Source organism: Rhinolophus sinicus, linkage group LG06 (assembly GCF_036562045.2).
Source record: "Rhinolophus sinicus isolate RSC01 linkage group LG06, ASM3656204v1, whole genome shotgun sequence".
In the NCBI taxonomy this organism is placed as follows: domain Eukaryota; kingdom Metazoa; phylum Chordata; class Mammalia; order Chiroptera; family Rhinolophidae; genus Rhinolophus; species Rhinolophus sinicus.
Genome location: NC_133756.1, coordinates 2768748 through 2840083, shown reverse-complemented (window position 1 = coordinate 2840083; position 71336 = coordinate 2768748). Strand labels below are relative to the sequence as shown.

General features: G+C 44.9%; 2 protein-coding genes across 8 annotated transcripts in view; one reads left to right on the top strand and one right to left on the bottom strand.

Annotated features, from left to right (window-relative positions):
• Window positions 1-10978, bottom strand: part of ENO1 (enolase 1) — a 14387-nt gene extending 3409 nt beyond the window's left edge. Inside the window, exons 1-8 of one of the 2 annotated variants that reach the window (XM_074334099.1) lie at window positions 10796-10978; window positions 8372-8465; window positions 5753-5848; window positions 4261-4319; window positions 2513-2582; window positions 1940-2073; window positions 1294-1516; window positions 10-207 (exon numbers count right to left, since the gene is read on the bottom strand). In XM_074334099.1, the coding sequence (XP_074190200.1) occupies window positions 10-207; window positions 1294-1516; window positions 1940-2073; window positions 2513-2582; window positions 4261-4319; window positions 5753-5848; window positions 8372-8456 (865 nt within the window). In that variant the 5' untranslated portion in view covers window positions 8457-8465; window positions 10796-10978. Of the gene's footprint in view, window positions 1-9; window positions 208-1293; window positions 1517-1939; window positions 2074-2512; window positions 2583-4260; window positions 4320-4639; window positions 4699-5752; window positions 5849-8371; window positions 8466-10795 lie in introns of both variants that reach the window. The other variant, XM_074334100.1, reaches the window with a different exon arrangement.
• A 28853-nt stretch (window positions 10979-39831) lies between these two features.
• On the top strand, window positions 39832-68246 carry CA6 (carbonic anhydrase 6). Of its 6 annotated transcripts, none has more exons than XM_019746674.2 (9): window positions 39832-39930; window positions 48654-48793; window positions 51247-51426; window positions 56791-56939; window positions 57619-57711; window positions 61145-61214; window positions 63724-63881; window positions 65849-65972; window positions 67797-68246. In XM_019746674.2, exons 2-9 carry the CDS (start codon window positions 48712-48714, stop codon window positions 67904-67906), a joined length of 966 nt encoding a protein of 321 aa, XP_019602233.1. In that variant the 5' UTR covers window positions 39832-39930; window positions 48654-48711; the 3' UTR covers window positions 67907-68246. The 6 variants fall into 6 exon arrangements, with proteins under 6 accessions (XP_019602233.1, XP_074190199.1, XP_019602234.1 ...); XM_074334098.1 differs by lacking the exon at window positions 39832-39930 and adding an exon at window positions 48040-48240; XM_019746675.2 differs by lacking the exon at window positions 39832-39930 and adding an exon at window positions 48040-48258.
• The last annotated feature ends 3090 nt before the right edge of the window (window positions 68247-71336 follow it).

The following is a 71336-nucleotide window of genomic DNA, read 5'->3' as shown; positions in this document are numbered from 1 at the left end:
AGCACTCACCTGGGTAATCCTTGACGAAGGACTTGTACAGGTTGGCCAGCTCGTCAGGGGTGATGTACCTGCTGGGATCATCGGGTGACTTGAAGTCCAAGTCATACTTCCCAGACCTGAAGAACTCGGAGGCAGCTACGTCCATGCCAATGACAACCTTATCGGTGTAGCCGGCTTTCCCGATGGCGTTCTTGAGCAGCTCCAGGGCTGGAAAGATAGTGGCGACAAGTATGGACACCGGGCAGGCAGAGACAGTTTCCTAGCAGCTGCCAAGTAGGAACCACAACAAAGACCAAGAGATGCTTGGCCCCAACCACCAGTTACCAGATTTCCCATTACATTTTCTGCTCGGGGGCAAGAAACCACCGGTCAGCCTGCCTGGCACATCGCCAAGTGGGAAACCCCATTTTGACTCTAAGTGATTCTCAGGGATAGATGCTCCCAAATTTAGTGCCCAGAACGCCATGCTGGCCAAGATACAGTTACAGTGACCAGCTGGGACCAGCTGTCCCGAGGAACAGGCTTTAAATAGAGCGACACTGGGAGCCAAGTCAGAGCCGAGTGGAGGGTAGCCCAGGACGGCGGGGCCCTCCCCCTAGGCTGTGCCTCACTGGGCAGCGCTGCCTGGAGGGAAACACAAAAACACGTTCCACAGCAAGGAGCCCCAAGCTGTTAGGTTAAACCATGTGAAGGGCCATTTTTTGTAAGTCAAAATGGCCGAACACCAGCAATTTCCTATGGTTGATCCAAAGACCAGGATGGCTATTTTCTGTCATTAGGTGCCCCTGAAGGTGACAAAAGATGCTTGAACCCCGCTTTCCCTTCTGTGAAGTCTTGTTCTAAGACTTTCTGTACCCTCTACTCAATTCTCACATTGAATTCTGTACCTAAAGACTCAAAGCAAAACATAGCTTGTGTGAGCAGCCCAGTGGTTGAATGAACTAAGGGGGCCGATCCCAGTGCTGACCACACGGCATCTCCTCGGACAGAGCAAATTTCAAACCTTTGCCATCACCAGGTGGGGCAAGAAAAACAAACTGCCTCTCTGGGCCCCTCAGCCCAATTTGAACAAACCATCAGGCCATTCACAAGTCACCCCAATAAGGAAATTCCTTGCTATTTTTCCTTTTTAATGAAGTGCTAGCTCCCATATCCCTCCCCAAAACTGTTTGCATTTTAATACTTGATGAATGAAGGGTGGAAAGACCAACGCTCTGTGGGCGGCAGATGTGGAGGACTCGCCGACAGAGGGGGGCAGTGCCGCAGGATTCGGGGGTCCCTCTAGAGCTTTACCTTCTTTATTCTCCAGGATGTTGGGAGCAAAGCCACCTTCATCTCCCACATTGGTGGCGTCTTTCCCGTACTTCTCCTTGATGACGTTCTTCAGGTTGTGATACACCTCGGCTCCAATGCGCATGGCCTCCTTGAAGTTTGCCGCCCCGACCGGCAGGATCATGAACTCCTGCATGGCCAGTTTGTTGCCAGCGTGAGAACCACCGTTGATGACATTGAAGGCCTGGGGAGACACAGAGAGAAGTACAGCCCCTGGCCCGGAGAAGCCCACGGAGCGGCGGCAAGCCCGACATTCAAGGGCACAGCCACATGTGGCTATGAAACGCTCTCTTGACAACTGCAGTCACCACCACCAGAGGTGCTCCGTTCTAAGCACTGGCCACTGGTTCAGCGGATGCACACTACCAACCAAGTACAATTTCCACCACCCCCATCAACCATAATAAAGGACTTGGGGGCAGGGAAATTGAGTCACTTGCTCAAGGTCACTCCTGACAAGTGGCAGAGGAATTGTCTGCCGCTGAGACCTCCAGAGCCTGCTTTGTCAGAGAGCCACGGGTGGACAAGATCAAGACGTGGACGGTCTTGGGGCCCCGGGAGAAAGCTAATGCTCTGTTCCTCATCTGGGAAGTTCAAAGCCACTCACCGGAACCGGCAGGATGACCTCGGAGTTGCCAGCCAGGTCAGCAATGTGGCGGTACAGGGGCACCCCCTTTTCAACAGCTCCAGCCTTGCAGACTGCCAGGGACACCCCCAGAATGGCATTCGCTCCGAATTTAGCTACAACAGAACAGTCAGTGAGTATTTCTCACCACCTTGTCCCCTCCTGCCTGCCGCCTGTGACCACACCGTGGCTGGGATCCTGAACCACGTCCTTTCCACGTTCAAGCCTGAGATGCAAACAGCACCCTCTGGAGATCATCTGCTTTTTTCCCCTAAGAAAGCCCTTTCTTTGGTGTATGGAACTCTGCAAGTTCCATAAGTTGCTTTAGTCCAAAGGACAACCCTCATTTGAGTAACCCTACAGCCATGCTGCAGTCACCTGGTTATGCTCGTGATATGTAACACGTGATTAAGGTGAGTGACGCAAGACAACTACAGGAGACCACAGACGGTCATGGAGTTCACCGTCAGAGACCACATGGCCTCTTCCCAAAGGATGTAAAAGGTCTCCAGGAGATCCACCACCTCCCAGGCCAAGATCCACCTCGCCACTCACATTTATTTTCTGTCCCATCCATCTCGATCATCAGTTTATCAATCTTCTCCTGCTCCACGACACTCAGTTTCTATGGGAAGAAGGAAAGATAAGCTGCTTGGGGGAAGAGTGATGTCACTCTGTCTGCATGACCTTTGCACTTCTGTCATGGATTCGGTAAAACATTGAAACTGTACAAAGTCCGAATCAGTTCTGTTACACATTTGCTTGGTAGGCAAAAAAGTGGGGGGAATCAAGAGTAAACAGGGAGACACAAAGCTGCCCTTCACTTGCTGTAATAGTCATCAGCCATGTCTCCAAGCACCAGCGGGCCAACAATGAAATGTAGGAGGCATGATCCTTGAGTCAAAGGTCACAGATACATTACATATGAGACAGAACCGTCTGGCGTGTGCTGAGCAGGCATTACTACAAAGCAGGGTGATTGGGGGCAATAAAAACCACAACTCATTGTTCACGCATGTGAGCCCTGCTCTTCAAAGGCAGGCTACACCCTGTGCCCCTCTTGGTGACCTTCACGGAAGGCGAACTTCACCAGCTGATGGGAGAGGATTTCTGTAGGGGTTCAAAATCACTTAGCAAGCAGCTGATGGATGATCTAAATGAGTATTTTGGGTCAGATTATAAAGTAGTGAAACTGGTGTCTTGAAAACTGGCTCAAAGTTTTAATGAAAATTGGTATAACTTTAAAAACATAATTGAATCATAACCATGTATTATTTTATTCATAGTCTTCCTTATATAAAAACTAAAAAAAATGTATGTACATATAAAAACCATCTATAACTCCATCATACCATGTGAACAATTTGGCATCTTCTGCATTTTTAACAAGGCATCTTTGGAAAAAGTCAGGAGTCCCAAGCAGATGGCTTCAGAGACCCACCCTCACTAAATAGAGTTTGACTGAAGTGTGTTCCCCCAAGGGGAAAAAAATGCCCAGGAAAGCCCTGCGTGTGGTTAGTCCCACCAGTAAGGACACAGGCACAAAGTGTGGAGATGCCCAGGAGACTGGGACAGAGGGCATGCTGGCAGAGCAGAAACAAGTAACTGTGTCTGGGGACCAATTAGAGTGCCACCGAGATCAGGCCAAAATAAGCAAGCTGGGGAGACAGGAGCCCGCCTGCCACCGGCGCAGATGACTCAAGGAGGGAGACTACGCCCAGAAACGGAACAGGCTGTGGTGGGTTTTGGCCTCGACAAAGCTTCTCCAGCAGGGGCTTTCAAATCGCTCCCTGCGCAAGTGGTACAGCAGTTTGGGGGACAATAAATGAGGCAGAACTGCCGAGCAGGTCAGGGTCTGGGCCCCCAGCCCTACTTTACCCATAGCAGATCTATTTTTAGTCTGAGATACTGAGGTTCCCAGGGAGACATTATTTAACAAGCGTTCCACTACGAAAGCCAGTAGAAATATAGTAAATAATTCCACAGTTCATGAAAAATGAGTCAGTCACTGTGGACACTACGTCCAGCACCCCTGGATCTTAACTTCCCAAAGGTCAAGGTAGGTGGGGGGGAAAAAAACCAAGGCTCTCAGGCAGTGTCCCAGACCTCGGATTCAATTCCATGCATGGTTAGTGTGGACACACAGACGGTGGGTTAGAAAAGGCAAAACGACTCTCATGCTGACAGGGATCCAATCGGCTTCTTCAGCGCTCAGAATAAGCTCTTCCAGACAGGAAAGGCCACTGGCCTGGGAGACGCTCTGATGCATTAATATACATTAGTTATCAGGAGGCGGGTCCTACCTTGCTAATCAGGGCAGGCGCAATAGTTTTATTGATGTGCTCAACAGCCTTTGAAACACCTAGAAGGAACAATCAAATCAAATTACTGACATTAATGGGAAAACAGGCTTGAGCAACGCTGCTGGAGAGAACCGCTATGATGCCAACCCAGGCAGCCAGACGCCCACCAAAGACCTTCAACGGCACCTCCTTCAAGGCCCCATGTCCCTCTCCCCCGAAATCGGGAGGACTTTCTGGCCCAGTCTGAGTGCTCTTACCTAGGACCCACAGGGTTAGACCGCACACAGAGCAACCTCAGAATGTCTGAGGAGACATTAGTTGGCAAGACCATGCACTGGATACATCAGCTGCAGGGACTAAAGGATGCCCAATGCATTACCTGTGTGCACAAGGCTGGTGCCAGGAACTCATTAATATACTTAACGGGTCTGGAGACACCTGACCAGTAGAGATCGACAGAGAAGGAAACAAGAAACAGAAAAGAAAAGCTGTGAAGGACACCGAGTGACAGAGAGGAAACAGGAACCTGGGAGAATATGGATGGACCACGAATCCATCCTCATTACAATCAAGGCACAGCACTGTCCTGCTTTAAACAAGTACCCGCCTGGGCTATGTGCCATGGCAACCCGTGGGAGGGCCTCTAGAACTTCAAGGAGGACTGCAAATCCTGCCTGCCTACAGCACATTGCCTGGGACTCTGGCACAGCGTTTCCCAACCTCTTTGCATGACCACACCCCAGCCCCGCCCCTTTAAGACTTTTCTCCTAATTGTCCTCCCCCAAGGGCATAATATGGTCCTTTGTGGGCCACAAACCACAGTAATATTGTAAGGTGTTTTTTTTTGCCTCACCCCAGAACCAATTTCCACCCTGGGGGGGATCATGCTCCAATGAGATGGCACAGCCCAGCCCTCTCTGCTTTTCTGTAACTGGGCTACTGGGCTCTACTTAGTGAAAGGTGAACTTGCAGGAGCTCTAAGAGGTCAATGCACAGAGCGCCCTCCAGAGGCGTGGCCTCACGGGGTGGCGCTTGTGACGCAGTCAACAGAAAAATCAATCTAGAATGACTGATCCATTAATGGGGAGAGGTTAGCCACACCTTCCAAAACCGAGGCAGGATGGTCTGGAAGGCCCAGAGCCCTCCAGGGAGGCTGACAGGGCTTTTCGGTAGTTAGCCCACATGTCTTATCCTGAGGGTCCCTGGCCTACCCAGGAGGTTTTCACAGAAGGAAGACAAAGCACAGTAAAATCAGTATTAAAACTCTTGCCTGCATTTACAGGCTTAGGGATCCTGGAGCTAATAAGCCAATTTGCCAGCTCTTCTGTGGGCGGGGTACGTACTTGCCATAACATGGGCCAAACCAGAGGCTTCCCACCCTCAAATACAAGCCACACCGAGTGAGGGAGGCTGTGACAGGCCAGGAGCAGCGGTGGAGGCGTGAAGACACACGGCAGCCACGCCAGAGGCAGCCTGGGGGTGCGACTCTTACCTTTCCCCAGGTAGCGCGTCTTGTCATTGTCCCGGAGCTCGAGCGCCTCGTAGATGCCAGTTGAGGCACCGCTGGGCACAGCAGCTCTGAAGAGGCCTAGACATTGAGGGAGAAGAAAAACAGTAACAGTTAAACAGTTCCAGCCCTCACTCACTCCTCCCCACTCACAGATGGCGTCGTCGTGAGCAAATACTGTTTCTTCCTTCCACCAACTGGGAGACTCAGATGGTCTGTTCTTGACTTTCACGTTTTTATGACTCTGCGATGCAGACCCCAAAGCAAAGCTGATGAATTTCTCATTTAGAGCAGAACTTCTCAAATTTTAATCTGCGCATGTATCACTGAGGGTTTTGTTAAAATGCACATTCTGATACGGGAGGGCCGCCAAGTCTGTATCTCTAACAAGCTCACCTCGCCGGTGCCCTGCGGCTGGTCTGGGGACCACCCCATCCCAGCAACAGAAACATTGAGCCACTTAGGGAATTGAAGGCCTAGCAGCTATACTGAAGTTAAAACAATTCAATGGATCTTATTTTACCCAATATATCCCGAAAGTTATCATTCAATATGTAATCAATAGAACATTATGAGGTATTTTAGACAGTCCAGCTCGAGAGAACTGCTCCTAAGTCACCCCTGGACAACTCCCCTGGACAACTCTGAGACCGAGTTCTAGCCTTCGAGCCTTGCAAGTGTTGGCTCAAGAGGAAATCTCTACAGCTCCTTTGTTTTAGTTTAAGCAGTGAGAAATCCTATTTGGGGGGTTCTCTGCATAATAGGAAACCAGGATAGATTGGGGGGAAAGGAATCAAGGCAATATAGGTGCAGAGTTTACTAACACAAGAACACAATTCAGCCCTGAACCAGTCTTACAGACACAGAACCAGCCATCTGGCTACACCTAGACTGTGGAGAAGATGGCAAATCTTGGAGGACAGTGCCACGAAAGGTACTGCACAGATCTGGTCCCATGGGCAGACAGGTTTAGGGGAGCAGAAAGTGTAGGCAGCCACCTCAAACTGTAAAGCATTTTACTCTCTAAGGTACATGAAAAACGGGTGGGTGTGAAGGTAAACAAACAGAGAAAAAATCTCAACCAGGCAGTTTAATTGAACGATGTGTTAGTATACCCGTGTCCTTGCCATGACGGCATGTTGAGTAGGACACAGCTTTGTGACACAGGCCCTGGTTTTCTATGTATACATAGGTACGGGACTAGGTGAAGAAGTGACGAAAGCAATAGTGACCCTAATGTCACCTATGGACGTTGGGTGGTAATGTGTCCGTGCTGATCTAACTGTAACAAGTGGAACACTCTGGTGGGGGAAGCTGCAAGTGGGGTGTATGGGAACTCTGTACCCTCTGCTCAATTTTGCTGTGAACCTAAAACTAAAAAAATAAATTCTAAGAAGTAATGTAAGGCTGACAAATCCACTACCTGTGTTTTGAAAAGAATTAAGACACACAAGAAACTTCCAGTTATTTACATTTCAAAAAATGTTAATTTGTCATTTTAAAGTGCTTCAAAGAAATGTCCCACTCCCAACAATCTTCCAATGTTGTGGGTCTTTTTTCATTGTTGTTTTAAGTCTGATAACTTCCAAGCAGAAAGTTCCATTACTAAGCAAGTCAATCTCATAAGATGCAAGGAAATTCTCAGCATCGTCTGAAAACTCATGGTATTCGACACAGAACACGTGCTCAGAAGAACCCCCACCCTGAGGAAGTAACCACAGGCAGACTCCTGCCCTATGACACCTAGACTTGAGGGGCCTTTTTTCCCTGGGCAAGGGTGAGGGGAAGGGAGAGGAGGGCTGGGCAGGGAGGGGTGGAGGTTCCACAGCCAGGACTGTGATTCACAGATGACTCAGCTCTGACTGGCTGGTCCATGTGCTCAGCTCCACGGGTGATTGTGCCGAGAGCTGCTCTTCCAACCTCACCCATCACCTCCATTTTGAAAACAGCTGAGACATGGGTGGAGATACCACAGGGCTACAGAGGCACTGGATTTTCTTTACAACTGAAACTCCAGGAATTCAAAATTAACGTCCTTGCCTATATGCTGCTGCTGCTTCTTTTTTATTGTGCATGTTTTATTTGGTTATTTTTGTTTACAACTGGATTTTCTTAAAGTCAGAAAAAGGGAGAACTTTTACGAGTCTCCATTCTATTCTTTTTTCATGTGGGCAAACTCCTCCTAGGGGGACCTGTAGCAGGTAAAACTAAAGGCCTCTGAAATGTCCCAACACCGAAAAGTAAAAACTGTCCCTGATCCCTGGTTTAAGAGTAATTTCTGGAAACAGAGATGGCAGTTCTATATTTGCACTTGCTGATTTGGTCACATCAAGCTTTGAAGCAAACTAGTGATGGGCCCTTTTAGGGACAAGGTATCCTCTTACTTCCCTACCTCCCTGTCCTAGGAAGCAGCAAGAGAAGGACTCCATGCCTCCAAACCCACAACCCCCGTGGGGAATCACAACCTGCCAACATGTGCAGACAAGAAGGAAAGGCTTTTACAGTAACAGACTCTCTCTTGCCTAAGGCTCTGTCATTTTAAGGAATTTGTTTTAAAAAATGGAGCCTGGTGGCAGGAACTATGGAAGCAAAGGTGGCACATACCTTTTGCGGTGCAGAGATCCACCTCCACAGTGGGATTCCCACGAGAGTCGAAAATCTCTCTGGCATGGATCTTGAGAATAGACATGGTGAATTTCTGTAGAGGAAACAGTTCACATTTTCCATAAACCATAACACAGCCTCGGCTCATTCATTCAAAGGGTCACTTCTCAGGATTCCTAGACTAAAAGAATCTACACTGGACTAAATATTGGATGTAGGAAGGCTGGTTAGAGTGGGGAAAATGCTGGAAAGCAGTAGGAATTGCTCCTAAAAAGTAAGTTAGGCCCAGCTCAGCAAGGCCTCAAACCCCAGCAGCCAGGCCTTGTCCTATAAACAAAGGCTGGCATGGAAATGGACCAAGTCAGGACCAAGGGGACATGAAGGTCACAAGCAAAACCATCTAAGATGAAAAAATGGGGGTAGGGAGAGAGAACAGGAGGAAACTGAATTCGTAGTGAATTACAGGTTTGGGATCTATTTCATCAAGTTCAACTTGAGGCCGCAGGAGAAGGTTCAACTGGTGGGTATTAGATAATCAGAAACTGCTGAGTTTGGAGACCAGGGTGAGCTCCTTGGTCTGTGCACTGTGATGGTTGCTACCACCAATTTCTGGGTTTTTCAAAACTCACAGAACTCGGTCTTTACTAAGATAGGACACATCGATAATGACATCTAATTAGTATTTCTTTCAAAGGGCATTTACCTCACTTAAAAAACGTAATTATGAAATGTCATGATTTCTAAATAAAGATTCAAACTTTGAACACCAGGATACTCCAAGGGAAGAGTCTTCCTTTCTTTTTAAACATTTTTTTCTTTTTCAATTACAGTCGACACACAATGTATTCGTGTCAGGTGTAGCACATAATGAGTAGACATTTACACAACTGGAAGAGTCTTCCTTTCAAAACACTGTCCAACAGCAAACAGCAAGTCCTCAAAGAAAGCCCCTCTCACTTTTTTTCTCTAAGGGAGAAAGTGAACAACTGTAGAACTAAAGCGTGGATGAGAGGAACTGAATTAGTGTTCAGAAGCCATTATTTAGCTGGGCTCCCCTCCAATGTGTTCTCTGGAATGTTCTGAAGCAGCAAATGGCATCTTTCTTTAAGTTTCAAAATTAGATACTGAAGTCACTTCTGTGGCTTTGTTGTCTGTGTAACAATGGAGTTTTATTCATTAGGGAATAAAGAGGTATCTAGTTTTTATCTACAATCTTACAAAAAGGCAAATTTGTTTAAACATATTTTTTAGTTTTAAAATTTTAGTCAACTTCTGAGTTTTGGCAAACTATATACCTGTGTAACTTTCCATCACCCAAAAGTGTCCTCAGGCTGTTTTCAGTCAACCTCCCCCCATGCCCAGGCCACCACTGACTTACTTACTTTATAGATTTTACATGCACTTTTAAACGTCTTTTCATTACACTACCTCAGCATACAGTTGTGAAGAGCTCATTTTTTGTTTCATTGTAGTGATATAAGAAACATGATCAACACATGTCATCACGTGAAAACAAAATTCAACTAGTCTTTAAATTGGATAGAAACACAAAGTCAATAACGTTCAGGTAGCTCAGGCAGGGCGGAAGGCTGATGCGACTAGTTGTCTTCACAGCTTTTTCTCTGCCCACAGTGAACCCCGGACCAGGGGCAGCACGAGTGGACCGCGCGGTCAGGGCCTCCGTGTGCCCTGGAGGCAAGTCAAGTAACGGCCCACACCGCCCGGGGCTTAGACCACAGTGCGGAGGAAGCAACGAACAGGAAGCTTCCTTAACATACATCCTCTTTATGTCGGCTCAGGGCAGAGCGGCGGTGGGCAGACCCGGGAGCCGGCACAGCCCAGGTCCGATCTAGGCAAGGCCGGTCGCCTGGAGGGCTTCCCAACTATCCAATGGCTCTGCGGCAGTCTCCCGAAGAACAAGCACCTTCTAAAGTTGTGTTAGTCACTGCTCATCCCAGAGTAGCCGCGAACTGCGGGCCGAGAGCCACCTGCGGGGAGCAGGGGCCGCTGGTGGGGGAGGGGAACTGCAGCTTCCTGCGCATCTCTCCTTTCTCTGCCCCTTCCTCCATTTTAGGAAGGGCCTGGTATTAATGGGCACCCAGGGCTAGGCCTGCATCGCCCTCAAAACCTTCCTCTCTTAACGCCTTGTCGTAAGGCGTTCGATTTCTGACCGCCTAGTACAGTTATGTGGCCCCGTCACTCCTTAATCACAGGGTGATCCCTCCGGAGAAACCCGGCGCCGCGCCCCCGCCTCGGACCGCGACTCTGGCCCGGGGGGGGGGGGGAAGGCAGGCTTGCACGTGCCGGGTCGCCCTCCCCACGTCCCCACTGAACCCATAGGCACGCTAAGGGGCAGGAGCCCCCGGAGGACCCCGCGCCGCCTGCCTGAAGCGCGTGCTAGGCAGCCCTATCCCTAGTCCTTACCTGACCGCCGGATGACGCAACCCGGGGAAAAGCAGAGCGCTGCAGACACGGAGGTCGAGCTTATTAAGGACCAAGGTGTGAGCGCCCCGAGTCCCCTGGACGTGTCTCTGCCCCGACTGCCCAGACTTCCTGTTCAGCTCTGGGAGACCCTGCCCACTTCTCGCTCCCCGGCCCGCCCCCTCCGCTCCGCCTCGCCATTGGCCCCGTGCGCCGTCACTCAGGGTCTCGCGGGAAAGGGGTGGGACTGCAGCCCTCGCCACCGCCGGGAGGAGGGGTTGACGACCCACGGAGGTGGGGCGGGGGGGCGGACAGGGAGGGGGTTCCTGGCTCCGCAGGAACTATATTGGGGTGCGGGCAAGCCCGGGCCCACCTTCCCTCTCGGCCCCCTTTGGGGTCTGGCTGAGCCGAGTCTGTGGCACCAGGACCCCATGAGAGGGGCGGGGTGGCGAGGCCGGCATGAGGGCTCGGGGCTCCATCACGTACTCCGAGTACCGCACGCACGCAGCGTCGCTCCGGCTCCGCACGTCCGAGCCACGACCTTGACGACGACCTTCGCGTCCCGCCCTTGCCGCTCCGCCCCGTGGCGTGGTGTCGGAGACCCCGTCGGCCCAGAGACGTTGGCGGCGACGGGTCCCCCCCAACCAGGTCGGGGCCGCAGGGCCGTATCCCTGGGTCGCGTGTGTCCTGCGGCGCTTGCTCGCTATGCTCCCGAGCGCCTGCCTAAGTGATCCGAGCCTTTGTCCTTGCGCGTGAACAAGATATCAGTGATGCTTGCATATCAGGCCGTGAAGGCCGAAAGGAAGTTCACTTTCCTTTAACTACAGCTAATACACTTTTGGAGAGCTTCATACGTATAGGGCACATCTCCGTGAGCGTCCCCGGGGTTAGTTCATTCCTTAGCTCTTGTTAATGTACCTGGAGAGGGGAGTTCACCTCCATCCTTTTCCCACTTAGATCAAATCTACCTGGCTTCCTGTGAACCATACATGTAATGATTTGGAGTGGAATTTAACACGGGTGCGGGGGTTTTCTGAAAGTTCAAAACAGGTAATATTCCAGGTAGTCTGGCAAATGAAAAACAGGAAGGCAGTGATTTTACCTTTCTGATCCGGAAAGAACTGATACCCATTTAAAATCAGGTCTGCAACACATCCCTCCACTCCGAGGGAGGGCCGAGGCCATCAATTCAGTTTTCTAGTATAGTTATTTTTGAATTTCTCAGCATTCCTCTTGGTTTGTAAGTCTAAAGGCTAAAACAGTGCTATACATGTCCACACTCTCCACATGGCCTCGCACAGAGACATTCAAGTATGTATTTGAGTTTAATGATTATTTCTTCTCAGCTGCAAAAACTGCCTTTCTTCCTCAACTCTTAGCATTTTTATCCCCCAACTACTGGCTTAGGTTTCCAAGGCATCGGATAAAGGTGAAGACCTATTGAATCCACAGTATTTGTTTCTCATTGACTAAGAAACAAGAACATTAGTATTAAATTAAGCAAAACAGCAACAAGGAAATGGTAAAATGTTTCCTAAAGAATTAGATGAATTTTGCAAGCAGAGTCTGCGATTTCACCAGCAATACACTGATGTTTCAGGCTGCTTTAAACCAAGATCCCAGCCCTGTGACTCAGCAGCTAAATCAACTGCCAACATTTCCTACATCTTCTCTACAAAAATCAGCCACTTAGAGCTCTTATTTTCACAGTAATTTTAAAGGTGTGGCCCTGAAATGGCTCCAAAACAATCTCTTTTATTTTACATTAAAGTTGTTAGAGAGATAAAGGAAACTACATGGCTCGTATAATTGCTCTCTGGCTAGAACCAGCAATTCCTAGCAGGAAATCAAATGTAGAACATGATAACAGACAGCTGCTGTTGCAAGATTCCTGGGGCCACAGCACAGCGTTCTAAGCCAGCACTTCGACCTCAAATTGTAGCTCCTATATTAATGATTAGTAAAGATGCACTCAAATCTTTTCCAAAATCCACAGACTGCCAGATGCCCTCCTCTCCACAGCTCCTGAGGCTTTCTTTGTTAGCAGGCAGGGAGGGGGGGAGCACACGTGTGCCTGCAGTCCAGTGCACGAGTACTGACCTTGTTACAGGCATTTGGTTATTATCACTGATAAATACGCTGTAGAACGGTTTCATTGCACAGGCATAACAATGGCACTCACCCTACTGGTGGGCAGGAAGGGGAAATGAGTGTCCAAGGCTATTATCAAGGCTACACTGTGAAGCAACGCAGGTAGTGCCTGCAAGACAATTGCAGGTGGACTCCAGGGTCAGGGGAAGATGAATCAGCAGCCTGTGACCCACCGGGATTACGGATTCTATCTGTGATTTGTGTGTCCTTGGTTGAAAACTGCCAATTGGCTGAAAAAGTAGCCCGTCTCTATCCAGAGAGGAAACTTCAGGGTTGCATAAGCTGCCCAAGGGAGGAAAGACAGGAGATGAGTGAGGAAGGCCCACGGGGGATCTAGGTGGGTGGTCCCTTCTCATAACAGGCCATGAGGTTTTTGTGTGTGTTTATCACTATTTTGCATATACCAAAGTACGTAAGTGTATCTGGGGCGGCCAGATGGCTCAGTTGGTGAGAACGCAAGCTCTGAACAACAGGGTTGCTGGTTCAATTCCCACATGGGCCAGTGGGCTGTGCCCTCCACAACTAGACTGAAGACACCAAGCTGCTGCTGAGCTTCCAGAGGGGCAGCCAGATGGCTCAGTTGGGCAGAGTGGGAGCTCTCAACAAGGTTGCTGGTTCAATCCCCACATGAGATGGTGGGCTGTGCCCCCTGCAACTAAAGATTGAAAAATGGCAACTGGACTTGAGCTGAGCTGCACCCTCCACAACTAGATTGAAGGACAATAACTTGGAGCTAACAGGCCCTGGAGAAACACATTGTTCCCCAATATCTCCCCCCGCCTCCCCATAGAAGTGTATCTGGTGTAAATAATAATGAATGTCTGTGTACCCATCCACCACCTTAAAAAAGACATTAGCAATGCTGTTAAGTTCCCTTGTGTTTTCTTCTCTGGCCCTATAGGGCGACTGCTATCCTAAATTTTGTGTTTATTATTGCCTTGCTTTACATTATGGTTTTTAAGTAAATTTTATATAAATGGCGTTGTACTGTTTGTAGCCTTTTGCTACAATTCTTTGCTTAACTTGACGTTTGTGAGCTCCATCACTATAGCTGTGGATGGTTCATTTTCAGTGCTGTATAGTATTCCATTGTGTGAATGTCACACATTTTTCTAGAAGTATACCTTTGGGTTGTTTCTTGGTTCTTTTTTCTTGTTAATACCAACAGTGCTACTATGGACTTTGTTGCACATGTCTCCTGAGCACAGGTGTGAGAGTTTCTCTAGGTTATATGCCTGTGACATACATCTAGATATGGAGTTCCTAGGTCAAGGGTATAAGCATCCTCAACTTTATTTTGCAAAGTATTTGTACCTCTATGTACTTCCAGTTTTATTTCTGACCCAATTTGGAAAAAAAAAATCAAATTCAGCTCTTCCTTTGCAATTTTTTTCTTGAAATTTGATTGATTCTCAATTTACCACCTTTTCCAAGTCCTTCACTTAAAGAAATCCACATGTCAGCATTGTACATATATGATGGCTTTGAGGGTAGCTCCCGGGGCTCCTGTGGTCAACAGCCCCCTCCCCTGCCTTCTTTAGAGCTGACTTCACAGTCAGCTGTAGGAAGTAGGGATTGAGCAAGGAGCACATTTAAGGAGACAGAAGGGAGAACACAGTATGGTTTTTAAACAGTCATTGCTAGGAGGACATTTATCAGAGTGCCAAAATGAGGGGAGTAAGGCGGAGGGGGGGTTAAAGAAAAAAAGAAAAAACCCATAGGAGTCAGGGACTCAAGAAGCACCAATGAAAAGAGCTCCCCTGGGAGGAGCTAATGCAGGTGGGGTCAGGTGGGGCTCTGGACCAGCAAGGGAAAATCGGAGGCCTTATTATCTGCCAGTTATAACTCATTTAATCCTGTCGACAAGGTCATGCATGGGTTCCAGTTGATCATCTCCACTTCTCAAAGCACAGAGAGGCTAGCTGATTTACCTAAGTGCACAGCTATCGTGTTTCCCCGAAAATAAGACCTAGCCGGACAATCAGCTCTAATGCGTCTTTTGGAGCAAAAATGAATATAAGACCTGGTATTACATTATACCTGGTATTATATTATTGTTATATAATTTATATAATATGTTAAATTATATATATTATATTATATAATATAAGACCGGGTCTTATATTAATTTTTGCTCCAAAAGATGCGTTAGAGTTGTTTGTACGGCTAGGTCTTATTTTTTGGGAAACACGGTAGTGAATGGAGGCCCCAGGGACCAGCCCAGGTAGCCTGGCTGCCAGCCTTTGCCCCCAACCACTGAGCATCCTGCATCTTCACAGTGAATTTTGTTTCAGCCTTGGATTTGGGTGAGAGGCCACAACACTAAACTTAGTCCTAGGAGCCTTCCCTTCATTTGCGTATTTAGGTCATGACTATAACCACGCACGGAATTTAACTGTAGCAGTTTTGGATTTGAGAAATCTGACTCAGGAAGCCTTCATATCTGCCAGATAATGTATTCTCTGTAGAACAAGTTTGTAGCTGGGAGGAGAAAGCAGCTTGCAGTCAGAGCAGCAATTACATTATATCGCAATTCAAGTTCCAATTACAAAATGTCCCCAACTCCACATTTGTGATGGCATTTTCTGGCATTTCCTAAAGAAAAGGGTAGAAACTCTGTCTGATTTTTCCACAAAAACCCTTATAGTTCCCTTGAAGTGAGGTCCTTGGACCTCCTGCATTGAAGTCCTTGACTAATCTTGTTTTTTCTTTGTTTCCTGATGGAGAAGTCTGAAGAGAGAATGGATTTCAGCCCAGCATTTGTCAGAGCCTGTCAGAATACTCCTGTGGCTAGAAGAGCAATGCAGACTGGGTAGATTTATAACTGGCTGAGTGGGTCTCCTAAGGGGTTGGTCTCAAACTGGTAGATGAGGACATGCTGCTAAAAATTCCCAGATCTCAGAGCTGGGCGGACAGCAGCGCTAGTGCATGGCTGACCCAGCACTTGCACCAGATAGGTCACGCAAGGTGCCAAGCTGATAAAGTGCCCCCCTTTGAGGGGCTTCTGAGTGCCTGCCACACCCACAGCCCTGTGGAAGGATTTCTCAGAAGGACAGGCCTTTTACCACCCGAACACAGCTGATGGGATCCAGGGTCAGCACCAACGGTGGCCAATGAGATGGCCTGGCCAGAACGTTCTGCCCAGTAGGAGCATGTCACTATGGATTGCGGGTGACTGGCCTACCAATCAGACCCTCTCCCGTGGGAAGTTTGGATTTGTGATCTACAAAGAGAATGATCTAAGGGTAGAAAACTTCAGATGGCGAAAGGCATGGAGCAGGCTGTAAGCAGAAGCCACGAGGCTGGAAAGCTCTTGAGGAAACAAGACTCCCAGAGGTGGGGGAAGAAGTATAGCGTCCGTTGGTTGACTGTGTAGGAAGAGGTAGGTGAGGGCTCAGCAGAGGTACTGTTGGAGACTGATCTGCCGTGTCCTGAGCTGTAGTGACATTTTCGTTCTCAGGAGGCCTGGATGTCTAGCTGCTCCGGTTCCTGCTCTCCTGACTTCTCCAGTGATCTCTCCAGGAAGACCCAGGTGCTGAGGAGCCCACGTGAATCTTATTCTCTGCAATGTGAGAGAACCCAATGAACTCAGCTCAACCAATTGGAATGAAGACCCAAATCTGACTCAGTGAAAAGAGACAGACAGAGTCCACAAATGAGAAAGAAGTGATTTAAATTTGTCACTACAATGCCTGTTTATTGAACCCTTGCTACGTGCCAGGCAGTCAATATAGCAAGGGAAAAACACAAAAAACATAAAAAGCCTTAATCTCAAGAAAACTACCTTATAACGAAGTGGAAGGAAGAAGGCTGACAGTATTTAAAAATGAATAAATACACATGGCCCGTATCAAAGGGGACACTTCAACAGAGACCTGAGGAAACGAGTCACTGGGAAGAGCCTTCCAATCAAAGGGGATCTTATGTCTGAGGAACTGAAAGAGACCAGTGTGCCTGAGTTGGGGGACTGGGGACAGTGCAGGACCTGATACCATGGCAGATGGGGCGGTCATCTTTTGAGCAATGCAAGGGGCTGTGGGTTTTACCTGAGTGAGAGGAGGTTATAGTGAGTTTTGAGCAAAGGAATGATGTGCTGATGTCTGTTATTGAAGGGTCACCCCAGCTGTTGCTGAAGAAATATTAGCGCGTTTCGGTTACCTGGTGCCACCTAACAAGCCATCCCCAAGCACAATGGCTTAAAACAACAGCCGTTTCCTTTGCTCTTGGTTCTGTGGGTGGACTGGGACTCAGCTGGCCGTTCTTCCTTTGATTTCACTTGGAGTCTCTTGTGTGGTGTTTTCCGATGGGGGCTGGCACATCCAAGATAGCCTCTGCATTAGTTCTCTACGGCTGTTGTGATAAATTCCCACAAGCTGGGTGGCTTAAAATAACAGAAATGTATTCTCTCACGGTTCTAGAGGCCGGAAGTCTAACATCAAGGTGTGAGCAGAGTCGGTTCCTTGCAGAGGCTCTGAGGGTGAATCTCTTCCTTACCCCTCTCCATCTCTGGTGGTTACTGGCAGTGCTTGTAACACTCCCATCTGACTGTCATCTCCTGGCGTTCTGTGTGTCTTCTGTGTCTCTGTGTCCACATGTCTCTGTCCCTTTCTTTATAAGATTTCCTTTCACTTAGATTTTGTTTTTAAAATTTGTATAAAGTTTTTAAAACTGGAAAACAAAAGAGCTCTCCCTGCTGAGGGTGATGTGGCAACTAGTGCTTAAGTGGCATTGATAGAAGATTCCTGGCCTGCAAGAAGGTCACACTCTGAGAACAGTGCTCAGTTCTGAGTAACAATCCCACTTAGGACCCCTCTAGGAAGGCCAGATGGTGGGGATGCAGGGCCACATGTCCCTCCCTCATCATAAGGAAGATAGCAGACTTCGGGGGACTTGAGAGATGAACTCAAGTTATCAAAGGATTATTATGCGGCAGAGGGCATAGATTTAATCTCTGTGGCTCCAGAAATGAGGACAAGGACCACAGAGAGAAGGTTCCAGGGAAGCCTTGAGCAGCTCAATTTAAGAGAAAAGTAGAATGAACCATTTACAAAATGACATGAGGTTCCCGCCCCTGGGAGCTGTTGAGGGAGAGTCTGGGGCCTATAGTTGCTCCCTCTGTGTTAAAAGGGTTTCACAGTGTGTAGATATGTTTAAGGCGAATGAAAAGTAATTGCCTTTCAATCCTCTTGAGATTTTTAGAACATCTTTAAGATCATTTGTGAAACCTTGGGATTCAAAAAAGAAAACAAAAAACCCCACGGTTGAGAATTAACATCCTGGGCTCCTGCCTCTTATTCCATTCATCACAGATAGATTTTTGGATCCAGGAAAGACAAAGATGCTTCTGTTACTTTCCAATTAAAGTCTGCCCTATTTGGACACTGTCCCGGGCCTTGATAATGCGGTGGTTATGCACAGACTCCTGGCAGGAGAGAGACCATCCATGGCTGGTGCCCAGGTCCCTCTCTTGGTCCCATCCTAATGGTGTCCTCGGGCTCACTCTAGACAGAAGTTTTTGTGCTTATTGCCTGACCAACACCTACCAGCTTCCCAGGCAGGAGCTTACATCTTGTCAATGTTTGCACTATGAGTTTAATTTATTCTCATTTGTCAAAAGAATCGATACACCTTGTCCCATTTACTGTGAAGCAGTTTCTTAGTCTGGGCAGGAGTCCCACGAATGAGCTATGAAAGATCTGAGGAATGCCCTAAACTATGAAAATGTGGTGCGTTTGTGCACATTTTCTGTTGCAAGGCTTCTACTTTTAATTCCTGAATGGGTCTGTGGCCCCAATTGATTAAGAACTTTTGCTCCAGAGAGCGTCCTGAATAATTTTGTCTTTGTTCATCTGTAGCACTGGATGAAATGAATTAACTTTTCTATAAATTCTGTAACATGTCGCTGTATTTTCTGACCTCGGATCCTCATAGCTTTCCATGTGAAGCTCAGAGACTGTGTAACATGAACTGCAAAACTCTCAGCAGAAGGAATCCATTTATTTTCTCTCCTCTCTTCCCAGCTTCTCTGGAGATGTCCTTGCAAACAGGAGTTCGGAAGCCCCTCACGTGGTCGTCCAGACTCCCAGAGCTTTCCTGTGACAATCCCTCAGGGGCAGTGCCAGGCAAGTGCTCATCTCACGTGTGCTGAGTAAAGGGCACATGTAGGGTACTTGGGTATATCAAAGTCTTCACTTCCAGCATTTTATTCCCCAGAAAAACTAAGTCAGGAGCCTAGCTCAGCATCTTATGAAGCGAAGCAGGGAAGGGGACCCCTCCTTTTTTTCTCTTTTTAAGAATTGTACTTATTGTTTAGCTACAAAGTATTTCTTAATTAAGCTATGTACATGTTGTTTAAGACATAATGCTATTATTGCACACTCGCTAGACTACAGTCGTGTGTAAACGTAAGTCTCAACGTGGCCTCTTTTCTATACACTTAGTTATAGAGGTTCTGTTCAGCTAGCCTTCAGATGATTCTCGAGCTTTGGTTACCCTATAATTTAATTGTAATTTTAAAGTGATCCTGGGAGGCAGCAGACATAGTGTTTACCTGTTCCGCCATCTTGGACCTTCCTCAAGGGGGGTCCCCCTCTTCAGCAGGCAGCAATTCCTCCTGCCAGCTTAATGTGGAGCAATGCCTTGGGCCAGAATCTATCACTATGCCAGAGAAGATAATCAAAACGGAAAAGAAAAAACCATTCATTTCTACCAGCCATATTGGTAGTTTTTATAATACGTTTCAGAAAAAGGTATATTTTTTGAGTTTGGGGTTCTTGCCTAATAAAAAAAAGTGTATATTCATGTGTAGATTCACACAGAGTTTGGGGTGTTCTTAGACATACATAGGGAAGAAATCACCCCCTGCTTGTTTCCTTTACACATGAGCTTGTCAGAAAAGCTCTGTGTATAGCAACATTTATTAAATACCTCCCACCCACCCGCTCAGGGCTGGGGCTCCCGAGATGAGTCAGATACAGTTCCTACCTTCAAGTCGCCTGAGCTGGCTGAGTACAGAAGCATACACAGCTACGATGCAAAATGAAACGTTGGAGGGGTCCACACACCTTTACTGTACGTCTGGTTGCTACGAGGTCTGTGCTGGCCATTCTCTTGCTGGGAGCACAGAATCCTTTGAATCATCTTTGGCTCAGTGACTCTGTTTTCCTTCTTGGAACTATTACGGTTTCTGCAATTGTTTTTTTTTTTTTTTTTTTTTTTTTTTAAAGATTTTATTGGGGAAGGGGAACAGGACTTTATTGGGAAACAGTGTGTACTTCCAGGCCTTTTTTCCAACTCAAGTTGTTGTCCTTTCAATCTCAGTTGTGGAGGGTACTGTTCAGCTTCAAGTTGTTGTTCTTTCAGTCTTAGTTGTGGAGGGCGCAGCTCAGCTCCAGGTCCAGTTGCCGTTGCTAGTTGCAGGGGGCACAGCCCACCATCCCTTGCGGGAGTTGAACCAGCAACCTTGTGGTTGAGAGCCCACTGGCCCATGTGAGAATCGAACCGGCAGCCTTCGGAGTTAGGAGCATGGAGCTCTAACCGCCTGAGCCACCGGGCCGGCCCCCTGCAATTGTTTTTAACCTTTTAAACTGCAATTACGTTTGCACCAACCTAATAGCTGATGCTTGTTGCTAGGCGATGAACCCCTGAGACTGGGGCTCTGGTGCTGGCCCCACCTGGGACACACCTTATGACTTTCCATACCTCAGGCTCTCTGTTAGATGGGGGAGGAATATCTGTCCTGCCTAACTCAGAAGGTAGTCACAAGAAAGAAACCGTTGAAAACTGGCTCCCCAAATATCACCAGCACAATCTGTTGATAAAACAAAGCTGAGTTTATTGCACAGTAAGGGGGGCACCACTTTGCAGTTTTAGCAGGGCGTCTGAGGGGGCAAAGTAAGGTCAGAGTTTACTGAGAACTGAAAGTATGATATTAGGCAGCTCTTTCACTGTGAAGATTTGATTAGGATCGGGTAAGAATCGCGATACACAGTCCAGGATTGGTAGGAAGGGCAAGACAAGGATTTTAAAATTAGCCAGGAATTCAAGGGATGACAGAATTTTAGGGCACAAGCTGTCTATTGGTGCTTTCCACTGAAGAGTTGATAGGTGTTTAAGGAAGTTATTGTAAGGATGAAGCCCTGCTCCTGGGCAGGAGATGCTGGGAAGCATAAAGACATGCCAAGGAAGACAAGGGAGGAGCAGAGCCCCTTAATGTAGCATCCAGCAGGTGGTTTCCACTCTCAAAACCAAAGCAGAGCCTGGAAAGTATACGGCTCCGCACAAGTCAGGGAACTAGTGATGTAATGAATATGTCTTTAGCTTTCTGAAAGGAGTGAGCCGGGTGTGCAGTGAGATGACCTCAGTTTGGTACAACCCAGAAATACGGTACCTGGACATGTGAACCCCCCGGAGCCTGAGACTTGAGGATGAGGAAGCGCGTTGTCCCCAACCCCTGTGCTCCAGTCACCCCTCATGCCCTCTGGTAGGGTCAGGGGACAAGTGTGTGTAGGGGTCTGCAACAACCCGCATTTCTGTTTGAGGGGTTCCTTCCTCCTGGGGTACTTCCTCTGACAGACTGAGGAAAACAATAGAACAAAGCCACTTACGATGTTTTATGCCCGTACGGAGGATGTTAGAAAACAACGGCCTCTTCCTTGTTTCGTCTCCACGCAGCATCTGATTCCCCAGACTGTGGACCGGCACTGCCTCTTCTGGGCTGTCACACTGTACAACTACATGTACCCCCATCAGACTGGGAAGCCCAGGCTGAGTCTCCTCACATCCACTGCTGTGTCCACAGGCCCAGCCCAAGGCTTAATGCTCAATGCATTGTTGTTGGATGGATGAACTGCTTCTCCACAGGGGATGTAGGCTTACATTTTCTGCATCCTCAAACCCACTGTCTGAGTCCTGATTCCTCTCATTGTCCTAATTTGTCACTGCTGAGATTTGGTGGTGATATTCTTCAGGAATTCACCTGTACCCGTGAGATTCTGAAGGAGAAATGGACCAAGTTTTTGCAGGCAACCAAATCTGCCTTCCCCATGGGGACCGGCTGTAGGGCTCACAGAAGACACGCACATCTTCCTGCGACTCCAGCAGGATCCCGCTGGGCTCTGCCAGCCACAATCTCTCCCAGTGTCCTGGGACCAATGGGATGAACCTAGGCAGAAGCTCAGTAAGCTGCCCAAGTCAGCATGAGCCAGGCATCCAGGATATGCAGGTTTTGGTGCCAATCTGCTGTTTGGATGATGTTTTTCTCCTGTCAGCAATTTTCAAAGCACTCATGCTCCAAATATCATGTCAGGAGGAGTAAGCTGTAAAAAGCCAGCTTCGGGCAGAGCTTGGTATCTCCTTGACCAAGATAGAGGGGAAACATACTGATTTCTCTGTAGCTTATGGGCCGACTTTCAATGGGGCACCAATGGAAGGTTTTCAGCTCCCCTAATCTCCATCAGGACCTATCCTAAGACATCTCCCCAAACATGACTTAGGTTAACATATACACAAATGCAGTTTTTAGGCAAGTCTTCTAGTTCTCTCTTCTAATCTAGTTGCTGTATTAGACAGACATTATGGAATGACTGCTCATCTTATATCAGTATCTTGTATATCAGAGCTCTTTTTCCTGGCTAGTTTTGTCCAGCCAAGTTAGCATGGATTCCAAAGTGATAGTATTTGGTACCATTCTTGGACTGCATCATTTTTTTCCCCAAAGTAAAAGAATATCACATGACTTCATCACATAACTACCCATTGCTTTCACTACCTTTAAGATCCATTTCAGATCTCATCCCTCTTCTCATCTCCCATGGCACTCACTGCTTCCACAGTGTCAGGTCCCTTGGTGTTTTATTACATTTCATCCACCGCTTTTCCATTTTGTAGCTGACTGTGTCACATGTCACTCTTCTCTGGAGGAAAGTAGCCCCAATTTAGCCCTCAGGATTACACATAAAAGGTTAAACTAAATACAGGTTCCTGATGCATAATTTCCAAGCATATAAGGAAATAGGCCATCATGAGTGAGAAGTAGCAGAAACTATAAAGAGCGGACTGAGACCACGGAAAGATTTCTGATTGTGGAGTGATCAGATACAGATCACTAAAAAACCATACATGAAATGTAGGGGGGAAAAGAGTTTAGAAAATAAGCAATAGGAAGAGACTTCCAAAATGCCCAGGTATATATTTAAAACAACCAAATATAACTTTTAAAAATGAAAATGAATGGATTAAAAAGCAGATTGTTGGGCAAAATTGAAGATAGAATTGATCACCAGAAGGACAGAGTGGAAACAGCCAGAATGCAGCACAGAGAGCCAAAGAGAAAACCTATGAGGGGTTAAGAAGCAAAGAGGCCTGAATGACAAAGTTTAACATAGGTTTAATTGGAGTTCCACAGCAAAAGATCAAGAGAAAGGGGAGAGGCAACATTTGAAAAGATAGTGGCTGAAAATAATCCAGAACATATATAGCTTAAAGGGAAAAATCCACATGAGATTTCAATAGGCATAGATAAAGCATTTGAGGAAAGTCAACCATCGTTTATGGTACGAATGCTTAGCAAGCTAGGACTAGAAGGGAAATTCCTAAATCTGAGTGTACTAGTTTGCTGGGATTGCCATAACAAAGTACCACAAGTGGTTTACACAACAGAAAGATGTTTTCTCACAGTTCTGGAGGCTGGATGTCTGAAATCAAGGTGTTGGCAGCGTGGTTTGTTCTGAGGGCTGTGAAGGAGAAATTGCTCCATGCCTCTCTCCTTGGCTCGCAGATGGCTGTCTTCTCCTGTGTCTCTTCATTTTGTCTTTCCTCTATGTGACTAATTTCCCCTTCCTATAAGGACACCAGTCATATTGTATTAGGGCCCACCCTAGTGACCTCATTTTAACTTAATTATCTCTGTAAAGACCCTATCTTCAAATATAGTCTGGGGTTAGGGCTTCAACATACGAATTTGGGGGATGGGGAGCACAATTCACCCCATAATATGAGCCAGAAAATGCCCTAGTCTGAGGAACCATCCTTTTAAGTTGGGAACATAACAAAGATCCTCACTTACTGATTCTATATCATATTAAATAGGAGGTCTCAGCTAATGCAGTAAGATAAGAAAAATAATCAAATGTGGAAGAATTAGAAAGAAACCAAACTGTCATCATTTGAAGGTTATATGGCTCTCTGTATCCATGCTGTCCAATAGAAATATGAGTCACATACATAACTTTAAAAAAATCAGTAGCCACATTAAACAAAGTAAAAAGAAGCAGGTGAAATTAATTTTAATACTGTTTTTTTTTATCTAACCCAGTATTTCCCAAATATCTCAATATGTAATTAGTACAAAAACTTATTAATGAGCTCTTTTCATCCTTTTTCTTGGGCTAAGTTTTTGAAATCCAACATATGCCTTAGACATATAACATAGCTCATTTCACAGTATCCACATTTCTGGTGCTCAGTAACCACAGAAAAGCAGGACAAATGCTTTAATGCCTTGGATGGCCACACATACCTTTAGAAGTGAAGCAGCAGCCGTGTTTCTGCTGGGATGGTCTGTGTTACGTGAGGCGCTGTTGTGGCTCCCACATGGCAGGCTCGCCTTGCCAGTGTGGAAACACAGGTGGACTGAGGCAAGCCCAGCCCTGCCAGATCCCCAGCCAGGCTTGTGGGCAGCTTGGGGTGAAGGTGCCGTCACCACACAGCACTGAAGTTGGAGGCTTCAAGGTGGTGATAGACCAGCATGGATCCATCTCATCCTTGTGGGTCCCAGTTAGTCTTAGTTTCCCCATGTTGTGTCCATCTTTCCTGCTCAACTGCTGGCCTATGTGGAAACAGAGCCGTACATGAGCTATGTAACCAACTCCCACATTTACCCAAGGTCAAGGCCGCATAATAATCCCTTCTTCTCTAGCTCATGCCTGGTGATTCTGATCAAACCCTAACATAAAAGAAGAATAGTAGGAGATATGGCAGTTAATTCTAATAAAAGAAATATATACAAATCTACAAGTCAATGATACTCAAGAAAGAAAAACTAAAAAAAAAAAAATTATGTAAATAAATAAAACGAAAGATCCCATCTCATTTGTTACCACTGGAAATGACTATTACTCAAACGCCTTTTACTGAAAAGTGGTAATTGAAGGAAAAGAATTAGAGTATTTCTCCTGTTTTTCCAGTAGAGACTATATTTCAGAGTAACCAAGTAGCTTCAGTTGATTAGGGGAAGCTCCGTTTATAGAAGAAGGCCAGCTAATAAATGTAGAATGAATGATGGATTTAGAAAACAAGCATTTTGCATCCTTGATACAGTAGCAATTATCAGTGGATGCAGGCAGGCAGAAGGTGGGTTGTGACGTGTATGGTGGCGTGATGCTGGTTCACCTCCTGCAGACCGCGTCTGGCTGGCCTCACCTTCACCCTGTAATCAAGCTTCACATAATAATGGCACCAGGACCAGTAGACATGTCCTCGTGACTTGATGGGATCAGAAGTACTGAGGATAATCTCTGAAGGATTCTTGCTTAAAAAAACTAAACCTGGGATCAAATATGTGGTGATGGAAGAAGAACTGACTCTGGGTGGTGAACACACAATGGGATTTATAGATGATGTAATACAGAATTGTACACCTGAAATCTATGTAATTTTACTAGCAATTGTCACCCCAATAAATTTAAAAACAAAACAAAACAAAACAAAAAACTAAACCTGGAAATGCAGAAGACAGAGGAGCAAGATAAATCACACCACAAAGAAGCAATCTACACACATTCCACAGGACAAATGACCCAGTTTCTCCCGCACATCAAAGTCCTAAAAAAAAAAAAAAGAAAGAAAGAAAAGAGGAAGGTGTGACTGGTATAGGAAAATGGAGACATAAGGAACCTAACAACCTAACACAACATGGACCTGTCTGGATCCAGAGCCAAACAAACTAACTGTAAAACACTTTTGAAAAAAACTCAGAGAAATTTAAATATAGGCTGGGTATCATATAATATTAAGGAATTCCTGTAAATTTTGTTTATTGTGAGTATGGCATGGTCGTTCTGGCCGACTGATTAATGGCCCCCAAAGACGTATCCCCATCCTAATCCACACCCTGGAATAGGTGACCTTACATGCCAAAAGGGACTTTGCAGATGTGATTTAAGTTGAGGACCTTGGATTATCCAGGTGGGTCCAGTACAGTGAAAGGATCTTTATAAAAGGCAGGTAAGAGGGTCAAAAGCAGAGAGCAAATGCACAGGTTAGCATGATTCAAGGCTATAAGCCAAGGAATGTAAGAAGCTTCTAGAAGCTGGAAAAGGCAGGGCAGGGACTCTCCACCAGAGCCTCCAGAGCCACCAGAGCCTCCAGAAGGAACGCAGCCTGCCAACACCTTCATTTTAGACCCATTTTGGATTTCTGACCTCCAGAAATGTAAGACAATAAATATGCATTGTTTGAAGCCACTAAGTTGGTGGTGATTTGTTACAGCAGCAATAGGAAACCAATACAGTGTTGTTGTTTTTTAAGGCCTTGTTAGTTAGAGATGTATAATGAAGCATTTAAGGGTGGAATGACCCCCAAGATTTACTTTAAAACACCCTCAAAAGAAAATAAGTGCATGTGGTGGGAGATAAGACAAAGTTGGAAAAATGCTGATAACGGTTGAAACTGGACTGATGAGCATAAAGGAGCCCATTATACCATCATCTCCACCTTTGTGCTGGCTAAACATTTCTAGAACAACATTTTAAAATTACATTGTGTCAACGATGTGACCCCAGAATCCATCCCCAGACCGCCTCTGTATCTACACTCACATACCCTGAGTGGTCTCCCAATTTCACCTCTCCAGTGGGACCCTCCCGTGAGCTCCAGACTTGCACATCCAATGGCCAGCTTGTCACTGCCTGGGGCGCTCGTGGGCATTCAAACCTAGCATGTCCATGGACTGATCACCAGGATATATTATAAAGTGAACAGAGCAAGGCACATAACAGGGTTTCTAGTATGCTAACTTTTACATAAAAAAGGGGGCAAATATGAATACACAGCTGTGTGTCTGTGTGTCTATTTAAGGAGAAGCAAGACATGGTCACAGAAGTAGTATTCTCATCTCACGCTCCCTGCCCCTGCTTCTCTCACTTGAATCATCCCAGAGCGAACCACCTGCCCCTGAGTTCTGGTGGCAGTTTCATCTTCAGGGGACCCACACTAAGACATTGGTCATGTCTAAACCCTGCTCCTCTGCTGTCTTCCCCATCTCAGTAAACGGCAGCTCCAGTCTCCCAGTTGTGCCGACACTGTGTCAATGATGTGACCCCAGATTCCACCCCGGACCACTCCCCAGAGGCATCTACCTGAGGTCAGTTTGACTTTTTCGCTCAAACTCCACATGCAATTCATCGGCAATTCCTCTTGGCTCTACCTTCAAAATATGTGCAGGCTCCGGACATTTCTCAGCACGTCTCACCACTTTTATTGCTACCCACGTAGGCGGGACCATCGTGACCGGTTGGGTGGCAACCGTCTCAGGAGCTTCCCAGGTGTAATCTAAAACCGGCCGCCATACGGGGAAGGCAGGCAGAGACTGAAGAAAAAAGGCAGACCACTCCAGACGGGTAGGTGGCAGGCTTAATAAGCAGGGAACTTATGAGGCTCTTATTGGCTGCACAAGTAGTTTTCCGCACCTGCAGGCCAGAATCTTACGTTTATATCGAGGCCTTCACTGGGTCACTCACATACCCAGGGGGTCTCAACTGGGCCAGTCACATACCCAGTTCAGATGGTCTCATCAGCACATTTCTGTCCCAAGGCTGGATCCGTGAGAAGCTTCTGGGAGCAGGGAAATCATGTGAAGCACATATTTCAAGCACAGAGAGCAGGTGGGGGTCGGGGAGTCTCCGATCATCCAAGTCCAGCTCGTGGGTCAAACGGGCGGTCACATCTTCTCGATGAGCTTCCCCTCCACTCCAGCCCTCGTGACCAGCTCTTACAATCTCACATGTCCCCCTCTTCCACAGTATGTCCTGAGTGGTCAGCAAGAGGTTTCACTAGCATGGAGGTGGCTCGTTTGGTGGCTCTTTGGCTGCACTGGAGGCAGATGTCACAGCAACAAACAGGCACATGCAGGAGAAAACACAGGTTAAGACGACAATTCCCCAAATCAGTGACACCTTGTTCATCAAGAGGCCCATAATCTAAACCATTGATTTACTAAGTCCCCTAAGCTGGATCACTCAGGGTGTCCATGTGTGTCCTCATGTGATTTAATTAAGATGATATATTAGCAGACTCATCAGATCCGACCACACAACATCCTGTCTGGAAAATGGCACAGGTGCCTCCTTGCAAAATAGCAAAGCCATCCTATCTTGGAGGGCAGCTTTTCTCATTAGAGACATTTCAGTGTTCAGTAAGGACAGGCTTTGCCGCCTATCATTCCAGTCTTGTGGGGTGGATTTAGTAAGGGTTTCCATGTGTGCTGTAATGTCCTCCAGGCCAATGGAGGGAACAAAGATGACAACCAAATGATCATACCGGTGGGAAACCGAACATGCCCACCTGGCCTTGAGGAGAGGAAGGCTGGAAGCTTTAGGAACTTGACCTGTTGTACATACCATACATGCTGGCGGGGGAAAGGCAGCTCTGTGAGGCATGAGGCAATGGCATCGGGATGTGCCAGACCAGACCCCCCAGCCACGTGTATAATATGAACCCAACTGTGTGCGTGCATGTGTGTGTGCATCTGGGGACAACCTGGAAGCACACACACCATGTGGTTAACAGTAGCTGCCTCTGGGGAGTGGGCTAAGGGAAGGAGAGAAATGGAAGGATTCACTTTTGTTCCTCTACATACTTGTTTAGATATTTTATTTCATTTCCATTTTTACAACAAACATGTATTATTTGTACAGTAGTACACTTTTTGGAGCCCACAGCGTCTGTGCCTGGAACTCAGATCAGGTATAATAAGGGGTGCCCAAGGCAGGAGGGGGTGACATCCTCTGTGGCTGTGGGGAAGGTTCCAGAAAGGGAATGGCCAGGGAGAGGGAGGCTGGGGCAAGCAGCGGGAAGGTGGAGGGAAGCAGTCAGTGGTTAGATCCAGCTGGGTTTTCATCTTCACTTCCTTGCCCCTCACTGGGTTTTGAGCCACAGGGGGGGTAGACCTCTCGGTGGGGACTTGGAGAGTCCACTCTGGCCCTGGCCATTTCCTCTTTTGTGAGGGAGGGTTTGTTTTGGGATTAGTTTTCTTGTGCAGTGTTACCCCGCAGCCCCAGAGGTAAATAACAGCTATCTATTTCCCTCAGTCTGTTTTCGCTTTGTATTCCCTGTGGGGCATTAAGGATGGGCCGGGGCATGTTTCCAAAAGCTCCTTTCATTATTTAGAAAAAGCATTTACATAATTTAACCAGAGGGACCCCAGGAATCAAATGCACGGTCACCGTAGGATGCTGAACAGAAGTTCAAATTTAGTGATTAGGGTTGTTTGGTTAATTAACCACCTTATCTCCCAGTAGGGGTCTCCAGAGACTGTGATGTCCTTTCTGGTCCCAGAGGGCCCCTCGGGTTAGCTTCTATATGGACACAAGGGTCTTGGGTGAGTTCATTCTCCAGGGCGTTGGCAATTCCAACCCAGGGGTGAACAGGTGATGTATGAGGGTCAAGGACGACTCCCAGTGACCCTGGCCCTCTGGCTGGCCAACTTGAGAATTTCACTGTTGTAGCCTCTGAGGTTGGGCTGATTGAAAGTGACACAGAGATCCAGGGTGACTAAGGTCTCTTGAAGATTCTTGCCATTTTCTATGAGTTTTATAAAGATACATTTTTTATTCACGGGACACCTCAGAAATCATCACAATGTTTTCTTGTTGATTGCTCTGTGTGTACGTGTGTGTGTGTGTGTGTGTGTTCTAAAAGTGCATATAACATACCCCTTGGTTTGTTTTCTTAATGAGCTCATCTTGTCTAGCTTCTAAAGACCACAGTAAGGCAGGGTGCCATACCCTCCTGGGCAAAACCGCTTCCACATGAAAAACAACCACTCTGCTCGTTCCCTAGTCTGGTAGGGAGACTCAGTGCTGCACATTGCAGAGGCTCGCCCCATAAAGAGGGAGCAGTTTCTGAGCAAAGGCCGTGGAGGCCACGTCCTGGTGTCTTAGATTGGGTTTCCATGAGACACAGCAGAGGATGCCCGAGGAGACTTGGGGGAGAGATGCCCGGAGGCAGTCAGGAAGGCAGGACTGGGCACAGGAAGAAGGTGACCCCAACGTGGCTACAACTGAGGCCCAGGCTGTGGGAGAGCTCTGGCCCCAAATCAAGATAAGGGGGCTGGGCCTTTGCATCCCTGTAGCAGCAGGTAGAAGATGGGCACCTGGGGGTGACTGCATTAGCCACTACCCCTGACTGCCACTGACACCTCCGTGTCACCTGAGAATGTTCCCTCATACCTCCAAGCCTCAGTTTGCTACCTTTCAGGGTTGTTTTAAGGATTAGAGACATAAAATACACAGGAAGCTGCTGGCACAGTGCTGGTGTGGCTGTAACGTGCAAAATACACACTGGATTTCCAACACCTGGTACAAGAAACATAATGTAAAATGCCTCATAAATAGTTTTAGTATCAATGACATGCTGAGATGATAATATTTCAGACATATTGGATTAAATAATATTTAATTTCAGCTGTTTCTTTTTACCTTTTTAAACTGGCTACTAGAAAATGAAAAAAAGTACCTACTGGCTTATTAGAGTCATGCACCCCGTCATACATGGGCAGGAGTGTCTAGTTTAGATTCTAGTCACTATTCTTGGCTCGCGCATGTTTCATCAATGAAAAATTATTCTTTGCACCCATTATGCTAATTAACAAAACTACCTGGTGTGGACTGGAGATAAAGGGAGCCAAAGTGAGGCTTTTGATGTCTTTCAAATGTGGGTTGTAACTACCTCTGGAGTTTTGTATTTCTAATGTAGCAGAGCTAGCTGCCCCTAGGAAGCAGCTTGAAACTAAGTCACATGTACAGATCATGCTGAAGGATTTTAAAGTCATTTGCAGGCCCTATAACACCCTTCCCAAGCCCTTCACTTTCGAGAAGACCACTGTGTTGTAGGTCACAGTTGGTCTAGCGAACAGCATTCACGAGCATGCTCAATATCTTCTAAGAAGATAGGACCCTGAGCGCTCAGCTTTAGAAAGTGGTTCCTCCAAAGGGTTAATGTATTTATAATGGGGACATAAACGGAACATTCATTTATGCCAAGCAGCTCCTTCCCCACTGACGTTAAATCAACGTATCTTACTATAGAGGGCACCAAATACACCCCCTGATTGTTTTCTCCTTTTTAAAGAAAACATGACAAATTAGTGACCTGGAACGTTTAAATAAAAAAACACATCAGGGAAATCATTGTTTTGAGAGCTCTCTTCTGCTTAATTAATTCACTGTGGCTCTCCAAATTCATCCTAGGCCTGCAGGCGATTTTCAAACAAAATGTTATGACAGAGCACATACCAAAGATTTGGGGCAAGCATTTCTGTTTGCTGAGCTGTCATCTCAAGCCAAACAAATGTCAACAGAGAATTCTTAGGCAAATTAACTTTCCCTTGAATGGTGTTTTTTGTTCTCTCTCTCTCTCTCTCTCTCTCTCTCTCTCTCTCATCCATCTGCATTCATTCCCGTGGGTACTCTCAGTCTAGGCTGACAAGTTAGATACACATGAATAAAGGAAACTGTTAAAAAAAAAAATAAAAAAAAATCAAGGGTCACTTGGGAAAAGTTGGTTCTGGTCTATATAAAAATTCTTCCTCTATCAATTTCAAGGAGTTTAAAAGTCTATTTCAATTTCTTCTATCACACTTCAAGGAATCTAAAATTTTTTTACAAAAACTTAAATAAATAGAATTACCAGATGACCTAGCAATTCCACTCCTAAGTATACCTAAAAATATTGAAATCAGATACTCAAGCAAATACTCAAGCAAATGTTCATAGCAGCACCATTAACAATAGCCAAATGGTAGAAACAACCAAAATATCCATCAACAGATGATGGATTGACAAAATGGGACACACACACACACACACACACACACACACACACACACACTGGAATATTACTCAGTCATATAAAGAAATAAAGTACTAACACAACTAGCTACAACATGGATGAACCTTAAAATTATGAACCTTAAAAAATTATGCTAAGTGAAAGTAGCCAGACATAAACGTCACATATAGTATACTTCCATTTACATGAAATGCCCAGGATAGGTAAATCTGTGGAGACACAAAGCAGACTGGTGGTTGCCAGGTGCTGGAGAAAGGAAAGAATGAGAAGCGACTGCTGAATGGGTACAGGTCATGAAAATGTTTTGGATAAAGATGGTGGTTGCACAACATTGTGAATATATAAGTGCCATTAATTTGTACTCTTTAAAAAAGTTAATTTTATGTTATATGAATTTCACCTCAGTTAAAAAAAATCTATCCCTTTTTCTATAACCACATATTTGATGATCTGGGAAACGGATTTTCTGAATATCCACACAATCTTTTATGGACATCTACTTATCTTCAAATAGGGTTCCAGGGCCAGTCCTTCACAGCACAGCAGAGAGACACCACACTCACTCCTGTTTCATTGTGAATCCTTTCTCCCTCTACAGACCAGCTATTTGCAACTACACCCTGGGTTTTGTACAAAACTTAAAAATAAATAAATAAAATAAAAATTCTGCATCATCTTTTTCTGACCACTGGATGTCATGAGTGCACAATATATGCTTCGGCTAGAAAATCTGCAAACCTAGAGAAACGCAGCTTCATTCAATATGGCAGTGGTCCGCTGCATGCCTGCAGGTAGGCAAGTAATGACCGGTTGCAAAGCTGTTTTGTTTCTGCAAGCATGACACCAAGAAGCAAACAAAATGCAGGCTATTGAAGATCAGCAAAAGTACGACACTGGCTTCTTCTTTGTGTTTTCCTGAATATTTCAATGGGTTACCAGTTACGGGAGGAAAATCAAAATCTAACATAAGGTGTTCTTGGAACACTCAAGAACATAACGTTCTCGAGTGTTCTGACCAAAAAAGGTGAGTGACCTAGAACCCCTTGGTCTCAGACAATAGAGGGCTCTGCTCATTTAGCAAATTAAAATAAGGATGGGTAAATGCCTGTCCTGATTCCCAGTGACTGGTCTTTCACTCAGAGTAACTTCCTTGTATATCGTCCTGAATACAGTATGGAATTTTCAGCTATACCCAGTTTTGGAACCAGTACTTCCTCACTGATGAAAGTACTCTTGGTTCCCTCTCTAAGCTGGGATTATTTGAGGGAGGCCTGAATGCAAATCAGCACCTTCAATTATTCCTCTTGGCTGTGGGAAATCGTTTGTGATGATAACAACATTAGCATTCTTTTCTTTTTTTTCATTAAGAAGGAAGGTCAATGAATTACGTGGGAAGTAAATTGGAACTCTTGATAGGTTAAACCTAACACTTTTGAGGACACCAGGGTCACTTACCCCCACAGGTGGGTCTGTCTGCAAGTTATAAGGAACTTAATGGTTTATTCAAAGCCCATTCATGGTCATGAAGGTGGAACTGTTGACATCTAGGCATAGAGACATCAGAGGCAGGGGGAAGAGCATTCCCGGCAGGGGAACATCAGGTACGAAGGCCCTGGGGTAAGAGCACGTTTGGTAGGTTTAAGGAACAGCAGGAGAGGAGGGCAGAGTGGTAGGAGATGGTGCCGCCGAGAGAGCAGGGCAGATGGTGTAGGGCCTTGAAGCCCTGGAGAGGACTCAAGGTTACACTGACTGAGACCAGAGCTGTTGGATGGTTTTGAGCAAGGACTGCCGTGACCCAACTCATGCTTTAGAATGATCTCTGTGGCCACTGGGAGAATAGACTGTAGTGATCACGGTAGAAGCAAGAGACCAGGCAGAGGCCATTCCAGTTGTCTAAGCAAAGGAGCTTGTGGCTTAGGTCAGGCTGGTAGCATGTGGAGAGGGGAAAAGGTGGTCAGAAGTATTTTGAAGGTAGACCTGACAGGGTTTGTTAATGGACTGGGTGTAGGCTGAGCCTCACATTTACTGTTTCTTCCTGCCTTCAAGTTCTTGCTAATTGCGCTGACAGAAACACTTTTCCCCTCAGATATTCACCTGATTCCTTTGTCTCAGTCAGGCCTCAGCTCAAATGTTGCCTCCGACCACCTCGGCCTTCCCAGACCACCCTGTCTGAAGACCTCCTCGTCCTCTGTCCCATTATCCTGCTTTATCTTCTTAATATATCACTACATATATGAAATCATCTTGTTTATTTTTAATATTTGTTTCCTCCAACCATAACGTAAGGTTTGTCAAAGCATAGCTTAGAAAAGTGACAAATATTGTATATTTGTGGATGTATCACGTCGGAATGCTTTCACATGCAAGTGACAGAAACCCCAACTAACAGAGACTCATAAAAAGGGGGTTATTTTTCTTGCCTCACAAGAAGCCTGGAGGCAGTTGCTGGCACTGCCTCAGCTGCTCCATGAAGCCACTGAGGACCCCGTCATTCTGCTCTGTCATTAGCATGCTGGCTTTTTATCTTCATGGTCGCAAGACAGCTGCCACTGCTCCAGCATCAGACCTGATTTTAGGACTAAAGAAGGGGGAGAAAACATGCTGGCAAGCTCTCATCCTCTACTCTTGCCTGTTTTTATACGAAAGCAAAAGCTCTACAAAAGTCTCCCCAGCCAACTTCCCTTTATGTCTCTTTGGTTAAAAGTGAGTGACGCGGCGGGCCGGCCCGGTGGCTCAGGCGGTTGGAGCTCCGTGCTCCTAACTCCAAAGGCTGCCGGTTCGATTCCCACATGGGCCAGTGGGCTCTCAACCACAAGGTTGCCAGTTCAACTCCTCGAGTCCCGCAAGGGATGGTGGGCTCCGCCCCCTGCAACTAAGAATGAACACGGCATCTTAAGCTGAGCTGCTGCTGAGCTCCCGGATGGCTCAGTTGGTTGGAGCACATCCTCTCAACCACAAGGCTACAGGTTCCACTCCTGCAAGGGATGGTGGGCTGCACCCCCTGCTACTAGCAGTGGGACCTGGAGCTGAGCTGCGCCCTCCACAACTAAGATTGAAAGGACAACAACTTGACTTGGAAAAAAGGCCTGGAAGTACACACTGTTCCCCAATAAAGTCCTGTTCCACTTCCCCAATAAAATATTAAAAAAAAAAAAGAAAGAAAGAAAGAAAAAGTGAGTGACGTGGCTACTATAAGGGACCCAGAAAGCCCAGCAAATACAGACTGAAAACTAGGCAAGTCTTCGGAAGATCATTCATTCATTCATTCATTCATTCCTGTTTTGTTTAGGATTTTTGTGTCTAAGTTCATGAGTGACACTGGCTTATACTTTTTCTTTTTCATGCTGTTTTGTTGGTTTTTGGTGCCAGATATACTAGCCAGATAATAATTACATTAGGCTTTACCCTTCCAATGGTCTCTGGCCCAAATGCTCAGCACAGGTGTTATAGCGTGAAAGTCGCCACAGACAATACGTGAAAGAACAGGCACTACCCAGTGCGGCCACAGCTGTGGTTTTCCTGGCCCCGTCCTATGCTGTGTTTTATGTAAGTTTGGAATTACTTGTTTCTTAAATGTTTGGGAAAACTCTATTATAATAAATATTCCATGAGTCTGTTTTTGATTTGCGAAAATATATTTAAACTGTTGATTCATTTACTTTAATAATTATACTATTCTGGGTGTCTCTTCCTAAGAGACATTATGTCACGTTATAGTCTTGTAGGAATTTGTCCATTTGATCTACGTTTGCAAATTAATGGAAAAAGAACTTTTTGTTATTCATTTTTTTACTGAGGTAATAAAATTTACCATTCTAACCACACACAAAAAATTTAAAAAAAATTTTTTTTAATTGTGGCAAAATATACATAATGTAAAACTTGCTCTCTTAACTATTTTTAAGGATATAGTTCGGTAGTGTTAAGTACTTCCACACCGTGTGCACCCAGTCTGCAGGATTCTTTTCTCTTGTAAAACTGAACGTTTTAACTATTTTTAAGTGAGTAATTTGGTCCCATTAAGTTCATTCACATTGTTGTGCAACCATCACCACCATCCATCTCCAGCACTGTTTCATCTTCCCAAATAGAAACTGTCCCCATTGAACATGAACTCCCCAGTACCCTCCCCCGCAAGCCCTGGTAACCTCTATTCTACTTTCTGTCTCTACGAATTTGTCTACTCCAGGTTCCTCATAAAAGTAGAATCATACAATGTTTGTCCTTTTGTGTCTGGCTTCTTTCACTTAACATGTTTTCAAAGTTCATCTTTGTTGTAGCGTGTATCTATCAGCATTTCATTCCCAACTAACACTATGGTAGGAATCATTTTGCACCATGTATCAAGTCAACACATTGTATACCTTGAACTTATACAATATTGTATGTCAATTACATCTCCATGAAGCTGGGGAAAAAATAAGAATTTCCTTCCTTTTTAAGGCCGAATAATATTCCCTTGTATGTATAGGTCACATTTGGTTTATCCATTCATCTGTCTATGGGCATTTGCGTTGTTTCCACCTTTTGGCTCTTGTGAATAATGTTTCTGTGAACATAAGTGTCCAATTTCTCATGGAGGTCCCTGCTTTCAATTCTTCTGGGTGTACACTGAGAAGTGGAATTGCTAGAGCATGTGATAATTTTATGTTTAACTTTTTGAGGAATTGCCAAACTATTTTCCTTCATTATTAACTATTCATTTTAATTATTACTGATTCATCATTTTCTTCATTGAATTTTTACATATCGAAAATTGCATACATCATAAATGTACAGTTCATTAAATCACCTCAAATCAGCACCCTTGTGTAAACTCTCATCCAGTGGAAATTATGACCAGCTCTCCAGAAGGCCGCTTGTGTCCCCTTCCAGTCACTTCTAGCACCATAGATTAGTTTTGTCCATTTTGGAACTTTATATGAATAGAGTCATATTTTACTTATTCTTCTATGATTGAATTAGATTTATTTAGCCTCACGTTCTTTCGCTCAACATATTGTGAGATTCATGCACGCTGTTGCCTGCAGCATAGTGAATTCGTTCCATTGTGTAAAAATACCACCATTTATTTACCCATTCTGCTGATACTATTGACTATTTGAGCTGTTTCCAGTCTGGGGCTACAATGACTAGGGCTGTTATGAACATTCCTGTACACGTCTTTTGGTACAAAAACGTACAGATTCCTGCTGTGTATATACTCATTGTTAGGTGATAGGGCTTGTGTACATTCAGCTTCAGTAGATGGGACAGTTTTCCAAAGGGGCTGAATCCATTTCGTGCGCTCCCACTAGCAATGGATGAGAGTTCAGATTGTTCTGTAATCTTGATGACACTGGGTATTTTGAGCTTTTAAAATGTTTGCTACCAGTGTAAGGATGACTGTGGTACCTCACTATGGTTTTCCTTTTCATTTATTTTGTCAGTAAAGAGGTTAAATCTTCTCAGATGTTAATTGGCCATCTGGATATTGTCTCTTGTAAAGTGCCTCAAGTCTTCACCTATTTGTCTATGAGCTGTTGGATGTTTTTCTTATTAATTTGTAAGAACTCTGCTCTTTATATGTTCTAGACATGAGTCCTTTGTTGGTTATACATATTGAAAATATGATCTCCCATTCTGGGGCTTGACTTTTCATTTGGTATGGTGTTTTGATGAAGTAAAGTTTCTAATTTTAATGTCGTTCAAGTAATCTTTTTATTTAAGTCTTATTTAAGATGTCTTGCTGATCTTATTTATTATTGTCCTTCATTTCTCTCAGTAATCTTTTATTAGAATTATTTGAGAATTTTTTATGTTTTCTGATGCCATTGTGAATGATACAATTTTTAAAACATACACTTTTAATTTTAGAATAGTTTTAGATTTACAAAAAAGTTATAAAGATTGTGCAGTGTAATTTTTTAAATTAAACACATTTTAAGTTTCATTTTCTAACTGTCTTTTGCTGTTATATAGTAACATTATTGCATCTTGTATATTGTCCTTGTATATATCAACTTTGTATACTCACTTGTTAATTGTAATCATTTATCTCTTGATCTTTTTGGATTTTTTATGGACCCAATTATATCATCTGTGAATAAGACAGTTTCATTTCTTCCGTTCTAATCCCTAAAACTTTCCCCCTCTATTGTGCTGGCCTGGATCTCCAGGAAAATTTTAATGTAAGTCATGGTAGCAAGCATCCTAGTATATTTCCCAAACTCAGGGGGAATATTTGTAATATTTCACCATTAAGTATGATGTTTGCTGTAGAACTTTTTGGTAGATATTCTTTATGAGATTGATAAAAATTTCCCTTTCCCCCTTTTTTCATAGTTTCCTAAGAGTTTTGTGTGTGTGTGTGTGTGTGTGTGTGTGTGTGTGTGTGTGTGTTTAATCATAAGAGGATTTTGATTTTCTCTTTTGGATGATGAAATTTATCAAGTGATTTTTTTCTGCATATCTTAAAATGCTTTCAGTATCTATTTCTCCTTTACTTTTGTTACACTAATTTTCAAATGTTAAACCAACCTTGCATTCCTGGGGCAAACCCAACCTCTGGTGATATATTATCCTGTTTATATATTCATGCCTTGGTGCTCTGTGATGCTCTCAAAGAGATTCTCAAAGAAATAAAATAAAATAAAAATTGTTCAGTGTTTCTAGTTTTCTCAGTAGAAAGATTGGTTAAAAAAAAAAAGCTAGACTGCCTTTGCTGAAGTGGAAAACCCTTAAAGATTTTTAATTTCAGTGATTTGTTATGTCTTTTCACTTTTAGATCAATATTGCAGAGGTGTGTGGTCACAAAACAGAACACTCTACATTTCTGTTGCAGAGGCTCCCGCCCCCTGCATGCCAGACTATGACTCAGGCCACATGTCAGCTCTCCCGTCTCCAGCAGTGCACATTCAAGGGGTGTTGGCCCCCTCCACTCCCAGCAGATCAACCACATTGGGTCTTTGATCCCCTCTCCTCAGTGCTATTGATGCTTTTCAGGTTACTGGGTTGCTCTTCCAGTTCCATGAGTTGACTCTGGTTATACCTTTGTGGCCACTAAGAGTCGAGAGAAGCTCCTGGCAGTTGATCCTGATAGCTCAGCTGTTGTCCACTTAGTTTCAGTGCAGCCACCTCCATTCCTGGGGTGTTTCATGACATGGTTGATTCGTTACTCTGTTCTTTAAAGTCTAAATCCAACTTTCACAACTCATGGTTTAATTTAGGGTGGTGGCTCCCTACATCCTTGTGATAGGCTGAATAATGGCCCCCACAAAATGTCCACATCCTAATCCCCAGAACCTGTGACTCTTACAAAAGTGATGTGCAGACCTGCAGATGTGATTACGTTAAGGGTCTTAAGATGGGGAGATTATCCTGGATTATCTGATGGACCCTAAATGTAATCACAAGAATCCTTTCAAGAGGGAGGCAAGGTCAATGGAGGAAGTAGGAGGTGTGATGACCAAAGCCAGTGATTCAAGGAAAAGGTTGTGAACCAGGGAGTGCAGGCGGCCACAGGAGCTGACGAAGACAGGGGGACAGATTCTCCCTCAGAGCCTCCAGAAGGAACTGGCGCTGCTGACACCTTGACTTTAGCTCAGTAAAACTGACTTTAGATTTCTGACTTCCAGATCTGTAAGACAATAAATTTGTGTTGTTTTAAGCACTGAGTTTGTGGCAATTTATTACAGCAACGACAGTAAATTAATCAGTCCCCTACTTGCATAACCAGGGGAGATTAAGACTCAATACAGATCTGGAATTGCTTATTGACCAAGTAAGGGTGTAGCTGAAAGAAACACAATCCGTCCTACAAAAGTAAACCAGGGTGGAGTACATAAAAGAGATATAAGCAAGACTGGCCTACTCCAAGAAGTGGGAGGCACAGCCGGCAGGACATACAAATGCAACATCCAATTCCAACAGGCCCTTTGGTGAGTTTGCACAGAGAAGGGGCACGGGATGTTGATGGAAGGCTGAGCTGTAAACATCTTTAGGTCTTTGGCCCCTGTTTTGCTAATAACTAGATTTGTAATAGAGAATTTCCACCAGGGTTTTGGACTAGGTGTTGTTGATGTGGGTTACTGAAAGAAGGGTGGATATGATGATGGAGCTACCCTATAAAATGGGGAAATTCATCACCAGGGAGGCTGGTGAGAGAAAGCCTGGGCATCCCCACTGAATTAGGGCTGGATATAGCTGAATATTCTGCAAGGAAGTTACTTAACATGACAATTTAGTTATGTTACTGCTTCACTTATTTGGAAGTCATAACTGAAAGTCAGGAAGGAAAGAAAATTTTTTGAGTAGTCAAAAAAGATGTTTCTGGGTTTGCATACTTTAGTTTTACTTATTTATTCATTTATTTAAATTTTTAAAATTTAAATTTATTGGGGTAACGTTACATATGTTTCAGGTGTACAATTCTATAATACAACATCTGTATGTTGTATTGTATTCTCACTACCCAGAGTCTAGTCCCCTTCCATTTCCATATATTTAATCTCCTTTACCTGCTACATCCTCCCCTCAACCCTCTTCCTCTCTGGTAACCATATTATTTTCTGTGTCTCTGAGTTTCTTTGTTTTGTTCGTTCGTTTGTTGCTTTCTGTTTTACATCCCTCATGAGTGAAATCATATGGTTCTTATCCTTTTCCATCTGACTAATTTAGTACGATGCTGTTAAGATCCATCCATGTTGTTGCAAATGGCAAGATGTCATCATTTTTTTATGGCTGAGTAGTCGTATTCCATTGTATATAGGTACCACTTTTGTATCAGGGTAATGTTGGCCTCATACAATGAGTTAGGAAATAGTCCCTCTTCTTGGATTTTTTGGAAGAGTTTGTGGAGGACAGGTATTAAATCTTGAATATTTGGTAGAAATCACTAGTGAAACCATCTGGTCCTGGACTTTTACTTCTTGAGAGGTTTTTGATGACTGTGTCCTTACCGTTGATTGGTCTATTTTGGCTTTCCATTTCTTCATGGTTCTTCCAGGTTTTTCTAGGAAGGTTATATATTTCTGAGAATTTGTCCATATCTTCCAGGTTATCAAATTTGGTGGTAGCCTTTTATAGTATTCTTGTATAGTCCTTTGTATTTCTTTGGTGTCTGTTATCACTTCTCCTCTTTCGTTTTTTATTATTATTTGTGTCTTTTTTCTTTTTTTTCCTTAGTGAGTCTAGCCAGAGGTTTGTGAATTTTATTTCTCTTTTCAAAGAACCAGCTCTTTGTTTCATTATTTTTTCTAGTGTCTTTTTATTCTCTGTTTCATTTAATTCTGCTCTAATTTTTATTACTTCCTTTCTTCTACTGACTTTGGGCTTTGTTTGTTCTTCTTTTTCTAGTTCTTTAAGGTGAAGTGTTAGATTGTTTATTTGAGATTTTTCTTATTTCTTGAGGTTGGCTTATAATGGCATAAACTTCCCTCTTTTTTTTTTTTTTCAAATATCACAATGTTTATTGATAGATACAAGTATATAAAATCAGGGCATGAACATGACTTGATAAATTAAGTAGACTTAAGTTCAACACTATAATAAGAGGGACCAATTCAAATTCTCACCATTTGTTTCACACCCATAAAAACCACTATCTTTTGACCTCTTTTTTTATTTCTTCTTTGACCCAATACTTGTTCAGGAGCGTGTTGTTTAATCTCCACATATTTGTGGTTTTTCCAGCTTTCTTCTTGTATTTAATTTCCAGTTTCATACCACTGTGGTCAGAAAATATGCATGATATGATTACACTTTTCTTAAATTTATTGAGACTAACTTTGTTCCCCAACATATGGTTTATCTTTGAGAATGTTCCATGTGCACTTGAGCAAAATGTATATTCTGTTGTTTTGGGATGTAAAGCTATGTAGATATCAATCAGGTCCATGTTGTCCAATGTGTCATTTAAGGTTGATGTTTCCTTATTGACTTTGTTTGGTTGATCTATACATTGTTGTCAATGGAGTATTTAGGTCCCCTACTTTAATTGTATTCTTGTCAGTTTCTCCCTTTAGGTCTGTTGGTAATTGTTTTATATATTTTGATGCTCTCAGGTTGGGTGCATACATATTGACCACTGTTATGCCTTCTTGATGAATTGTCCATCCCCTTTATCCTTATAAAATGACCATCTTTGTCTCTTGTTACCATTTTTATCTTGAAACCATCTATTTTGTGTGAGATAAGCATGGCTACATCCACTTTTCTCTGGATGCCATTTTCATAAAGTATCATCTTCCACCCCTTCATTTTGAGCCTATATTTGTCTTTGTAGCTGAGATGGGTCTCCTAAATAAACATAAAGTGGGCTTTGTTTTTTAATCTATTCCGCTACTCTGTGCGTTTTAATTGGTGAGTTCAGTCCACTTACATTTAGGGTTATTATTGATTTATGATGACTTACTATAGCCATTTCATGTGTTGTTTTCCGGTTGTTCTGATCTCCATTGTTTTTTTTCCCTTGTATTTCTGTGTGCTGTTTTAGATTGGTGGTGTTCTATGATTGTTTCCCCTCCATTTCCATATATGTATATTACATGTCTCAGTTCTAGATTTTTGTTTTGTGGTTATTAGATTTATGCAAAAAAAAAAAGTTTCATACATAGAGTAGTCCTTTATCTTCTGATTGCATCTTATCTCCATTCGTCTGTGCAAGTTCAGTACTTTCCCCCCCATCCTTTTTATGCTTTTGTTGTCACAAATTATCCCTTTTTATGCTGTGCATTTGTTTCCAGATTGCAGGAGCTACACTCTTTTTAAAAAATGCTTTTACCCCCTTTAACCTTTATGTTATAATTAAATGTTTAATACGGTTTTCTGAAATAGAGTGCAACGTCCTGCTTCTGTCTGTCTGTTACTCATTTTACTCATGGTTTCGTATCCTTTTGTCTTTTTGTTTCAGATAGAAGAGCTCCTTTCAACATTTCTTGTAATGCAGGTCTTGTGGTGGTAAATTCCCTCAGCTTTTGTTTGTCTAGAAAAGTCTTTACTTCTCTTTCATATCTAAAGGATAACTTTGCTGGATTTTTGGCAGATGATTTCTCTTTCAATACTTTGAATATTTGATTTCACTCTCTTTTAGCTTGTAAAGTTTCTGCTGAAAACTCTGATAATAATCTAATGGGATTACCGTCTTCTTTTCCCTGACTGCCTTGAGAATTCTTTCTTTGTCATTAACTTTGGACAGTTTTAATATAATGTGTCTTGAAGAAGATCTTTTCGCATGGAGATAACTAGGTGTTCTGTTAGCTTCTTGGATTCAAGGGTACAGCTTTTTTTTTAACAACTTTGGAAGTTCTCAATGATTATTTACTTCAAGGCTCTCTGTTCCCTTGCCCCTCTCTTCTCCTTCTGGTGTACCCATTATTCTTATATTGCTCTTTCTAATGGAGTCACATAGTTCTCGTAGACTTTTTTCATTTTTTAAAAACTCTCAATTCTCTCTCTTCTTCCACCTGAGTCACTTCTATGTTTCTATCTTCAAGATCACTAATTCTTTCGTATGGTCTGCTCTATTTCCTAAGCTCTCTGATTCATTCTTCACTTCATTTATTGAGTTCTTCCACCCTCGAATTTCTGTTTGGTTCTTTTTTATAGTTTTAATATATTTGGTAAAGTACTCCTTTTTTTCATTGAGTTTATTCCTCAGCTTTTTGAACTGCTTTTCTGAGTTTTTTTGTATCTCATTGAGTTTTTTCAGAACTGCAATTTTGAATTTTTTGTTATTTAAATCACGGTCTTCCATGTCTTTGAGTTTGTTTTCTGGAGACTTTTGATATTCTTTCTGAGCTAACTTGTTACTTTGGTTATTCATTGTACTCGATGGATTATTTCTCTGCCTGGTCATTTGAGGGATTGAAACCTTCCTTTTTAAGTACTGGGTTTTTTGTTTGTTTGTTTGTTTGTTTGTTTGTTTATCTTTTTGGTTTTCCAGTAGATGGTGTTATAGAGCAAGTTTTTGTTTACTCTTGCACTCTTGGGGCTTACAGGATCTTGGTAAGACCATATTGCCTTAGCCATTGAAAATACCCAGTATTCCCTAAGGAGGTGGGAGTTCCCTCTGTGACTGGATTGCCTCAGTCTCAGGGCATCACCTACTTTGCGGTATGTGGCAAGCAATGGGGCTCCAGGTCTGCAACTTCTTGGTGCTGCTTTCCTGCTACCAGAAGCTGCCAGCTGCACTGTACTATCTGAGGTGTCCAGCTGTCTCTACTGGGTTCCCCATGAGGGGTGGAGAAGGATGGGTGGGGGGGGGGGAGGCAGGTTTGCACACCTGCAACTTGCTTTGTCCACTGGGTTTAGCCAAAATATGTACTGCTCACTCAGGCTGGAATGTTGCTTCTGCCCCTTTGTGACCTGTGAAGTAAGGGCTGTAATCTAACACCTCCACTTCTACTGCATCTGCTGGGACTGGGCAGGAGACAGGAGCCTAAGTGGGGTGTGGATTCACTCATCTGCATCTTTATTTTTTTCCCTAGAAATGGTAGCTGCCCCACCATAACTTCCATACCTTTGAATTGCATCTTTGTCCCATCACTTGGCCCTGCCATGTTGTGTACCAGCAACTCAGGCTGAATGCTGCCTCTGCCCCTCTAGTCCTCTGCATGTTGTGGAGTGCTGCAATCTGACCCTCCACTGCTACCGCCTCTGCTGGGGCCAGATAGTCTGTGGCTCCTGCCTCTGTCCTTCCCCCATCCTCCCTTTCCAGCTTGTTCCCATACACCCACCTTCAGCTGTCTTGATGCGTGGATCTCTTAGATATGTTTGTGTGTTGAGCAAGGAATCCTTGAATTATAGTTGAGTTATAACTGTCCAACTTGTGGTAGCTTTAAGGGGAGCCACCAAGATGTCTTCTCATGCCACCGTGCTGCTGCTGTCACTCTCATACTTTGGTGGTAGTGTAGTCTCTGGGCTCTCTGTCTCAGCTCCATCTATTCTTTTTGTGCATGTAGTCCTAAGAAGTGTAGTTATCTGATTGCTGGCAAAACAGATGAAAAAACAGCCAATAAGAAGCCAGGAGATCAGGGTGGGCAAACAGACAATGCTAGAGGCAACAGCTGGCAGCCTGTGTGAGCAATGCTAAGTATAAAAAAACACCATAAACACACTGGTACCTCCAGGTGCTCCACTGCCCAGCCCTGCCCAGGATCTCCCAATCTCCCTACATCCACCAACTACAGGGTTAACTCCTGGCAGAGCAAGGGGCTTCCAGACCCTGCTACAGCAGCACCAAGTCTCATTTCCGTTCTGGTTGATAATGCTCTGGACTTACGGATGTTAATCATTTGAACATCACCCATGAACGCAGGCATGCATTGCTTTAATAACGGAGTAAGCTGGCTAACCTTCCCTCCGCTCCATATTTGATATAAGAAGTAAAAAAAATAACAGTTAGGGGTCATTTCCTGTGGGGAGAATGGTTATGTATAGTTGGGTATCAATGTATTATAATGCAAGATAAGAATTAATTTTTGTATCAGTGGGCCTCAGTCATTAGGAAAAGTTTAATTATTTTCAGCTTTATCTATTTAAGAAAGCAGGCAAGAGTGTGATACATTTTATAAGTTTTAATCCAAAATGGACTAAGTGTCATGGTGTTTATATAGAATTGAGCCTCTAACCACCTAGAAAACTCACTTGCCCAGAGTGACTCATTCTTCAGGATTCCAGAGCAGGAACTCCTGAATGAAACAGAACAATGGCCTGTCTATATTACTTATAACCAAAATATACATACTCTTGTATAGCCAGATTCATTCTTCTGTGCTGGTCCTGTATAAAGCTGAGCATTGATTGGCTCATCTGGGCTGATGGTGCCTCCATGCTCACCTGAGCTGATCACCCTTCTCTGCTCACCTGGGCTGACCTGCCTTCGTGCTCGCCTGGGGTGATGTCCCGTCCATCTTCACCTGGGCTGACCGTGCCTCTCTGTTTACCTGGGCTCATCACCCTTTCCTGTTCACCTGGGTTGACCATGCCTCCTTGCTCACCTGGGCTGATCGTCTGTCCCTGCTCACCTGGGTAGACAACACCTCCCTGCCCTCTTCTTTGCCTCAGTGGGCCTTTGTCATGGAGCTGTGGTGGCACCACGGAAGAAAACAAGCTCCTTTCTCATTTGTGACATCATATTGTGATGAAAATGGCATGTTTGTCAAGTAATCTCAGGTAGTCACTCAAACCATAGGCTTTAGGAAAAAACAGGAGTTTGGAATAAGATATAACCTCAATGAGCTGGAGGTGTGGTTGGATGAAATCAGAGGCAAGTTCAGAGTCTAATGTGACACACGGAAACAAGACAAACAAAACAAAATCCCCAAAACAAAACAAACAAAAACTAACAATGTGCTTTGCAAATAGGAGGAGGAAACTCATGTTCAAAGTTAATGGAAAATTTTAAATTTGAGAAGACAGTGAGTTAGAAAATAGGCAACACAAGTTGCCTGATTCTGTGTGGATTATGTCAGTAGAGCGTGCTACACAGGAGAGAGTGAGGGGACCCTCTTTCTTTAGTAATGTGTCCTCATTAGCCGATGGGTCTGAAACTTTACGGGCCTGGTTGATCTGATTGCTTTACTAACTTAATTACTCATCCCAACCACCTACTATCAACATTAGCCAGCTGCACAGATTACCAGCCAGCCCAGACTCTCCCCTGAGCCAAAGACCCAGAGAACCCAGCGCAAAGCCACAGGCCTGATGGATGAATATGGTGCAGCAAGGCTCCATGATGGTGTTGCTAAAATTACAGACTCACAAAGGGAACCCTGCACTTACTGTGAGGACTCGGTGGGGCAATGGAGGCTCCAGGACAGAGTGCGAACCACAGGACAGCAGGACCCCGTGGGAAATGGAGGCAGGGAGCCGTTGGCAGGGGGACACTCGCTGTCTCCCCAGCACGGGCTGGGTGGGTCCTGCTCCTGGAGCCCGCCTCTCTCTGTGCCTCTGTCCCTGGCTACTCTCACTCCCATGGCCCCTCTTCCTCCCGCTCTGTGCAGTTTCCCTTCCCCCGTGGGTCGGCTGACTCAGAGCTCTTTCTTAGTCCAGCCTCACTTTGCACCGGCGGGTCCAAACCTCCCGGCTCCCACCGTCGTGACCTTGCAGGCTCCAGCTCCCTAATTTTTTCCCTCATTCCCAAGCAAATCATTCAAATGGCTCAATTTGTGTTATCCTGCTAGTTGGATGTTAGGGGTCTCTGCCTGTCTAACGGTCGATGCCCATCCTTGCTGTCCTCAGCAGAGTTGGGGTCTCCGGGGACCAAGCAGGGGGCCCTTTCAGCAGTGGCAGACCCAGCAGGCAGTCTTTGGCCTACTTAGCAAAGACTGGAGAGTGGGTTTCTAATTCCTGAAAATATGGGCAAGAGTTCCATGAGTTGGAGAATGAGTTCTTCATTTTTGCTTCCAGTTTCCTCATTAACAGTCTGGGTGATAATGATAAATCACATCCTTTCTCCTGGAATGAGGGGTCTGCATAGATAATAATGCCATTTGCCTCATACCAGCTGCTGCTCCAACTATTACACACAAGTTTGTTGTTAATCCCCAGGAGGGAGGTGTATCACCAAATCCTATTAAAGATGGGAAAACTGAGGCACAGAGCAGTTGAGTAACTTGCCAAAAGTCACACAGCTAGTAAGTGGCAGAGCAGGTCATTCTGGCTTCTGATCCTGCTCTTAATCATGCTGACTTCACACCACCATGTTGCCATTCCAGCATCCCTCAGACTCCAAGGAAAAGTCAGCAATGACATAAAGGAGGCTGGGACTTAACTCTGTTTTCCAGAACAGGGTGGGCCTTTGTATCTGGCCAGGGTGGCAAGCACTGTGCAGGAACGCTGCTGCCCTTTGCCCGCACCCTTTCCAAAGGGCATGAGAAATGCCCGTCAGCAGTTATCAACCCAAAAGTTTCTCCCTCAGCTAAATTCAAGGACTGTTTACCCATGTGGATTCAGGAGGATTAGGCAATCCATTGATGTGACACTATCGTTGGTTTGGGTGTGACCAAGTACACTGCAGCTGTTAGAACAAACACCTTTCATGGGGAATTGGGTGCCCACACCAGCTCCATGGCCCAGAGGCATGGAGTGGGATGTGGCTCACGAGCAGGGCCTCAGGGTCAGTGGTTGAATTCAGAGCGAGGATAAGAACATGACTGCCTCCAGTTAGGATTCTCCATTCAATGCTAAAACGTGGGGGCAGGCCATTTCCCAAGATGCCTGGCTGGTGACTGGTGACAACTGCTGAGGTGGGCAGGAAACACCAGGTGGGGTCCGGCGAGGGTTTTCAGGCCCTGGGGATGCCCCTCACCAGGCCCCAGAGCTCTGCTTGCCAGGAGCAAGGGCACACATGAAGTGCCGCTGTTCCGGAAAAGCCTCCCCGTCCTGCTTCTCTCTGCCCTGGGCCTTTTTCCTCCCCTGGATCACTCACCCACAAAGGCTGCCCTGTGTGGCCCTGCAAGTGAGTTTTTACAAGTCAGGACATTGAGCCACGAAACCCATGGGCTAATTGGACACGGTAGTGACGCCGGAGATCAGGTGGGCACACCGCCTCCCCTGGTGGACCAAGTCAGAAGGGCCATTGTGGGGAATGTGTTATTGTTTTCACGGGTGCAGCAAAGGGTGGCTCGGCCAGCCAGACTTGGTAAATTGCTATTTACAGTTTCTGAGCCTTTAAAAGAAGAGCTTCCCTGAATCGGTCCTGATTCCAGACCTGCAGCATGATGACAGCTCTGGTGACACTGCTCTCTCTGCTCCTCCCGGGAGCCCTGGCCCAGCACGGGTCCGAGTGGACATACTCAGGTAAGCCCCCACCCCAAGGGCTGCGGGTTCCCCTGAGGACCACAGGGAAGCCTGGCGTTTCCGGGGGCGTGAGGCCACCCACGCATGCATGCATGCAGGCTGTGTGAGGTTCCTGTGTGGGGGTCTGCCCACCGTGGGCTCCATAGCTCCTGCTGCATGGAAACACACTGAACATAGATCCTGGTTAAGGCAAAGAGGACCTACCCTGTTCCCCCGAAAATAAGACCTAGCCGGACCATCAGCTGTAATGCGTTTTTGGAGCAAAAATTAACATAAGACCCTGTATTATTATGTTATGTTATATTATATTATATTATACCCAGTCTTATAATAAAATAAGTCTTATAATAAAATAAGACTGGGTCATATGAATTTTTGCTCCAAAAGACGCATTAGAGCTGATGGTCTGGCGAGGTCTTATTTTCCGGGAAATATGGTAGCTGTCCCCTTCACCAATCCTGACTCACTTGCAGCTCTTTTACTTTCAAACCTTTTCTGCCCATGGAGCTGGTGTGAGAGCTTGCTCACTGCTCCTGGCTGCAGGACCATTCACTTTCCTGGTCTGTGTAGTGGAAAATAAAGTGCTTAGAAAGGGCTATCTGCTGCCTCAAAGAGCGTGTGTGGACTTTGTGGGAGCTTTCTTCTTAGCAATTTCATGACACATAGTTTACCCAGAACGTCTGGACTTGCCGAGAACTCAGTGACCTGGGGCTAGCCTGCAGTCTGCCCTCCCCACGACCCTGCTGGGGCTTGGATCAGCACTTGACTGAAACCCGACTTTCCGAATGTAAAATGGAAGCCCTTCCCCCGGCATTTAGCACGTGTTCCAGCCCTGTGGGAGCCAAAGACAGGAAGACCAGGTCTGTGGGGTTAGGACAGGAAACACCCCTCCCACGTGGCAGTGAAGGGACCTCCTGCCTGCGCCCCCTCTTTTCAGCTGACTGAGGGATGGATGGGCTCCGAGAGGATGCTTGCGTCCACCGGCTGACGCAGGAGCGCCCCCGCTGTGGAGCCCACTCTGCTCAGTCCACCCCTGCCTCAGACACAGGGGGAAGCGTCCATTCAGGACACACGTGTGTCCTGTTAAGTCAAGGTCAACAGAACTAAGGACATTGCGGGGAGGCTCAGAAAGTCCAGCTTCAGGGGACAGGACGGCGCACTCTGGCCAAACGCTGTTCTGGAGCGGAGGAATCCCACCCGCCACCAGGGCCACGGAGACCTGGTGTCAGCTTCACGTGGCCCACTGGTCCCCATATGGGGACAAGGAAGAGAGAGTTCCAGCAAGGGCAGGTCTTGTCCTCCCCAGCTCAGCCCAGCCTCTGAGACTGTGCCTTTTGGAAAGCCAACAGGGGCCCAGGAGTGCTTGCAGAGAGCTACTGCAAGTGCTTTTCAGGAATACTTGAGAAACCCCCCAACACTGGCAGGGGCAGGGGCCAAAGCCTTTTGATCCATGAAGAGGCTGTGCCTGAGACCTCAGCCTTGATCCTGCCATCTGCCTCTAGGAAAGAACTGTTTAAAAATTGGATTGTATATTAAATAAAAAGCAGGGCAGAATTGACTTTCCTATTGATTGCTAAGCCAAGAAGCTGCGAGAGCCCCCAATACAAACATCGTCCTTAAAACACGAGCTACACACTTAAGGTGCAGCTATGCCTCAGGGGGAGGAGAGCCTGGATTCCCAGCGGCAGGTGGGTGAGACCACGACCCATAGCTGTTTGGAGGCCGAGTCGCCCATCCTACTGACCTGCTTTCATTATCCTCTCTTCCCTATAAATAGAAAGATAAATTTCCCTACTTTGATATTTTTTTTAACAAACCATTTGATCATCTTTGAACCTGATGCTTCCTTTCTTGCCCTGAACCCATAGGTATAGGTACCCAGATGGCCTTTACCATCTGGGAGATCATTGAAAGGGGCTGGAGCAAGAAGACCGGTGAGGGCCCTACCGTAGGAGGTGGGGGTCTGTGTGACTGTTGTGGGCTGGGAAGGAAAATGCATCATCTGGGGAAATGAAGAGAAGGCCCCTGAAAGCAGCACAGTGTACCCCTGAGTGCCATGCCCAAGGGGCCCCCTAATACATTTGTCGGCTGACAGTCATTCAAAGGGAAAACTAAAGCTATGTATTAAAGACTTTCATTGCTTTCAAAACATTAAGCTGTGTTCCCAAGGCCAGTGGTTGCAACAGCAAAGCTAGGAGTCAGCCTCCAAGCCCCAGACACAGGGTCCATGGAGTTGATTTAGATACTGCTTCCGCCTCCTTCTGAGGCTTCTGCTTCCTAGAAGGCAGGCGGCTCGCCTTGACCCTGGCCTCCTGCCTGGCCCCTGTGGGCCTCCCGCTGGGCAGGCCCTGCTGTGAGCTGCAGGCTGTGGCTTGAGCCCTGAGTGAGGTGCCCAGAGGGACGGCTCTGCAGGGCATCCCCTTGAGTGTCCCCTTGGCTCTCTCCTGTCTCAGAGGGGGCGCTGGACCAAGCACACTGGCCCAGGGAGTACCCCACCTGTGGGGGGAAGAGGCAGTCGCCCATCAACCTGCAGAGGAAGAAGGTGCACTACAACCCCTCGCTGACGGCTCTGAACCTGACTGGCTATGAGGCGCAGGGGGGTGAGTTCCCCATGATCAACAACGGCCACACAGGTAAGGGGCAGGCGACAGGCTCCTGACCACGGTGGGTCAGCAGGGGATGCAGCGTTCCACAGGGGAGCTGGTGGCCTCAGACCTGAGGGCTGATGGGTGTTCGGGCCCTGACACCAGGAGGCCCTTCCATAGTTGCACAGCCACTGTCTTTACACTCCATCCCTGGTGGGCTGGCTCCTTCAGTCTGCAGTAGCCTCTCCCCGGCTCACTCTGACCCAGCCAGCGGGAAATTCAGCCGACAGAGCAGCACTGCTGCGGAAGCCACACGGCCCACCTGCGTGTTCTGTTGATCCGTGTGCCCTGGTCTGGCTTTCTGTTTTCTCTGTTGAGTGATTAGCTCTTCCAGAATGTCATGTAGTTGGAATCATACAGTATGCAGCCTTTCCGGATTGGCTTCTTTCACTTAGTAATATGCATTTAAGATTCCTCCATGTCTTTTCATGAGTTGACAGTTCATTTCTTTTTAGTGCTATGTAAATAGTGTACCATTGTCTGGATGGACCAGTTTATTTATCCTTCACCTACAGAGGGACATCTTGGTTGCTTCCAAGTTTTGACAATTACGAACAAAACTGTTATAAACATCTGTGTGCAGAGATTTGTGTGGACGTAAGTTTTCAACTCCATTGGGTAAACACCAAGGAGCGTGATGGCTGGGTCACATGCACACAGGAGTGTATTTAGTTTTGTAAGAACCCATCAACTGTCTTCCAACATGGCCGCACCACGAGCGTCCCCACCAGCAATGACGAGATTCCTGCTGCTCCACGTCCTCACCAGCGTTTACTGGTGTCAGTGTCCAGATTTTGGCTGTTCTAACAGGTGTGCAGTGGTATCTCCTTGCTTTAATTTGTATTTCCCCAATGACACCTGATGGGAGCACCCTGTCGTATACTTATTTACCGTCTGTGTATTTTCTTTGGAGAGGCATCTGTTAAAGTCTTGCCTATTTCTCAATCAAGTTGTTTTCTCATTGCTGAATGTTAAGAGTTCTTTGGATATTCTGGATCACAGCTCCTTATCAGATGTGTAGTTTGCAGATATTTTCTTCCAGTCTGTGGCTTGTCTTCTAATTCTCTTGATACTATCTTTTGCAGAATAGAAGTTTTAATTTTAATAAAGTCCAACTTATCAATTATGTCTTTCATTGATCATGTCTTTGGTGTATCTAAAAAGGCATTATTTTCCAGGAATTTTTTTTTTTTTTTAAGATTTTATTGGGGAAGAGGAACAGGACTTTATTGGGGAACAGTGTGCACTTCCAGGACTTTTTCTCCAAGTCAAGTTGTTGTCCTTTCAATCTTAGTTGTGGAGGGTTCTGTTCAGCTTCAAGTTGTTGTTCTTTCAGTCTTAGTTGTTGAGGGCGCAGCTCAGCTCCAGGTCCAGTTGCCGTTGCTAGTTGCAGGGGGCACAGCCCACCATCCCTTGCAGGAGTCGAACCGGCAACCTTGTGGTTGAGAGGACGCACTCCCACCAACTGAGCCATCCGGGAGCTCAGCAGCAGCTCAGCTCAAGGTGCCATGTTCAATTTTAGTTGCAGGGGGCGCTGCCCACCATCCCTTGCGGGAGTCAAGGAATTGAACTGGCAACCTTGTGGTTGAGAGCCCACTGGCCCATTTGAGAATCGAACTGGCAGCCTTCGGAGTTAGGAGCACGGAGCTCTAACCGCTTGAGCCACCGGGCCGGCCCCATTTTCTAGGAGTTTTATAGTTTTGCATTTTACATGTAGATCTCTGATTTATTTTGACTTGTTTTTGGTGAAGAATGTAAGGTCTGTGTCTAGATTCATTTTTTTTTTGCCTGTGGATGTCCAGTCGTTCCATTTGTTGAAGAGACTCCATTGTGTTGCCTTTGCACCGTCATCAAAGAACCAGTTGACTGTATTTATGTGGGTCTGTTTCTGGGCTCTCTGTTCTGTTCCACTGACCTACTTTTCTGTTCCTTCACTGGTACCACACCGTCTTGATTACTGTAGCTTAGTAGTAAGTCTCGGAGTTGGGTAGTGTCAGTCCTCTGCCTTGGTTCTTCTTCAATATTGAGTTGGCTGTTCTGGGTCTTTTGCCTCTTCATCCAAACTTGAGAATCAATTTGTTTATACTCACAAAACAACTTGCTGGGATTTTTATTGGGATTGTGTTGAATCTATAGATCGAGTTGAAAAGAACTGACATCTTGGCCATCTTGAGTCTTCCTAGCCAGGAACATGGATTGTCTCTCCATTTATTGAGTTCTTTGATTTTTTTCATCAGTTTTGTAGTTTTCCTCATATATATCTTGTACATATTTTGTTAGATATATACCTACATATTTAAGTTTTGAGGGTGGTGATATAAATGGTAATGTGTTTTTAATTTCAAGTTCTACTTTATATTTATATTTTATGTGCCCCATTTTTATTATTAAACAGACGTAAAATTACATTTCAATAAAAAGAAATTGAAAACACACTTGGATATTGCGATAAATTGCTACAAAAGTTTCTAAAGCTTATCCTCGATTTCTCCGCTTTGTTGTAGACTTAGTTATAGTTGGTGGACTTCTAACAGTTGGTGGAGGAGTACTGATCAATATATGTGTTTTTAATTCTCTCAAATACATATTCATAGGCTCCAGAAAAGCTTAAAATCCTGAGGTACTGGGCTTCTGGTGTTTAGTGGGAAAAACAACACTGTTCTCTCGATAGGCCCCGTCAGCCTCTCTGCTTGTTAGGCTCCTTGAGAGGAGGGACCACCTCTCATTCACCTGTCTGTCCCAGTACCTGGCCCAGAGCGTGGCACAGGTGAGCTGCACTCGAGGGGAAAGACCTATGCCTGAAAGGATAGACCCCCTAAAGAGGCATCCAGAAGTGATGCAGGTTCTGAGAAGGTTTGGATCTTTGAAGACTTGCAAGAGCAAGGCTGGTTTTGTCTTCTTTTAAAAACAAATTCTTATTTTGAAATAGTTCTAGATTAGAAAAATTGTAAAACTCATGCAGGGAAGTCCCACATACCCTTCTCCTACTTCCCCTAATACTATCATCTTTACGTCCTATAAGCACACTACACTGATACAACACGATTAACTGCTCTGCAGACCTCGTTTGAGTTTCATCACTTTCTCAATAATTTCCTTTTCCTGGGCCAAGAACTAATCCAGGGTCCCACGTTTCACTTTTCCATCACATCTCCTTAGTCTCCTCCAATCGGGGTCAGTTCCTTAGTCCTTCTTGGACTTTCATGGCCTTGACACTTTGCCATTGTTTCTTGGGCACAGAAAATGCTCAGATCATGTGGCTTTTCTGGTCTGATAAGAATTTTGTTAAATTAGTTTCAAACAATGGGGAGCAACCTCTTCTGGAAGTTCAATCAATTTTCAGAATTTGGAAGGTCCAGCAAGTGGATTTTTGGGGACAGAGATTTGACCTCACCTTTTTAAAGGAGGGTGCAGCTCACAGTGGCCCATGCGGGGATTGAACCAGCAACCCTGGTGCTACGAGCACTATGCGCCAACCAACTGAGCTAACTGGCCACCCCTGGTCTCACCTTTTTAAAAGCACAGTGAGAAGCTCAGAATTGCTGCCATTTCCCAATCTGGCCTGTGCTATCCTGTTGATCAGACTTGAGAATTGAGACATTCTGTCTGCCGGAAATTGGGTTTTAACAGGATATCTGCTATTGCTCAGATGAAGCTAATTGTCCATTTAAAAGCTCTGGCCTGGTCCTGAGCTCTCTAGTCTCTTGGCACAGATGACTGCCCATCTCCTCTTAAAGGCCCTTCTATTTTTTTCTATGTGAGCCTTGATTTTGAGCTGGCCACATTTTAAGCACTGAATACAAAGCCCGTGTTCTGCAAAAGAACACGAGAAAATCTCGGAGGCCGGATTCCTGCATTACAGCATATTACGTTATGAGTTTAATCACAGCTTCCTGCTGCTTTAGACAATTTGGAAGGGAAGAAAGGGCATTTGACAGGTACCAAATACCTAATATTTGCTCTTTTAGAAAACTGACTTGTCGATAACCACCTTTGATGACTTTAAAGACCTTCCTAACAGGACAGGTGCTGCCTGTCCCTTTCCAAATCCTGAATTATAACCTCATAGATATTTCTCTTTGTCAGTCTCTGGTGTCACTCTCCATGTCTTCCTTTTGCCTGGCTCATTCTGAAAGATAGAGATTTCTCTAAGGCTGGGGCCTGTGAAATGAACAAAGGCTGTTGTGTGACCAAAGTGACTGCCTATAGGAAGTCATAGGACAGGAGACGGGAGGAAGCTGGAAGAGTGGCAAGAGCCTAACATTTGAGGCTTCCATTGAAAGTCAGTCACATTCACTTGTCTTAATAGGGAAACCACTTCCTAGATGGTGTAGGTGCCTGACCACTGCAGTGTACACCTGAAGCTGAAGGCGAATAAAAATTAATGTCAATTATAATTACATATATATATATAAATTATATGCATATGTTTATATAGTCACAGGATGTGGGGTACAGCATAAGGAATAGAGTCAGTGGAACTTAACACGTATATACAATGTCAGAGGGGTAGTAGATTGGGAGAGGGGGGTTATCACTTTGTGAGGGGTGTGAATGTTGAACTAGTACATTGTTCTGTACACCTGAAACTAATAATAATAAAAAAAGAAAATCAGTCACATTAAATGCCAAGCCAAGGGTCCACGTGTTCCCTGACTTGCTGCAGAATTTGGCCTCTTGTCTTCTGAAGACAAGTTGAGGTCTGTAATGGTGACATCTTATTCACGCCCAGTTCTGCCCTGACTGATGTACTGTGTGACTCTGAGCAAGTCTTTCCACCTCCCCGGGGCGGCTTCCTTGTCCATAAGAGTGTTGAAGCCCCTCAGGAGTGGAGTAGGCTGTTAGCGGGGCTACTTCTAGAAAGATATGTGGGATGAGGATTTTAGCCACATCACAAAGAAGACAACAATCTCAACTTGGCCTGACAAACAGTGCTCACTCTGGGTAGTAATAGTAATCAAAGGGGTCCCAAGAGGCCCCTCTTCCTATTTCTACACTGGGGGCAAATTCCAAAAGGGCCAGAGGTGGAGAATAGAATTCTGCTTTCCATACCCCTTGGCCAGTTTCTCAGGGCCACCTCTTTGATGTGCCACTTTGTGGTCCTGCCCCTGACCTTCTTGTTCTGGGTGGGAAGTTGTATGCCTTGGGAGAGGCACCTGCCCAGCCCGGCTTACTCAGTGCCTGGTCCCCATCGTGCCGTCCTCCCATTGGTGACCCTGCTCCTGACATTCTAAGCCAGTCTGTAGCACCAGCTGCAGGAGTGGGCAGGTGGCCAGGGAGGCCGCCTAACCAGTAGGCCTGACTCATCCCCACCCACCTGCACCCCTCCCTACCCCTTTTCTTCTCTCCCAGTGCAGATCAGCTTGCCCCCAACCATGCGCATGACGGCCCCTGATGGCACCGAGTACACAGCCCTGCAGATGCACTTCCACTGGGGTGGCGCGTCCTCTGAGATCAGTGGGTCTGAGCACACCATCGATGGGATCAGATATGTGACGGAGGTACCTTGAGGACCCCGACTGGTTCCTCTCCCTCAAACCCCATTGTCACTTTTCTTATTAAAACAGCTGAAAAGACTTTGTGCAATGGTGACAGCCAAGTCACCGCAGTCATTCATTCACAGCTATTCATTGATCACTGCTATGTGCCGGGGGCTTAGGCAGGGTCTCTGCCCTCACAGAAGTCATAGCAAGGCAGGAGTTCACAGCCCACACAGTTGGGCATGCCCTCTTTAGTTTCAGCTGGATTTCTATGTTCCCAGATTTTCTGGGTTCCCTCTTGCTTAGATCTGCCCTTAGGGCGACCACAGGTTTACAGTGGCCTCCTGGGACGAAGGGGCTCATGTCTAGTCCATGGAGACCTCAGGAGAACCCAGGGACCTCACATGATCCCTCTGGACTCTGCCAGCTTGTCTGTTTGCAGGGAGGTGGGATCAGGGAAATGCCCTTGAATGTCCATCTTCCCAGAATCCCACTCATGCTCTTTCCATCCTTGGAGAATTTTCTGGTCTTGATAGATCTCATTGCTTAGATGGAGGGAGATGGAGGTCGGAGTTGTTTGTGTGGGACCATCTGAGGTCTTAGATGGAGCATCTTTTTTTCTTTTCCTCCTTCCCTGAAAACCTGAAGCATTAGAAGTCTATATGAACTGCCCTTGACTTACCTTTTCTTGCCCCCACAGATTCACGTCGTGCACTACAATTCTAAATACAGCAGCTACGATATAGCCAAGAGTGAACCGGATGGTTTGGCTGTGCTGGCAGCCCTCATTGAGGTAGGCTGAAACTACGCATGTGAAGCTATAGATTGGCACCCACACAAGGTGTTAAGTATAGGTGAAGGGTGTCCCTGTCTATCCCTCCTCATCCATTCCTGAGCTCACAATTCTTGGAAATGCTAACTCAATGGAAGATTTACCCTTTTTCCAGCCCTGGCTCATACTCCCTGTGTTCTTTCTGTGTTATCATCCTTGGGGACCTTGGATAACTTGGACAAGTTGACTTAAAAGAGGTAGGATCACAGAAGGGTTGACTGAACATCAAGTGGTCTGAGGGGAAGGGAAAGTCTGTGACCCGCCAGGCAAAGGCAACACCTCTGCATTTCTAAGAAGTCTGGCAGGTGGGACTTATGGCTAGGTGGCAAGGTGTACTGAGTAAATCCGATCCCCCTGAAGCAAGTATTAAGTTGGATAAAATTGTCACAAACAACCATATCAATGCGTTGGAAATGGACCAAGGCAAACCACAATTTAGGCATTTATTTATGAAAAGTAGCTAAAATTTTGAGTAAGAACAATGGTAGTCTGTGGACGTCGTCTTGGGGGCTGTTCCCATCCCCACCCGCTAACTTGGTCAGCAAGGTCATTTTATAAGGGTAGGCTGGACAGGAAAAACAGCAGCTTCACAGCCTGGGAGTGGGGGACTGGCTTGATTCGGGGTATAAGTTGAAAACTCATGGTCGGGGGACTGTCAGTAAGAGTAGCAAACTTGACAGAAAAGACAGAAAACTTGCAGCTCTGATAGTTTGAGATTCAGTCCCAGTTGGGTTTGAGTGGCAAGTGGCAGACCCATCAGAAATTTATCGGAGAGATCCTGGAAAAGAGAGAGCCAAAGAAGGACTATGTAGGCTTCCCAAGAGGTGGAAAGTAAAGCATTTGGCCCCTAGGAATCCAGGCTAAAAATAATATTTAAGAGCTGAGCAGAGACAGATACAGTCAGATATAGAGGGAAGAAGGCGATGTGATGACGGGGCAGAGATTGGAGTGACGCAGCTGCTACCTGAGGACCACCAAGGATGGCTTGCAACAACCAGAAGACAGAAAGAGGCAAGGAAGCACCTTTCCTGGAGCCTTCAGATGGAGGATGGCCCTAGTGACACCTTGATTCAGACTTGTGGCCTCCAGAACTGCAAGAGAATACATTTCTGTTGTTTTAAGAAAAACAAACAAGCAAACAAATTAAACAGAACCAGGACATTGGCTGCGACATCCTGCTGGCGAGACACATCCTGCCGATGAAGTGCAGGCAAATTACTAAACACACACACACCCCTCAGGACAATGTACAAAACCATAATTCAGATTTACTACCATGAATTATCTAAAATGTCCAGTTTTCAACAAAAAAGTTGGGCATGCAAAGAAATAGGAAAATGTGATCATTTAGGAGAACAAAAGCAGTCAACAGAAACCTACTCTGAGTGGACCCAGAGTGATTTAGCAGATAGTAGTTTAAAACAGCTATCATAAATATATTCAAAGGTTTGAAAGAAACTATAGTCAAAAAATTAAAGGAAAATATGGTGACAATGATCCAAAAAAGGAACTCTCAATAGAGAAATAAAAACTACAAAAATGCACCAAATGGAATGTGTAGAGCTGAAAAGTATATTAACCAAAATGAAAATACAGTGGTACCTCGGTTTTCGAACATAATCCATTCTGGAAGACCGTTCAAGTTCTGAAACATTCAAAAACCGAGGCATGGTTTCCCCATAGAGAATAATGCAAAATGGATTAATCCGTTCCAGGACTTTAAAATCAACCCCTAAAACTGCAAATTTAGCATGAATTTTACTATCTAATGATACCATAGATCCATAAACTTTATGGCGTTTGTAAACCGAAATGTTTGTCAATGGAGACTTTCAAAAACCGAGGTACCACTGTATTCACGACATGGGCTCAAAGCAGATTTGCGGCAACAAAAGAAAGAATCAGTGCATTTGAAGACAGATCAAATAAATTATTCAATCTGAAGAACAAAGAAAAAATATTAAAGAAAAATGTACATAGACTTATAGACTCATAGGGATAAGATCACCCATCCCAACATTTATATAATGGGAGTTCCAGAAGGAGAGGAGAGATAAATGGCAGAAAAATATGTTGACGAAATAATGGTCAAAATTTCCCCAAATTTGATGAAAAACATTAATTTACCAGTTCAAGAAACTAAACAAACTCCATGTCTGATAAACATCTAGACACATCAAAGTCAAACTGCTGAAAGCAACAAGAGAAAAAGGATTCATTATATATACAGACTGACAGTACAATTAATGGCTGACTTCTCATTAGAAACAAGTCATCAGAAGGCAGTGGAATAAATGTCAACCAGGAAGCCTATATCCAACTAAACCACCCTTCAAAAATGAGGCAAAATAAAGACACTCCCAGATAAACCAAAACTGAGATAATTGCTAGTAGACCTGTCTTACAAGAATTATTAAAGAAAATCCTTCGGGCTGAAAGAAAATGACACCAGACAGTAATTCAAATCCATGGAAAGAAATGAAGAGTGCCAGAAATGGTAAATACAAAGACCATATATGCATATTCTTTGTCTTAAAAAAAAAATCTATAAGATCACCTAAACCAATAATAAGAATAGCAGTGTATTGTTGGGTTTATAATACATGTAGCTATAATTACATATGACAAAAATAGAAGCTAGGGAAAACAATAGAGCTATATTGGAGCAAAGTCATATATTTTACTGGAATTAAGTTAGTATCAACCTGACATAGATTGTGATGTTATAATAAGTTGTGTATCATAATCACCAGTGCAACCACTAAGAAAATAACTAAACATGGTTCAATGGTACACTAAAAGTACTTGTTTAACACAAAAGGTGGAACAGAGAACAAAAAAAAGTGACACATTTAGAAAACAAATAGCAAACGGCAGTTTAAATCCAAGAAATCTGAATTTATACACAGTGGGAGAAGAACTGGATCAACACGGAAAAGACGGAAAAGAACCACTGAAAATAGACCCTTTTCACCAAAACAACTTTACTGACATGTAAAAGGTCAACACGCATACAAAAAACTGAAGAGTGGTTGGCAGTGGGCAGAATGGAGTGGTTTGGCCCTGGACGTCTGGCTCTCCTGCACCCAGTCAAGTCCTGACAGTGTCACTGGGATATTTTAACAGTGACCTTTGGCCATTACCTGAGTACATCACCAAGAAGCTCCCTTCCCTGGAAGCTGCCACGGTGCTTCAGATCTTGTCTCCCAGAGGAGACTGGTGAGCCCAGGCAGCTGGTGGCAAAGAACAGCCAGATGTGTCCCCAGCACAACTGGGGCATGGATGTGGCCACTTCCCAGCCCTCACGGGCTGCCCAGTCAGCCAAAACGCCTAATAGTTGTGTGCCGGAGGTCTCTTCCCCACTTAGGTTACCTGCTCTGTGTTTCTCCCACAGGTCAAAGATCACACTGAAAACACTTATTACAGTGACTTCATTTCTCACTTGAAAAACGTCAAGTTTGCAGGTAAGGGAAAGCCAACAGTGGCTGCAGGTGGGAAGAGGAAGGAATGTGAGTGTAAGGTGGTGACAGGAGGGCAGAAAAGGGTGGTGCTGGGGGGGAGGGTGGCAGATAAGACCTGTCAGGAGAGTGGACCCCTCCCTGTGTGAGGTCTCATGTTCCAGCAATTCCTGCTGTTGACTCAGGCCTTGAACACCTCTGAGAAACCTATTCATAAACTCTTATCTGTTGATTCCCATGATTGGAACTTATGGATGGCCAGAGTTCCACTAACTAGGGATAAGTTCACTTAAGTGACTGTCACCTCTGATCCCCACTGGTATGAGGATCCTGGTCACTAGAGAGAGATGCCCTCCTCAGCTTCAAGCTGAGAAGAATCTCAAGCGTGAAGCCCCTCATCATCGTCGAGCCTGGATACAAAGACATGGGGAGCTGGTCTCCCTTCCCTCTGCCTCCAGAAGGCCGAGTTCTTGTCAGAGTGACGGCCTACTCCCATGGTCAACCCTTGACATTGAGCATTGCCCATGCCAGCTCTGAGGCCTGGTTTTGTGCATCCCACTTGCCCACATCTCCCAGCGTCCAGCTCCCTGACGTCTGTCCTCACTCCGTTCCCCAGTTCTCCTGACCTCCAATCCCTGGGCCTCCCACATCATTGATTTCTTACCCTTCCTTGGATCTTTCCACTCAGTACACAACTCTGCTCTAATACCTCCCACCTCAACACACACACACACACAAATATCTTTTGCCCTACCCTTCCCACCTTCCACCCCATTTCCAGCTCACCTTGAAAGAGTTGTCTAACAATCCTGTTCTATTTTCTCACCCATCCTAAGCTGGCTCCACCACTCCACCGAGCCTTAAAGGTCACCCAATTGTCAGATCTACTGCCCCCTTCTCTCCCCTTCTCTTAATCAACCTCAAAACAATGATTCATTACACTTGGCTCTCTTTCTGGTCTCATTCTGGCCACACCCTGCCCCACCCCCAGCTCTGCTCCTTTTTTCTGGCTTCTGCCCTAATGTTGGAGGGAGCCCAACTCTGCCTTTCCTCAACAGCCTCATTCAGTCCCATGGCCTGAATTGCCATCTCTAGGCTGTGGACTCCAAAAATCTACATCTGGTCCCCCACGCAGTGACAGCATCAGGCAAGACAGGTGAGGCAACGTGGACACAAGAACCATCTGGCTAATTTACTGACCATGAACAAAGCCAGCAGGAGAAACCTCAGGCCTGTGGGCTAACGAAAGAGTTTCCTTGAATTCACTGAGCTCAGATAATCCACTTCTAATAACTGACCCTGATACATTTCTTTTTCCAATTCAGTAAATTCTGCTTCTGATCAATACTACCCACAACCCAGGCCCCTCTCTGAACTCCAGCGTCCTTTTTCGAGCCATTTCCTTGATATTGCCATGTGGATCTAAACTCAGTGTAGCCAAAACATAACTCTGCACCGCCCTGTCCTTCCAGGCTTGACCCTAAACTGACTTTCTCACCTCAGCAAAGCCTGTCATCATGCATCTCATGTTTAAGCCCCAAACCCCAAAATCATTCTTGATTTTCCTAGTTCTCTTAATCCCCACATCCAAACCATCAGCAGGTCCTATTGTTTTTATCTCTCTGCTTTCAACGCCTTTGGGTACTTACCCAGAAGTAGAATTACTGAATCATATGTAATTCCATGTTTAATTGTTTAAGGAACTGCCACATTGTTTTCCACAGCAGCTGCACCATGGTTCTGGAATTCTTGACTCACTTAACTATATTAGAGTTACGAAACAAAACCTAAGCAATAGAGCCCTTTAGAAGGTTATACCTTAAAATCTTTCCAATAATAAAACTTAGCAATCTTTTGTGTGCTGTGGAGGCTTCAGACACCCTGCAGGAAGTCCCTCGCCTACTCGCCACCTGTGGCTGCGCTGGGTTCCCAGCGGGTGTGGCAGAAAGAGCTCAGGACCAGAGGCCTGAGCCTGGGCCCCCACGTGGTTCCAAGTCTGACCTTCTAATCTGTATCCATCCACTTCTAAATGAGCCCAAACCGAGGAACTTTGTTCCTGGAGGGCACTTACCCAGAAGCCCCTAGGAGTCATAATTAATTTCTTTCATGGATCGTAACACGTAATCACATCCAAACAATGAAAATGGTGATGAAGACAGTTACAGTCATGAGTACCTGCCCCTGTGCTAGGTTCATGCCAGCACTTTGTAAACACATTTTCCTTTACCCGCAGAGCAATCCTACTGATTGTTCCCTTTTCACAGATGAAGAAATAGCTGCAGAGGGGTGAGCTTCTGGCCAGGGCCATTCCGCCAGGAGGAGGCATCTGAGAAAGTCTTTCCCCGAAGGCTTCACCCTCCGCAAAGCAGCAAACTGGGGAAATGGTTTCCCAATAATCAGCTTCGGCGTCCTTCTGCTTAAATCAAGCGATCTGAGTACGGCCTGCGTCTGAGCTGTCTTCCCAAGGGGCAGCAGTTTTTCCTAACATTCTCTTATCTCTTGTCCCCTCTGTTAGGACAAAGCACAGTTCTGAGCGGCCTCGACATTCAGGACATGCTGCCTGCAAACCTCCACCACTACTACAGCTACCGCGGGTCACTCACCACCCCTCCCTGTACCGAGAACGTCCACTGGTTTGTGCTGGCAGATTCCGTGAAGCTCTCCAAGGCACAGGTAATGCATGGCATCACTTCACCAGTCTCCCCTTTTGACTTCCTGGCTAACAAGAATGTTTCCCCAGATGTCGCCTAATGTCAACCCGGGGCTCCTGGGGTTTTCCATGTACATGGCAACGTGCCTCACCTATATTGCCATGGACAATCTTACTAGTGCTGTGGCAGAAATAGGCAAACAGGCGGCAGGGGGCCCAAGGAACCATAGTTGATGCAGCAAACGGACTGGAGCCTGATCCACATCAGAGGAAAAGAGCTGCATCGCAAAGGCAAATATTTATGGAGTGCTGCTCTTGGAAGCACTCTTCTAGGCCCTCGATACACAAAATCCCTGTGCTCGTGGAGCTTAGAGTCTAACTTCATGAATGGCTTTAGGCAAGAAGGATAGATTCTCATTTAGCTCTGTACCGTGCTGAAATACCTGCAGCCTTTGCGGAGATAAGCTGTATCAGTCATCTTTTGTCCTCCAGCATAGCGTGGACACATAATAAATATTTGCTGAGTTAGATAACGGACAAATGTACTGAGGCTGCAAAGCAAAGTTGATATTTCCTTCTGGGTGATGTTCATAGAAACAAATATTCCTTTTTCTTAAATTTTTCATTTTCCTAATCCCGGAAAAGGTGGAAAGACCCCTATTCAAGGATATCCACACATAAAAATGTTCCAACCAGGTTGGAAGTTTCCCCAGATACCTACCTAACAGAAGCAAATGTAAATTATCTCTGGAAAAATGCACCTTAAATCCAGATATTGAAGAATTTCCACAAATAAAATTAACTGAAATGAGCTCAATTAAAAAAAATCACAAAATACAAAAGGAAAAAGACACTATGAGTGAGTATCAGCAGAATCAGACCTACAAAGATTTCAAGTAGAGAAGATATCAGACATTTAATATAAAATAAGAATGTTTAATATGTATAAAATGCATAATGTTAATATGTATGATTAAACACATTTAGTATATTTAATATGTTTAAGAGTTTTAAATATGAGAAAAGAACAATAAAGTATAAAAATGACCAAGTAGATTTAGGAAAAAAAAACCCAAATAGAATTTCTAGAAATGAAAAGATAGTAACTGAAATGAACAACTCAATGAGTATGTTTAATAGCATGTTACATGTAGTTCAGGAATGAATTAGTAAACTAGAATACAGAGCTGAGAAAATTATCTACAATGCAGTACAAAGAGAAAAAAAAACAGAAATATGAAAAAGAAGTAGAGACGCAGAGCATATAATGAAATCGTTTAACAAATGTCTAATTGAAATTCTAGGAGAAGAGGGGTAATATAGAGAAGCGGTATGATTTGAGAAATATTGGCTGACAATTTTCCAAAAGAGTTGAAAGACACCAAGTCATATATTCAGTAAGCCCAATGAGTCATTGTAAACTTTTTAAAAAACCCATATTAAACACATCACAGTGAAACCACAAAACATAAAAGACAAAGAAAATATTTAAAAATCAGCCAGAGAGTAGAAACAGATTATCACGAAAAGAGTTCTATTAGACTGAGCGCTGATTCAATGCAGCAAGAATGAAAGTAAGAAAGCAGTGGAATCATATTTTCAAAGCACAAAGAGAAATGAATAGCTGATCTAGAATTGTACCTGCAGCAAAAAATTTATTTCAGGAATGTGGACAAAATACAGATATTTTCAGAAAAATAAAAATTGCTACTTGATATGTCTCTGTTTACTTCTTCCTCTCTTTTCTACTGTTGATCAAATACTCATAGAAAAAGATTAAAAGAGATTTTTGGAAGAATAAATGGATGAATGGATGCTATAGAATGTGCAATGCCTGGCACATCGCACCCAAAACCTCCTCTGGACTCGAGACCTCGCAAATGCTTTATCAGAGTTATATAAATTCAAGATCTAGTTCAATTTCTAACTAACTTTTTAAAAATCACCCAGTGCCTCTTCCTCTCCATAATGCACTTCCTCTTGCCTGCAGATTTGGAAGCTAGAGAACTCCTTATTGGATAACCAAAACAAGGTGCTCCGCAACGATTATCGCAGGACCCAGCCCCTGAACAACAGAGTGGTGGAGGCCAACTTCATGTATCACCCTGACCATCGTAAGAGCAACTCTTATTTACTCTTTGCAATGTCTTGACTCCTGTATTCTTCCTTCTCTGGGCGGACCCATTTCGTCTGGCAATAGTAAGGGAAGGAGAGTCATCTAAACAGCAGGAGGCTCAGACAGACCAATCCGTACAGGGCTTGGGCAAAGGGGACGACTCATTGACTCAGTCCTGGCAGTGATGGCAGAGGAGTCAATGAGGGTGGGTGACTATATGATTTATTACCTACCTGGTGGTCTTGGTCAAAGGCAGTAGGAGAAACAAGATGTCAGCCTTTGGGAAACAAGATGCCCAGATGCTCCCATAAAAGTGTAGGCTGAGGTTAACCTTATTTCAGACCAAGATAAAGGTGTCCCACACACCTTTATCTTGGTCTGTACTACGAGCCCATTCCCAACTCCTCCTCCAGGTGGGGATAACCAGACCACAGATTGTTTACTACATTTTGGGGGGATCAAGCCCCAACACCAGGGCACTGGAAGTAGGTACAGACAGTCCAGCTTCCCCTGGAATCACTAATCCATCGGGTCAGGCTCCAAATGTGTGCTTGGCTCACCTCATTTCTGGGGTTATAAGAATGTAAATATTCTGCAATTTTCTCCAATTTGTTTTTTGTCTGCTTCTCTGTAAAGCTGTAGTGAACCATACACATTCCCTGAATTTATCGTCTTTACAATCTATTTCCATTAACCGTTCCCGACACCTTTACATCCTCTAACACAGTAAAATCAGTCTCCAGTCAACATTACCCACATCTCTATACGTATCTTTCAAGATTTTTAAATCTCCATACGTACTCCACCCACCTCCCCACCCCCACAGCAAAATAAAGGCCCATTTGTGCTTTTCTCTCCATCTTTCCTTCCCGGTTCATTTATTGTCTTCCCTGCATCAGTCTGCTCCTCCAGTATGATATTAAGAGAGAAAAATGATACCAGCTATAACGATCATTTCGCATGTTACACTATATACAACTGCTTTTTCCAAAGGGTGGCTTCCTCCTCAGCAGGTCCAGTCGCTAGCAGGGAGCCAGAGGGGCCTTAGACCCACTGATCTCTCTCCTTGTTCTAATTTTGCCATGTTCCCAAATAAAATTTTACACTATTTTTGCAACAGACACATGTTATCCTGTTTCCCACATGCCACATCTCAAATGCTTTTTCTATGGGTGGGGGGGTACCCAATGTACCCTCATGAGGGACCTCAGATGTTCTAGATACCCTTGTCTTAGACCACAAGGTCCCATGCTGCGGCTTGCCTGTAGGCCCACTGTGGCCCTTCTGAGACTCATCGTTTAGGATTATTACTTCAATTCCCAGTAGATAGTAAGAAGACTTCTTGCCCCACCCCCGGCCGAGGGATCTGAATGATGGTCTGCCTTTGCTAGTAAGAGAACAGAGAACTGTGCACCGCCTCACTCCACCTGACCTCAGGCCCAGACCTCTAATGTAGCAGTGATTGTGTCCAGTCAAGCTGGTTGTGTGACCCACACGATATCATCTCATAGTTCTATAGAGTTCCACCCAAGATGGGTCAATATGACCAACCCGTCAGTGAGGAATGATCTAAGAAACCAAGGTCCAAGAGTAAAACTACCTTCGACATGTCACCCCTTAGATTCTGGCAGCTTACAAGCCTAAATTCAGACACAGTGGGGAGGCTCGAAGCCAATGGGATGAGTACGTGGAGGGCATTCTAAGGAATCAAACATACTTTCCCTGAGAGCACATGTGCAGAATAATGTCTGGCTGTCTTGCAGTCTCTGTTTTCATGACCTCCAAAGTTTTGACCTCTTCCCATTAACTCTTCTTTTTATAGACTATCATCTAGGCGCTGAGCTCCAGTTTTACCTACGCAAGATCAACAGTAACGTTGAGTACCTGAGAGAATATATTGAACAGAAAAAAGCAAAGAGAAAAAGCCAGTAGTGATGAGCTTATAGTGTGAGCTAGTACAGGAAGAGGACACCTTTCCCTGAGCCCACGCCGTGCCCTGAATCTGAAAAATCCTGTGTATCCAGATCACATCTCTCCCCGAGGCACCTGTTGAATTTCTGATTAAAACAAGGGGAAACCATCATCCATAAAAGGAAACGAGATGGCTTACATGTATGAGAAGGGATTCAAGTTGGATACCACCAATGGAAATTGATTGTAATAGGAATTTAACTATCCTCCTGTCAAATCATGCACGTTGATCTTTCTAAATTATAAACCAGCCTGAACTTCCCTGTAGCAGTTGAGTGTAATAAATAAGTTTGGAAACTTATCATTTAAAAATTTCTCTTTTCTATTCCTGTATCGCATTTCAAAGATCCCTTCCTCGCACTATCCCAAGGGACCCAGGTGATGGGATAGAAATCAAGGTGGGAGGGATTTCCAGGACCAGGATTAAGAAAAAGGAGACATCCTTGTATTGAGAACTTGTTGATGTGGAGGTTTGGAGCAGTGATCATGTCCTGTGAATAAAAGAGAGGAGAACAAGGAGGCAGGCTCCCGGGAGAGGTGGAGAGAGGACAGAGGGTCTCCATACAGAGCTCGTCCTTGTTAGTCAGATGGTATCTGGTCTTGTCACCAGACCCAGATTCAAGTGCTAGTTCTACCATTCACTAGTCATACGAGACAATAAAATAACATATCTTTTAGGGCTGTGGTTTGGTTAAATAAGACAAGGTTGAGAAGTACACAGCAGAATAGCCATTATTTTCATTGGTCAGTTATGTGCACCCCACCCTCCAGCTTCCTCTTCACCTCTGATTGAGCTCACCTGCATTCTTTGGAATTCCTGTCTCTGCTGTCATTATTACCTGTGCTCGCCCATGTTGTTACTCATCATATCCAAAGCACTTCCACACCTGACTTCATTTACCCCTGGAACAATCCTCAAAGAAGCTGCATGTCCCCAGTTCACAGAAAAGACACCAAGAGGCAGAAAGGCCAGGTGACTCACCTGCGGTCTCCCAGGTAGAAGACAAATTTGGACCTAAGTCTTCTGTATCCAAGTTCCTTTAACTACAAAAGTCTTCCTTTTCAGTTCTCCAACAAGCTTCTGTAAAGCACTTGCTACATGCCAGACATTAGGCTAAGTACTGGGGTACACAGATGGGGGAGGATGGGTTCCTATGCTGTTGGAGCTCAAGTCCAGTGAGTGGGACATTTAAATAAACAACAACATACAAGAAAAATCCATTTGAATACCTACATTTTTGTATTTGGAAATTGCTTATTATTAAGAAATAAAAATAAATAACCAACCGCCCTACCATGAGGAGAACAACTGTTTAAAACCTCCACAGAGGAGCTGGTGCTTGGCCTGGGTTTGGAAGGCTGCAAAAGAACTCACCTGGTGAGCGAGAGAGGGAGGGGGCACTACAGCCCAAAGGAAAGTCACTGCTGATGGGAAAACACCGGGGAAGTGAGAGTAACTGGGTGCAGCCAGAGGACCAGATTCAAGGAACTGGCAGGGAAGGGAGGGTATAGTGGGGGAAGGTTAGGCATCACCAGTACCTCCTGTGCCACTCAAGGGCTTTGGACTTTATCCTGTGGGTGACCGGCGGCTAGTGCAGGCCTTTCAGCAGGGGAATGACATGATGACAAGATAAGATTTATTCTTTCTACCAGATATGAGATTCTATGCTGAACTGGAGATGAAACAATGAATTCTATAGCCAAGAAGCTTACGTTCCTTACATGGGGTGAGAGATGCTATAAATAAGTAAACAAAGATGTAAACAAACTGGGTTACACATGCCCATATGTGCTTGAAAACAAAGGAAAAAGGAACCCAAACTAATTATAATGGTTACCTAAAAGGGGGAGGCAGGGGAAAAGGTGGAGGATGGGGCTGAAAGATGGATTTTTCTGGATACATCCTATTTGGTAGTTTTGGTTTTTGGAGCCTTGGGTTTTACGTAATTATAAAACACAATTAAATTTAAAAGGTTTTTTTAAATCCCTAAAACTTAAGTCAACTTAAAATATGAAAACATAGTAAAATGATTTAACAATTGTACATTGAGTTGGTAGCATAAACAGAGAAGAATTTTTCCAAGTTATTTTAAACACAGTATATTTACTATCATACCTAGTGGGGTATATCCTAAGGACAAAGAATCCCTAAACAGTACTCAGCACTCGTCAGTAATAATATTGGTATCGTTAATTTGACACTTTTTGTGTGAGTGTGTGTGTGTATATGTGTGTGTGTAATCACTGTACTATATTACTATATATGCATAAATAATTATGTTTATGTCCTTAGTAACAAGATTTTCAGCCTGAAAAAACCCAGAGATCCAAATATAAAATCAAAACAGCTAAGTAAAAACCCCAGTAATCGTAAATTTGAAATGGGAAATATCAGCATGCATTTCTGAATTCTTTTTCTCTGAGAAGCATGTATTTCCTAGCTCTGTCCACCTTCAGGTGTGGAAACAACAGTAACCCTGTAGCAACGAACACCTGTCCCCAAACAGGGGTCTCTCCGTACGACTTCCCACTATGGGGCACCAGGGCTCCTTGGAGAAATGGCTGATTCCAGATCTGGGCCAAGGATGACCAACATAAGCCTGGGATAGCCTTTTAGGCCAGAAAATGAGAAATCTAAGATGATTTGAGTCATGCCCAAAAGACACAGGGGCCATCTTGAAGGGGCTCCTGGGACAACTGATATTCAAAAAGAATGTCAGAAAAAGAAGACTGCAATGGATTGAAATATATCAAATATAGAGAAAACATAAGTTCATAAAGATACTAAAAAAAAAGAAAGAAAACTCATTAGTCAACTTTGGAGGTTGCTAGGGAAACTATTTATTATTTGGTAAGTTTGCAAAATGAGCAGGAGAATCAAGGATTTGTCCTGCCTTTCCTGTCCAAATTGTATTTTAGAGGAATCTCATAGTTGGTTGGATTATTTTCCTGTGGCTGATGTAGCAAATGACCCCAAATTGTGTGGCTTAAAAAAACAGAAACATATTTTTTTTTGTAGTTCTAGAAGCCATAAATTGAAATGGAGGTGTTGGCAGGGCCAAGCTCCCTCCAAAACCTCTAGCAGAGAATCCTTCCTTGTTTTCTTCCAGTTTCTGGGGCTCCAAGCATCCTTAGCTTGTGGCTGCATCACCCCAACCTCTGCCTGTGTCTGTGTCCCTCTGTCTTTCTCTCATAATTGTCATTGGATTTAGAGCTAACCCAGCTAATCCAGGACAATCTCATCTTCAAATCCTTAATTTAAGTACATCTGCAAAGATCCTTTTTACAAATCAGGTCACACTCACAGTTTCTGGGTAGACATATCTTTTTGGGGGCCACCATTCAACCCACTATAGTTGGTGAATGGAAGCTCTCCTAGGAGCAATGCCAG

Bases quoted from the DNA above. Each gene is read 5' to 3' on its own strand.
- CA6 (XM_019746674.2), top strand. From the start codon at position 48,712: ATGATGACAGCTCTGGTGACACTGCTCTCTCTGCTCCTCCCGGGAGCC. The intron at 56,940-57,618 runs GTACCTTGAGGA...TTGCCCCCACAG, and splicing joins GGATCAGATATGTGACGGAG to ATTCACGTCGTGCACTACAA. The intron at 63,882-65,848 runs GTAATGCATGGC...TCTTGCCTGCAG, and splicing joins TGAAGCTCTCCAAGGCACAG to ATTTGGAAGCTAGAGAACTC.